Below are 72,089 nucleotides of genomic sequence, written 5' to 3' on the forward strand. Positions count from 1 at the left end.
GGGTTTAAATGTCTTCCTAAAATTGCTTGAGTCAGTCAGAGTTAAAGCTCTGGCTCCCTGTACATTTCACTAACTTAAGGGAATAAACAATATGAATTTACTTATCACCTAGCTTGTTGCCTCTTTAACCAACTTTCAGGTTGACAGTGCTACCTTCATTTTACTATTGAGGAAACTGAGGAAAACAGAGGTTAAGTGACTTACCCTGGATCACATTGTATAATTATATATATGTAAATATCTACATACACACACATGCACAAGTATTTCCCTCTCCTCCTATTTTTCCACTTCCCTGTGGTATGTTAAAAAAATAAAAGAAAATGCTTTTAAAAACAGGCATATTCTTGCAAAACTAATTCCCATATTGGTCATATCTCAAAATGTACATTTTGTTTTGCATTTTATATCCATCAATTCTCTAGCAAGAGAATAGGGAGCGACCTTGTTTCATAGTTAGTCCTCTAATGTTGTGGTTTATCATTGCATTTATTAGAATTCCAAAGTCTCTTAAAGTTGTTTTTCTTTATACTGTTGTTGTCATTGTATACCATTCTCCATGTCATTTCACTTCATTCTGCACCACTTCATTCAAGTATTTCCATTTCCTCTGAAAATGATCATTTTGTCATTTTTATGGCACAATAACATTTCATTATATTCATTTACAGTAATGTTTTTATCCATTTTCCAATACATGAACACACCTTATGAACCTCTCAATATCAATGAATGAAAAATATTTATTAATGGTTGAAAGGAGCCTCAAATACTCATAGAATTGAGAATAGCCATCTAAGTGTTAGTTGGTTGAAGGCTGTATCTTCACACTAAACTTCCTTAGGGAAGATTTTATCTTTTCCATTTAGTTATTATATCCGTAGGGAAAAACAAAACAAAACAAAATCAAAACCAAAACCAAAAATCTTTTTTATGGCCAGAATATAGTAAAATAATATAACACATTAATGTTGGCCATCCATTATGCCAACACTAAATGAAAAACTCAAGGACCAACCTCTTCAGTGGACACACAGATTATCACCTTGTAGACTGGCAGACTTTTCTGTGGCCCTGGGAATTTCCACATATAGGAACTCTTTTTCAGGCAGAGAAAGTGAGAGGAAACATCTTTGTACAATAATGAGTACTAGCAGGGATTCAATCCCAGTGGGATTTATTAAATAATGCTGTTGATTTCCCCTAGGCTTCAAAGCAAAGAATTATTTCTTGTTGTCATTCAGTTGTTTCAATCATGCCCAACTCTTTGTGACTCAATTTGGGGTTTTCTTGGCAAAGATCCTAGAGTGGTTTGCTATTTCCTTCTCCAGCTCATTTTACAGATGAGGAAATTAAGGCAAACCAGGTTAAGTGACTTGCTCAGGGTCACACAGCTAGTTAGTGTCTGAGGACAGATTTGAACTCAGGAAGATGAGCCTTTCTGACTTTAGTCCTAGGACTCTATCCACTCTGCCACCTAGCTGCCCTAAAGAATTGTTTTCTGTTCAATTGAGATCAATAGAGAATTTTGCCAAAAGGGTAGGTGTGTTATCTATTTGAATCTCTTTATAATACTTACTTGATAGGAACACAAAAGACTGATGCAAATGAGTTCATTAAAGATTTTAATGAATTTTAAAACTAACCTTTTTCTGAGATGGATGCTTTGTGTTATGTAAATTCAGGGTCCTGAACTGTAGTGTGAAATTATTTCTTCTTGTCCTGCCATTCCTGGATTCTCAAAGGCCATCCTAGAATATAGAAAGCTCGTATAGGTCCTACAAAATTGAAAAATCCATGAGAAAATGAATTACTAAGTCTAGAGCTAGGCTAGCTAAGTTTTGTAAACTAAGGCACACACCTCAAGGAATCTGGATGTCTCTTTCCTCCAAGGGAAGATGTCCAGAGGGCACAAAGGATAGCCCAGAGAAATCTCTTTTCCTCAGAGAGGAAGGAAACTGGAGGGAGACTGAAGGGATAAGGTCTTTGGACCCCTCCCCTTTGAACTTTCCCATTAATTCAAGGAACTCAGCCCTTGAACTCAGATCCCTGGGCTTTGCCTGAGGCCACTGCGAATTTTAACTGCCATTTCATTGTGGAGCTCATTGTCTCCACTTGGTCCCAACCTATACCACCACTCATTGATTCCATCTATACCTACTCTCTGACCTTCCCCCATTAGATCCTGCAGATTCCTTAAAGGTCTGGCCTGATTGTTAATACAAGCATCACAAATGGATGGATTCTTAAAATTTCATCCACCCCAAATGGTATTTTAATAAACATTGTCTCTGACTGAAAGAAGATTTGAGTCAAATTCTTTCAAGGCAGGATCCAGAATCTGAGCCTTTGTGATGCAGATGCAACTGGGCCAGACTCTTAAGAAATCTGAGTGATCTCATGGGGACAAAATCGACACTTATATACTGTGGTCAAGGCATGGGTCTAGATGGAATCAAGGAGTGGTGGTATAGTTGGGGCTGATGCAGTCTAGAGGTTAGGGGTCCTGGAACCCCAAAATCATGATACCCAGGTCCTGCCTGAAAGAATTCAACCCAAGCCTTATTGCAGCCAAGATCAAAGTTTATTGAAGATTTGCCATATTACTTAAGGAGTCTGAGCATCTATGGGCTATTGGCTAGATTGTAAAAATCTGAGCCTTTTAATGGAGACAAGATGGACCTTATATACAGAAAGACTGTGGGAGAGTGGCCAAGTAGTCCATGAGGTAATAGAATTCCCAAGGGTGGGAAATGGAGCCTAGGTGGGACCAAAGGTGGGAAGTGGTCTGGGCCATAGGGAGGCAAGACAATGGAGGGGAGATTGGGTGTAGCCACAATGAAAGACCAGTTGATGGGGTTATAGCCATCGGAATGCCAGAGATTTGGCCACATGGGAAAGTCCAGGGTTTTTCCTTTCTGGGGCCCAGATTCCAACCCCATCATTCCCCCCTCAAACAAATAGGAACCCAAATTCTTTTGGGGTAAGGGGTGAAGGTCTCAGCTTTTGAAACTGCTTCCTCCTGGCAAGGGGCGTAGAGCCATCCCTGTCTTGAGGGGGTCCCAAAGAGGAGGTTGACTGGAACTGAGCACAGGCTACATCCAGGGAAAAGTGGGGACACTGGCTGGTACTTGCCGTTTGCTGCCAACTGTAGGTGAATGGCTTGTAGAGTCTGGAAGACATAAATGTGACAGAAAAAACTGCAGGGCCCAGATTTAGAGCCCAACTTTTACAGGATAAAACATCCTTAGCTCAGTTTGGATTCAGATAATTCAATTTTCCACCCACGCAGTATCAAATCCCCCTCATGGCAGATGGTGGGTTATTGATTATCAATGGATTATGACCCATCAGACAACTCAAAATAAAATCCTATGAACTTTTACCTCAAACAGAAAGTTTTACTAATCACAGCTTAGGAAAGTTTTCCAGGATTTACATCTCAAACTTAAATTTGTCCTAATGTAAAAAGCCAATCCTTAGAGATTTGTATACAAAACCCAAACAAGTTTTTGCAAGTTTACACATTAAAACAATAACTTACAATAGCCAATTTTAGCGGTAACCAAATTATGACAAGTTGTTTGACATAATTCCCTGATGTCAAAAAATTAGCTCAACTGTCTCTCACACTTCTGGGGAACATGGAGAGGTGTGGTGCAGAGGGCCTTCCCAATAAATGGGTAGGGCAAGAGGAGAGCATAAAAAAGGAATGTTCAAACAACAGATCCTCAAGTAGGCAAGGGAGAGGGTATGTCTTTTCAATGCACATGACCTGACAGGTAGAGGGGCCAATAGGGCCAGGGTAGAACAGAGAACATAGCCAATATAAAGTGGGTAACCTTACCTTTGATTTAGCCCAGGGCTCAGTGAGAGAGATGGAGAAAGTAGGAGTGCTACCAAGCCCCAGGCTCCCTTGTCATTCCCAATCTTGAGAACACAGGAGGATGGGGTACTGAGGGGTGACTTTACCACTTTTCCAACCTCGAGGACAATTCTTCTTCCAATGTCCCTCCTGGTCACATCTTGGACACAGTCCCAGAGGCATTGGTCTTGGGTGCTCCCTCTGGGGGGTTGCCCTAGAGGGGCATTCTTTGGACCAGTGGGCCTCCTTGTGGTCCTCACTGCCTGAGTTGATGGGCTTCCTCCAAGGAGACGCCCTGGTGGGGCACTTCTTGGACCAGCAACCCTCCTGGTGGCATCAAAAGCAGGTTTTCCCACTGCCAGAGTTGCCAGGAGCACCCTTGGGTCTTTTCCTGGCCATGGCAACAGCCAAGAATTGAGCATGTTCTCTGTCTCTAGCCCTTTCCCTTCTTTTTCTTTCCTCCATTGCTACTAAGTCTCTGTTGTTAAAAACTCCAAAGGCTGTCTCTGGTAATTGGGCCTGAGGTTTTTGTGGTCTCATTGTCAATTTCTGCAATTTCCTCCTAATTTCTGGAGCAGACTGATTAATGAAATACATTCTAAAGATTTTTGTGCCTTCTATAGAGTTGAGATCTAAATTCATATATATTTTAATAGCTTGTACTAGCCTGTCTTGGAAAAGAGCAGGGTTTTCCTTTTCTCCCTGAGTAATTTCCTTAATTTTTTGAAAATTTACTTGCTTTTGGAATGCAGTTCTTAGTCCTTCTAACAGGCAAATTACCATGTGGTCTCTTTTTGCCCTATCCTCACTCTCCTGATAATCCCATCCTGGGTCAGTAGTGGGAACAGCAGCTGTTCCTGGGGGGTATTTTGTGGGGTCATAGGTAGCAAAACGATCCCCAAATTTTTGGGCCTGTTCCCAGATTCTCCTCTTCTCTTCAGTGGTACAACAGGTGGAGAAGAGGATAGGCAAATCACCCCAACAAAACTCAAATTGTAGGGACATGTCCCTAAAGCCCTCAGTAAACTTAGTGGGATCTTCTGAGTATCGACCCATTTTCTCTTTGACCTGAATGAGGTCTGAAATGGAGAATGGACCGTGCAACCTAATTGTCCCAATAGGGGAGACAGGAACTTCCCTTAGGGGAAAAAGCCTTGAAGGCACTGTGGGAACTGGGGCTAGGGAGGTAGGGAGATAAGAAGTCCCACTTCTTGTGAGTGAGGGACTGGGAAATGCTGGCTGAACTGGACTGGACTGCAAAGCCAGGGGATCCAGCTGGTAAGGGGAAAAATCAGCTGACACTGGAGGAGCGGGAGGGATCAAGGGAGGAGATACCACTGAGTCTGAACCACTAAATCTGGGGCTGAAGCCAACACCTGGGTAGTCCTTGCCTCTGGGTAAAGGGCCTGGGGAGGAGGTGTTGCCCAAACCTGAGCAGGGGTCTGAGGAGAAATTGCAGGTTGGGAACGGGGTTGGGATGGAGGAAAATGGGAGGAAAAGCAATGGAAAGAGGGGTTAGGCAAGGAAGGAGGGGGATGGGAAACAGAAGGACCAAGGGAAAATGGGGAGAATAGGGAGGGGATAGGGACTGGGGAGGTGCTACAGCCCTGGGAGCCATAAAAAGAGGGTCACCCAAAAAGTCTAATTGATCCCCATTCCCCATTTGTGGGGTGGCTGTAGCTATGAGCATCCTACAATCTTTTCTGAGAATGGGGTCCTGAGAAAGTTCTACAAAAGTCATCATGTAGACAATCTCCATCCATTTTCCTTCTCTGCTACAATATCGTTTTAACTCTGAGAGCATATTTTGCTGTAATGTACCCAAAACAGGCCATGCCCCATAATTTTCCAGGTGATACTGAGGCCAAATGGTGTTGCAAAAGAACACCAGCCTTGTTTTTTGTAGTTCTTTAGAGAAAGTAAATTTTTCCCAATTTTGTAAAATACAGCCCAAAGGTGAATCTTCAGGAATTGAAGAGGATTGACTCTTTGCTAGCGTGGGGACTGGAAGTCCCTCCCTCCTAAAAAAAAAAAGATTTAGGAATAAGACTCAGGAAACAGACAAAAAAGTCAAAACCCCAAAGAAGTGCATTAATTTTTCCCAAGTCCCTGGCGCTGAGAGAATTGACAGGATTGGGCCTATGATTCTGCCCACGTCCATGGTCTTGAACAGAAGCACTGGACTGAGAGCTTGAGAGCACAAGCCAAGCCTTCCTAGTTGCTTGGAAATCCACCCAATTAAAAGGTAAAAAACAAAGGGATTAGGGGAAGAGGAGAGCTTTATGTACCTTCCAGTCCCGGCTGGCGAAGAACTTTGGTATAGGCAGTTTTTCCTGGTGCAGGGAACCATATGATGCAGTCTAGAGGTTAGGTGTCCTGGCACCCCAAAATCATGATACCTGGGTCCTGCCCAAAAGAATTTGACCCAAGTCTTCTTGCAGCCAAAAACAAAGTTTATTGAAGATTCGCCATATTAGCTGGACACTTAAGGAGTCTGAGCATCTATGGGCTATTGACTAGATTGTAAAAATCTGAGCCTCCTAATGGAGACAAGATGGACCTTGTATACAGAAAGACTGTGGGAGAGTGGCCAAGTAGTCCATGAGGTAATAGAATTCCCAAAGGTGGGAAATGGAGTCTAGGTGGGACCAAGGGTGGGAAGTGGTCTGGGCCATAGGGAGGCAAGACAATGGAAGGGAGATTGGGTGTAGCCACAATGAAAGACCAGTTGATGGGGTTATAGCCATGGGAATGCCAGCAATTTGGCCATGTGGGAAAGTCCAGGGTTTTTCCTTTCTGGGGCCCAGATTCCAAACCCAGCAGGGACAGGTGCAGAGAATGAGGGCCACAATGAAATGGCAGTTAAAAGGATTATTTGCCAATGTCTCAGGCAAACCCCAGGGATCTGAGTTAGGGGCTGAGTTCCTGGAATTCATGGGAAAGTTCAAAGGGGAAGGGGTCCAAAGCCCATACAGGACAAGACAATGCCTGTGAAATCAAAAGTAATCTTTATATACAGGTATGATATGATCACATGGAGCAGACAGCCTAATGCTGATACAGCTCTGCTATGCAGAAGATGAGGATCATATATATACTTTCCTGACAAAAGGAGGCAGGGAATGGGATTAGACTGGTCAGAGAAGGGGACCAAGCTTGTAGTGGGAGGAGAGCACCAGGCTTGAGGGGAGGGGTAGTGTCAGGAAATGGCACAGACACACAGACACACACACACACATATCTGCATATTAGAGAGGTCCATACATTCTTGAACTCATGGGCAAATATTAGATTTCTCTTTCAATAATATTTGTTAAGACTTTGCTGCCATTTTCCATTACTCTCACCTCTGCATACACAATTTTGACATCAAGTATTACTTGACCTTTTCTTTCTTTCTTTCTTTCTTTCTTTCTTTCTTTCTTTCTTTCTTTTTTTGGTCAGGCAATGGGGTTAAGTGACTTGCCCAGGGTCACACAGCTAGTAAGTGTCAAGTGTCTGAGGTCGGATTTGAACTCAGGTCCTCCTGAATCCAGGGACAGTGCTCTATCCACTGTGCCACAAATAACACCTTTATGACCTTGCTTGACAAGGTGATACAGTGACTCTTTGTAGTTGATAAAGATAAATTATTTCACTTAGGGAAGGCACCTTCTTGGCTCTGTTTTTCACTTTCCAAAATCAAAGAAACTGGTTCTGCACCCAGAAGGACACAGATAATGCTCTGAGATCTCAATGACTGTCTACATTAGGTTAGGAATTTACCTTGATTTGGTATGAGGATTCATTGTCTTGAAGAAATTTGGCTGTTCAGAATAATATGGGAAAGTGTCAGAGGAATCATAGAATGTCAGAACCTGAAATTAATTTAGAAATAATCGGCCCCACTATCTCTTCATTTGATTATTGCTACATATACTCACTCCTTAGATAGACTGTATTCAACCAAGTCATTTTGTAGGTAAAAAGGGAAGAAAACCTCTAGCTCCAAACAGAGAAAAGATTTTATCTCCTCATTTTGAAGATGACGACAAAAACCAGAGAAGTGATTCATTCTAACTCTCTTCATGGAAAAGTTGTGATTAGAAGCTTGTTCTCCCATCTTATTCTAATGCTCCTTCTAATATGCCATTCTGACTCCCAAACTACTGTCTTTCCCTGATGAAAGCATCTTCTTCCCACTCCCCCTCCTCGAACCTTCTGGTCAATATTTCTATGTGATTATTGAATGACATAAAACTAGTGTAAATGAGGAAAGGTAGTGGAAGAACAGAACTATAACCAGGAATTGTTGCACCTGTTCAAAGGGTAAGAAAGGCTCCTTTAATTCAAGGCATGGTAGTGAGAAGTGAAGAAACAGAACTAGGGAACTAGTACAAAAGGTAGAATGGAATGTGAAGATCATTTTTGATCCTCCAAATCAATCCAATGGACATTTATTTATCATGGGTATTAGAGAACACAATGACAAACACATTATAACAGTCCCTGTCTTCAAGTAGCTCATGTTTTACCCTGGGAATACTGCATGTAAAAAGATAAATAAGATATTTGCTTAACTTCTTTCAGACAGAGCAGATATGTGCCTTAGTAGTCTGACTGGTATGGTCAAGCCTTGAAGAAGGATGACTTAAGGAAGAAGATCTTCTACAAGGTAAATAGCAGATATCCCTGTTCTTACAGTCATTGTGTCAAGGTCTATACTGGGAAGATGAGGGGTTTGTCTATGCCAGTATCTAGTGCAAGTTGGAATTCTATGGTGAGATTCTAAGTACTTTCATATAAAGTTCCTGTTTTGTCCACTCTCATGAGTTTTCATTTGCTCCTCAATCTATGAACCTTAGCTGTCAAACATGCTCAAGTCTGGGGCGCAAACAATTTCCTTTTACTCAAAGATTCAGTCCTAGACAAGTCCGTGGTCTATGAATATTTCCAATTTGACCACCATCTTCTATTTACCCTTACTTTCATTTCTTCTACCTTCCCCTAGACCTTTCCCTCTTTCCCCTTCATTTTTCCTTTCCTTCTGTTTCTCTTCCCATTTTATTTTTTCTTTCTATAATTTGATTTATAAATTATTCCTTCCATGGACTTTTATTGAACAACTACTACAACTATATCAATGAGATGGAGTTGAGAGGAATATATGGTCTTGACTGCAAGGAGTTAACAGCCTAATTAGGGAGGCAGAACGTAACATAAAAAGGTAAATAACATGGGGTAGTATTTTATAAGTACCAAATCAGTGGTACAGACAATAAATACCACAAGAGTTCAAAAGAGGGAGCAATTATTGACAATTGGGCTAGCCAAGGAATTTTTTAAAAAATATTAATTAACTAATTCTTAGTTTTCAACATTCAGTTCCATAAGATTTTGAATTCCAGAATTTTTCCCCTCCCTCTCTTCTCCCTGCCCCAGGACAGCATGCAATCTGATATAGGCTCTACATATATATTCATATTAAACATTTTCACATTAGTCATTTTGTAAAGAAGAATTAGAACCAATGGGAAGAACCATGAGAAAGAAGAAACAAACAAATAAACAAACAAAAAAAGAGAATGAATAGAATGCTTCGATCTGCATTCAGACCCCATAGTTCTTTTTCTGGATGTGAATAGCATTTTCCATTATGAGTTTTTTGAAGATGTCTTAGATCCTTGCATTGCTAAGAAGAGGTAAGTCTGTCAAAGTTAGTTATCACACAATGCTGCTGTTACTGTGTACAATGTTCTCTTGCTTCTGCCCACTTCATTCAGCATCAGTTCATGTAAATCTTTCCAGGTTTTTCTGAAATTTTCCTGCTCATAATTTCTTATGCAACATTCATATACCACAACTTGTTCAGTCATTCCCCAATTGATGGGCATCCCTCCAATTTCTGATTTTTGGTCACCACAAAAAGAGCTGCTATAAATATTTTTATACAAGTGGGTCTTTTCCGCATTTTTATGATCTCTTTGGGTGGTATTGCTGGGTCAAAGGGTATACATAGTTTTATAGTTCTTTGGGCATGGTTCCAAATTTTTCTCCAGAGTGGTTGGATCAGTTCACAACTCAACCGACAATACATTAGTGTTCCAATTTTCCCACATCTTCTCCAACATTTATAATTTTCCTGTTTTGGCATGTTAGCCAGTCTGATAGATGTGATGTGGTACCTCAGGGTTATTTTGTTATTTGTTAAAAAATTCTAAGTGGTTCAGGAGAATAGACAAATGAGGACGAGATAATGTAGGGGGTAATAACCAGGCAGGGTATTTTGAAGAAGGGGAAATATCTAAGGATGCCTGTTTTCAGCTTGTCACTCTATGTGGTGCTTTGGAAGAAGGGTATAGATGTATCTTGGATTGGGGCCAGTGGAGTTCTACAGTTGTCAGGATAGCCTGTGCTATTATACTGGGCCTATTTTTAAGGGTAGAAATGCAGAAAGTGGTTATTTCAGAATAGAGAGAGAGGAGGAATGTGTTTTGTGGGTGGATTTTTGTTAGACATTTGCTAAATATGATAATGATGATGATAGACAGTATTTATATAGTGCTCTAAAGTTTGCAAAGTGCTTTACAAACATTATCTCATTTTATCCTCATAATAACCCTGGGAATTAAGTGCTATCAGTAACCCCATTTTATAGATGATTAAACTGAGACACAGAGATTAGATCACTTGCCCAAGTTCACACAGCTGGTAAATGTCTGAAATCTGAAATCTGGAGTCTTCTTGACTCCAAGTGAAATGCTTTACTCACTGTACCATCTACATAATAGTCATTTTGGTAGTTGAATATGTTTATTTCATTGAGTCCTTTTCCTCTTTTGCTGCAATGCTTCCTGTGTGCTTTTACATGATGAGAATCTTAGTTGCTTTAATGACCTCTCTTTTGATGCCAGTGAGGAAATATGGGGTATTATCTGGACCTTGATACTGAGCATAGGTTAAGTGTTTAATATATTTATTGAATGAGTGAATCCCAATGAATGATTCCTGAAGTTTCCAGATTTCAAAATCTCTACATTACACTGACTCAAACCTACCCTAGTCTTTTAACCAGAGGTTGCATTGTGTTGCACCTCTGATCCTCAACAATATAATTCCTTAAACCATATTTTTTCACTCCTGTTTAGTGTTTTTGATCCCTTTTTCATTATCTTACTGATGACAAGTGCCTAACACTGCTTCCTGCCGGATTCCTAGAATTGCTCCCCACTCATTTCCCTTTCTCTAATTTTTAATGACTATGCCATGATTATGGATCCCCATAGGTCTGCTGCCATATTCATGTGTGGATTCCTTCCTAATATCCCTGAACAGTTTCATTTCTCAGCTAGAATCTCTATCTCTTCTGGTTCCCTCAACTATGCTGCTGCTGAAAACAGAGGCAAGTCCTGGGGATAGTTGGATTGGGAGGTAGCCTTGGCCTCAGCCATAGGAACTTTCACCTCTCACAGTGTGGGAAATTGGGCATCTGAGCAGGGGAAGATTGGGGGAACCTCTGCTAATAAGAGATGTCAGGCCCAGCTGTGCTGCCGAGATGTGGCCTTGGGCAAGAAGGAGCCAGCACCTGGTAGGGATGCTGCTGGCTGTGGGCACTTGCAGGAGGATGGAGTTCTTGGTTTTAATTTCAGGCCAGAGGAAAGGATGATCTGAGGCCAGTGACACCATCCTCCATACCCCAGGAGTAGAGACGATTATAATAACAAGCTACTATAAAGAAATTAGCAGACAAAGGAGAAGAATTCAGTCATAGAAAATTACTATGGGAATAGAGAAGACTGGAATTTGTCTTCAGAGGAGGATATTGAAGCAAAAAAAAAAAATCACTTCTCTTTCCCCAATGAGTAACATCAAATGATCACCTGCCCAAAAAGAATTCATAGGGGAACTTAAAAAAGACTTAAAATATCAAATGAGAGAGATTGAAGAAAAATAAAAAAAATAAGAACAATCCAAGAAAAACAAGAAGACTATGAAAAGAAAGTCAGCCAACTAGAAAAGGAGATCGAGAATCTTAAAGAAGAAAATTAGAAAATTCCTTGAAAATTAGAACTGGGCAAGAGAAAGCCAGCCAACTTATAAGAGATCAAGAAATAACAAAGCAAAATACAAAGAATGAAAAAGCTAACGTACAGGTGAATAAAAAATAGTTAAAAGTACCTTGTATCCATAAGCATCAAACAGCCAATCAGACAACCTTCTCTAACACCAACAAGTTTAGGGGTGTGATATTGAGTAATTAATATTCTTGTTTTGACTTTTGAGTAAATGCTTTTTTTAAAAGTGTATTTCTATCATCTCCCTGATTTGTTCATTGGAAACACATCATTGAGGGTTGGGAGCTATGGTATTAGGAACCTTGAATGTAGTTGTTAGCAGCTGCTACTTTGAGAAACTCCACTTTCCAGAGTGAATTCAGTTTGATTGATCAAATCACCACACAGAGAGATGTCCTGGGCCAGGGGAACAGCCTCTGATGAATTTGTATTCATTTTTCCCAGTAGATAGATAGATAAAAAATGTGAATATAAGTGTATTAGTGACTGCCCTTGCCCAGGCCTTCTTTTTGTGTGTATATATCTAAATGTATGGATCCATATACATATAGCATGTTTATATGGATAGATTTACCTGCATATTTATGTAGACATACAGATGTTATAGAGTTAGAGATAGAAACAAAGATAGAGCTTGAGACAGAGATATGTACATGTGGTCCCCTCTTTGAGAATATAAGCTTTTTGAATGTAGTTATTTTTTCACTTTATCTTTAAATCACCATTGCTTAGTGTGATATTTGCAAACAATAAGAGCTTACTAAATGGGCAGCTTAATGGTGTAGTGGATAGAGTGCTAGACCTGGAGTCAGGAAGACTCATCTCCCTGAATTCAAATCTCACCTCAGACACTTACCAGTGATGTGATCTTGGACAAGTCACTTATCCCTGTAAATTTGCTCAGTTTCCTCATCATTGTTGTTTGTTCTTGAAAAGGACCAATTACATCATCAGGGTGATGTCATAACTTGAAAGTGAGTCAGAGTTGTGCTGAGTCATCAGTCTCATGCTTTCCTCTAGAGTCATTGGAATCCAGTGGCAAGACATAGGTCAAGAGACTGGAGATGGCCCTGGATTCAGTGGGGACCTTGAGTTTTCAAGCTGAGGTCTTTTCTAGGTCTCAGTTTGTTTAAGGCAATGCCCATCCAGTGATTAAAGGCTAGGTAAGAATTGAGACAAAAGATGGCCTAGTTTGCCTTCATTAAAGAATTGATCTGGAAGGAGAAGACCCTCAGAGTTTCTGGTCACAACAGAAACAATTTCTATTTATACTCACTCTCCCTCATTTTTAATTGAGCTGGAGAAGGAAATGGCAAATCACTCCAGTATCTTTGCCAAGAAAACCACAAATGAGGTCACTCTATCCACTGTGCCACCTAGCTCTCCCAATATATCTGTATCTATTTTTATCTCTCTCATTTTCATCTATCTCTCTAATCATCAAGAATTTTATTACACACTCCTGGGAATATGAAATTCATTACTTCACAAGAGAGCTCACACAATTTTTGGATAGTTTAGTTATGAAAAAGTTCTTGCTTAAGCTGAACTGCAATCAGTCTCCCTCTAAGTCTGCAGTATATACTATTTGATTCCAGTTCTGTACTCTGGAGCTACATGGAGCAATTCAAATCCCATCTCTACGTGACAATCCTCTAAGTATCTGAAGGCAGCTAATGTCATTGTTGTCAAAGATGTCTTTTCTTCTGGCTAAAAATCTTAAGTCTTTTCAATTGTTCTTCATGTGACAGAATTTTCAGGCACCTGCTCACCTTCTTGCAAAAGTGCTTCAACTTGTCAATGATTCTCTTAAAATACTATTACAAAAAATAGAACATAATTAGTTAGACATAGTCAGAACATGCAAATTTTGGACAATCATACCTTTTGTTTTATACATTATTATTTTCTTAATATATCCTAAGATTGCATTAATTTTTTGACAGCTATGACAGACTATTAACATATAATGATCTTGGAGAGAACAAAAAATCTTTATATTCTTTTCTTTTTTTTAAAATTAAATTTTGTTTTTTTCATTTAACTCAAATCTACCTTCTTTCCCTCTGTCTCTTCTCTTCAAATGAAAGACTTTCTCTTTCTCTCTCTTTTTCTCCATATATATGTATACACTCATGTATAGCTTTTCAATTGAAAAAAAAAAGCCCTTGTAACAAATATGTTATCACATACACACACACACGCACACACAGAGTAAGTGCTGGCCTTGGGACCTGTTAATACAGGACTCCTAACTCCATGATCAGTGATCTTCTCACACTGGCACTCCAATATAGAGTGACTGAGACAATTTGTGGATCCTTAAGCTCCTGGACAGTAATGAGACATCTCTTTCTGTCATATCTTGTAAGACTCTTTTGCTTCTCCCTAGACCTTTCTCCTACACTACTTCATATATATCTATATCTATTTATCTATATCTAAATGTATTCATAATACTGACAGCTTGAAGCTTAAGTTCACCTTCACAAATATTAGCTTTATAGCTTTCTATAGCAGTGACTCTATTTGTTCCCCTGAAATCATTACCATGAAGTTCCTACAAATATTGTTCTATCCTGAAGACTTAATTGATTGAGATTAAATCAATTTGTTCAGGAAAGGTACTATTTTTACCCCAGCTTCATGTTTTATTCTCTAAATTCACAGAAGCTCATTCTGGGTTAAGGAGGACATAAGTAGTGCTCTGAGATTGGCCAGATTCATTGAATTTGGCTAAGTATTCAGCCTAGTTTGAAGTTAGAATTCATTCTGTGACACAAACCTGATTGCCAGTAAATATATAGGAAAATTTCAGAGGACAAATCATAGAATCACAGACTATTAGAGCTCAAAAATAGTTTAAGATCTAATTTAAGTCAACTTTCTTAGTTTATAGGTGGTAACTGAAAACAGAGATAGAATGAATTTCCCAAAGCCTTACAACAAATAAGTAGCAAAATTGAAATAAGAACTTTGTTATCATTAATGTGCGCTTTTAATCATGTGAGGCAGCCTCCAATGCATCAGACTAAAGCATCTGAAAATAACTTAGCCTCTTTTTAAGTCCCTTGGTCATAATTTCCAATGTGTTTGTTGAATTATATCACACGAGTTTGTGTAAAAGGGAGAGAATCTGGAAGAGTATGATAGGTTGATTTATGGTGCAGCTGCTACAGTAGGCACAAAGTAGTTCAAGTGCTGGAGAGCTCCTGTTTACAAAGGGATTCAACATACATGAGATAAGAAGGTATGGAAATGAACTAGAGGATCAATAGCATCCCTGCTGTCTTGCATTGACAGAGGAAGTTTCTTTATTTAGGAATTCTCTTTATTAGTGAAATCAGAAGTCTAGGCCTAATCCCTAAAATGTCCAGAAAATGGAAGTCATAATACAGAACAGATAAAGAATGGGTATAACAATAGGCATCCTTGAATGTTGAAGGGACAACATGACTGAATACGGTGAGTGGAGATTGGGGAGGGGGGCGAGCAGCAGTGAAGATCTGAAAAAAAAGAGGGAATTTCAAGGAAAAATTTCTAATTCAGAATTTGTCACAGGCTGGGCTTTCATCCCAGTAGCCAAAACCTCTTCTATGTTATCAGTCTCAGGATGTTCCTGGAACTGATGGGAGTGAATTTATTGGGTATGGACTAAAAATGAAAAGAAATAGAGGGCAGCATGATCCACAAGAACTCTGTGTTTGAAGTCATATGACCTGTGTTCAAATTCCTCTTCTGTTATGTGCTAAGTGACTTTAGTCATTTAACCTCTCTGAGCCTTAGCTTCTTCTTCTGTAAAATTAGGTGGTCAGTTTTAATGATCTCTAAAGTTCTTTACAGCTCTAAATCTTTGATTGTATGATTTTTTAAACATATGCACAAACTCAATGTCTTTTTATGAGAAATTGAATGACCCCAAATCAGAATTAGGCTGTATGGCTTAACTTTGCTGTTGTGTTTGTCCATTTTCTAAGAGAACCATGATATCAGGGAGATGATGACATGACTGGCCATTGACTTTGATTTGAGTGAGAGAGGGCTGTGCAAAGTCACCAGCCTCACTTTCTTCTCCAGAGCCATCTGAATCCAGTGGCCAGATATCAATCAGGACAACTGGAGATGGTTCAGGATGTAATGGGAGACCCTGGCCCTTTTAAGCTAAAGTCTTTTCAAGTTCTCACTTTGAGTGAGGCAATGCCCACTCTGTGAGTAACTTTAAGAAGGGAGTCAAGGGATGGCCTCTTTAACTAAAAAAAAACCAAACAAACCAGGAAGGGAAGAACCTCAGGGGTTGCTGGCCAAAAGAGAAACAGTTATTCTTTATATTCACTCTGAGCCAGGAGGGTCCAAAAAATAACCATCAAGTGGTGCTTGAGCAGGGACCTATTGTTGTCCAATCTATGAGTTCCAGAGTGAATTAGGTTGAAGGCTTGGTCTTTGAGAGAGAAACCTAGCCAGTAAACTCAGAGTTAAGTAGGTTAGAATCAAAAGAGGATGGGAGATTGGATTCTGGGTAGCTCTGATGGCTTGACAGATAACAAGAAAAAGTGGCAGAAAATACCATAGAAAGGAAGTTGAAGACTAGAAAAGCTAAGTGAGATAAGTAAGGCCACATAGCTGAAAAGTTTAAGAGCCTGGTTTGAACACAGGTCTTTCAATTTATTTTGGTGGCCTAGTGAGTTACCAGAGATCACAGATTAGAATCCAGGTCTCTACTCCCAGTCAGTGCTTACTCTTATACTACCTGATTCTCCAGCACTGCCTCCCAACATTATTATTCTGTACCCTCCCCTTTATTTCTGGATCATATTTTTCCTTTTTAAAATAGAATATTTTGTTTGTATATGACTAACATTTTCATATCAAAATCAATTCTGGTTAACCATGTCACCCATTCAAAAGTCCCCTATAATAATGAAAACAAAAAAAAAATTGTTCAAAACTACCTGTGACCTCATATGATGATATATGTCACATTCCTTACTCATTTTCTCCAATGCCAACTGACCAGAAAGAGAAAGGTGTATTTCCTCATTTCTTCTCTGGGATCTAAGCTAGTCCTTATAATTACTCAATGCTTGACATCATTTCCCATTTTTTTAAATTACATCATTCTTTTCAGTGTGTATATTATTCTACTCGTTCTGTTCATTTCCAGCGTTCTGTTTTACTCCATTTACACCTTTGTTTTGTTCAATTCCTCATGTTCATTCTTAAGGCACAATAATATTCGATCACATTCATATGTAATAATTTGTTCAACCATTCCCCAATCTTTGACATCTATTTTCTTTCCAGTACTTTACTACCACAAAATGAGATGCTTTCAATGTTATGCCATATGCAGGGCGTCATTCTTTATGAGTTACATGGACCAAAGTTTCTTTTTTAAAATAAATTTTTTTGATTTTTAAAAAGAAGGTACCACTCTTTTTCTTAGTTAACTAGGTTTGTAACCTAAGTGTCATCCTTAAATCCTTACTCGGTCTCACTTTTCATATCCACTTGATTGCTAAGTCTTGTTTCTGCTTCTGAAACATTTCATATGCCACTCCCCTTCTCTCTCTTCTGACAAAGTCATCAACCTGGTAGATGCTCTTATTACCCTACTCCTGAACTATTGCAATACCCCTGCTTTACTTATGTCTCCAGACTAGCCCATCTTCCACTTAGATGTCAAATTGATCTTAATGTGCAAGTCTGACCACATCATATACTTCCCACCCCATTCAGTCAACTCCAGTGGATTCCTATTGCCTCCAGGATCAAATCAGAAATGCTCTATTATGCTTATGAAGCATTCTTCTCCCACCCATAACCTAGCCCCTTCCTACTGTTCCAATCTGCTTATACTTCATACCTCACCAGTGACATTGGCCTCCTTGCTGTTCCTTTCAGAAGACATTCCATATGCTGATTTTGAGCATTTTCACTGGTTGCCCTTTATGCCCGGAATTTTCCATTTCCTCATCTCTGCCTTCTAATGTCCTTGGTTTTCTTCAAGTCTCATCTTACGCAAGGAGCTTTTTCTGATTCTCCTTAATGCCTACTCTCTGAGATTTTCCCCAATTTATCCTCTTTAAAAATTGTTTGTACATAGTTGTTTGCATGCTGTCTTCCTCATTAGAATGCAGGACACTTGAAAGCAGGGGCTGTCTTTTATCTTTTGTTGTATCCCTAGTGTTTAGCATAGTGTCTGGTATGTAGTAGGTTGACTGATTGACTGATATGACTTAAATTCTCCATCTATTTCTTTCCCTTTCCCTGTCAGAGAAATATGCCATAAAACACATGCAAAAATAATAAATCTAGAAAGAGAAAAAAATCAGCAAAACTGATCAATACAAAAAACATTCTGAAAATAGTTGTAATGCTCCTGTGATCTCTCACCTCTGCAAAAGAGTGGAATGTCTCCTTATGTCTCTTCTATGGGGCCATGCTTTTTCTTTGTAGTTTTGGAACTTTCACTTTCTATTATTTTTGTCAGTTTTCCATTTAAATTGTTTCATTTATTGTGCATATGGTTCTCTTGATTGGCACTGAGATAGAGTAACAGGCAGAAACTTATGTGAAAATAGAAAATAGAGATTTAAAAAGTAACCCAAAGTTCAGGAATAGTTAAGAAATGAATGTTTGAAAGGAGGACATGGTAAAGAAAAGTCCTGATTCTAGAAAGGTCCATACCATTGCAGTAGAAAGAGGTATAATTCAAACTCAGTTTTCTAAACTCTAGCACTGGAGATCTTTTGCTGAAGCATTCTGCCTTAATTATCAAATTTGCATAGCACACAAAATTAGGAGTGATAGTTAACACGTTGAATTGTATTTATGGGATGCAAAAAGTTCTAAATTGGCTAAATGATGGTCTAATAAAATATAGTTGAATAGAGATACCTATTAAGTCCTATATTTAGAGTCAAAATTTGACCATAAGTTTTCAGAATTGAGGAAGTAGGGAAAAATTGTGGCTACACAACAAATCCTGTGGAAAAATAATCACAAAGTTTTAACTCAAGATGAATTGTGTAACAAGACTACCAAAAAAGTTAGTCCTTTTACTTAGAAGAAACGTGGGATACTGGATGAGGGTGTTGATGATACTTTTACCCAATAAGATTACATTTGAAATATAACATCCAATTTTGAGTGTCATATTCTAGCATGGATTTTGATGAGGTAGAGATCATCCAGTGGAAGGCAACCGAGATGGTAAGAGGACTTAAAGTGATGTGATATGTAGGTCAGTTGAAGGAAGAGATAAATTCTAGGCTGAAGGAGAAAGACTTGATAGAAGTCTTCAAATATTTGTAGAGCTGTCATATATATAGAAACAGTCTCAGATGTTAGAACTAAGAGGAGTGGGTTAAATTTGGTCAAAGTTCTAACAAAGCTGCCCCAAAGTGGAATATGATGCCCTAGAAGATAATAGAGTCTTCATCCATGGAATCACTCAATTGGTGGCTGCATAAAAACTTGAGAGGATGTTGACAAAAAGATTCTTGTGTTGGTGTGGGTTGAACTGGGTGACTTCTGAGGTTCCATCCAAACTTGAGATTCTGTCATATTGCATTTACTGCTAAAGTTCCCAAACCCAGCCTGGTACAGCCACAGCTGGTACAAGGGGATGATTTAAGGTAGAAGATCCTGCATAGGATGAATGGGGGCTAGATCTTCTATTGTAGTCATTGTGCATTTTGCAGAACATGAGAGGTTTATTCAGTCCATTGTCCTGGGCAAGCTAAATACCCTACCAGTGTTCTATTATGATACTGAGTCCCTTAAGATGATTATCTTGGATTGCCAACCCATACAGAGCTTTAGTTGCACCTCATTATATAGACATCAGTTATGGTACAGTCAGGAATTATTTTTAGGAATAAAGACAATTGCTTTTGATAAAACTTTCAGTTTTAGAAGAGTCCTATAACCTGTCTATTTTTCAATTTTAACTAATAATTTTAAAAAGAAGGAAATAAGCATTTAAGTACCTACTGTGTGCCAGGCACTATGAGAATATAAATATTATCTCCTTTGCTCATAAAACCTCTCCTCTCCTTTATTTTGTCAAAGTCTTTTCCCCATATTTTCTTTCCTTAGTTTCTTCTTTCTTTCTTACTTTCCTCAGTACTTCCATTTCCCCTTTCTAATTCTTTTACTTGTATCAATTGATTCATGAAAATATTGCCCATTAATATTTATTAAGCATTTCCTGCAGGCATACAAAGTGATAAAAGCTGAGATGAATGAGAGAATGAAAGAGGCATGACCTTGACCACAAAGATGTTCTAACATTTAGGAAAGCAGAATATGCATGCATGAAACAATAAATATAGTGTAGCACGTTTGATGCACTAAATTGATGGCTCAGACATTAAATGCTTTGGGAATTCAAAGAAGAGAGAATTCATTGAGATCTGGGTTCATCAGAGAGGGCTTCACAGAAGGATTTGGGCTAGTAGTTGAGAGATAGGTAGGACTTAGATTGGAAAAGAACAGGGGAGAGGAGGTTCAGGCAAGGACGATGGTTTGAATAAATGGATTGAAGCAATCAGTGGGAAACAGTGAGTAAAACAGTATGACTGAAGTGTGTGGCTCATGAAGTGGATAATAGGAAAAAAGATCAAAGGGTAAGAGAGCTTATTAATACCTTATAATTCATGATAAACCACTTTCAAACAATTAAAAAATAATGACATTGAATGAAACAAAATATTATTCTCAAAATTCCTTGAATAGAATCTCAGAAAAAATCTTGGAACTTGTCAGAATCATTTAATTTGTTAAAAATTCCTAATGGATCAAGGGACAGTGATGTGTTGGAGTCAGCAGAAACTGATAGGGTTTATTGTTAAATATTCAGTATATTTACACATTAGAAATCAGTCAACAGTAGAAACCAGGGCTTTATTTATTTTTCTGTTAATTGCCTAGTCTTAAGAAAGTGATGGAGAAAATGTTAATAATGAGGATCAAACTTCAAAGGATGTTGTACATGCATTTTGTGAAAGCTTATCAACAAATAAGGACAAGGAGTTTAGGAGTCAATATCCATACAGGATATTTTGAAGTATGGGTGATATCCAAAGATCCCTGTTTTCAACTTGGTACTTGGTATGGTATCTTGGAAGAAAAGTGCAACCAATCTGGACTACAGTTGGGGTTTGCCTGGTATAGGGATAGTTTGGACTATTGGTTTGGAAATATTTCTGAGAGTGTGGTTCTGGAAGGTTGTTATAAAAGGATAGAAGGATATCTAAGTAATATATGTTTCACAGGTGAGTTCCTTGCTAAAACTTCCTATATCTTTAGAGTTGTTTTGATAACTTGCTCAGTTGCTTTTCATATTAATGAAGCTTCATTTCCTGTGTTGCTTCAAAGTTTGCAGGTGTTTATTTCAAAGTGTTTATTTCAGAACTACAGTCAGCTGCATTTTGATTATATTCCTGCCCAATGCATTTGCCTACTTACTTGTGGGTGTAGCATAAACCAGTCATAATCTTTGAAGATGCATGTCTGGCCCTGCTTCCTGTTGCATCCTTGGAATCTGTACCTTTTTTCCCAATGCCTTCATGGTTATGTCAAGACCACATTAATGTCAGCATGAATGATGCTCTCACACAAGGATCCATTCTTAATTCCCCTGATGATGCAGCCCAGCTTTACTCCTTAACTGGAACACCTGCATCTTACAGTTCCCTCATCTAGTTAGTGTTGGGTGTTAGGCTGGAGAATGTGGCTAAGTGGTGAAAAGGGAGAGCTAGGAAGAAAGCTAAGTGGTGCAGTGGATAGAGCTCTATGCATGAAGTCAGGAAGATCTGAGTTCAAATCTGGTCTCTGACCTGTGTGACCCTGGGAAAGTCACTTAACCTCTATTTGCTTACTTTACTCATTTGAAAAATGAGGATAAATGGAGAAGGAAATGGCAAACTACTCCAGTATCATTGCCAAGAGAACCCCATGGACATGTCCATGGAGTCATGAAATGTTGAATGAAATTGAACAACTGAACAACAACAAAAAGGAAAAATGCCACTTTAAGTCAGGTATAAGGCAAGTATTTCAGATTGGAGGTAGGATAGAAATCCATAAGACTTTAGGTTAAGTAACCATAAGATAAAGTCACTTCTGAAGGCAGGGTGGTTGTGGAAGTTCTTTTGGGATGCATTGATGTCTAAATACAGAATATATGTCTTCCAAGCTATAAATAAGAAAAACACATTTAAAAGTGTCCTGAATCATCAAGAAGACCTTTTTTGAATATTAGGATTTAAGAACAAGACAATTTTATCACAATTCTGAAGTGTGTGGCTCATGAAGTGGATAATAGGAAAAAAGATCAAAGGGTAAGAGAGCTTATTAATACCTTATAATTCATGATAAACCACTTTCAAACAACTAAAAAATAATGACATTGAATGAAACAAAATATTATTCTCAAAATTCCTTGAATAGAATCTCAGAAAAAATCTTGGAACTTGTCAGAATCATTTAATTTCTAAAAATTCCTAATGGATCAAGGGACAGTGATGTGTTGGAGTCAGCAGAAACTGATAGGGTTTATTGTTAAATATTCAGTATATTTACACATTAGAAATCAGTCAACAGTAGAAACCAGGGCTTTATTTATTTTTCTGTTAATTGCCTAGTCTTAAGAAAGTGATGGAGAAAATGTTAATAATGAGGATCAAACTTCAAAGGATGTTGTACATGCATTTTGTGAAAGCTTATCAACAAATAAGGACAAGGATCAGTGGGTCCCAGAGATTTGGAAGGAGGTGTGAGGGATCAGTGCATATCTCAATTCTTTCTCTTCAGGTAACCTCATCTTCAAGCCAATGAATGAAGTGAACAATTCCACAGTATATGAATTTGTGTTCCTGGGGATCTCCAGTTCATGGGCCATGCAGCTTTTCCTCCTGGTATTCTCCTTCATGTTCTATGTGGCCATTGTGCTGGGAAACGTCCTCATTGTGCTCACAGTAATCTTTGAGCCTCGCTTATATTCTCCCATGTGTCTTCTATTGTCTAACCTCTCTGTCATGGACCTGTGCATTTCTTCTGTTTCTGTTCCTAAGATGATTTATGACCTTTTTCATGAGCACAAAGCCATATCCTTTCTGGGTTGCATTATCAAGATATTCTTCATTCATATCTTTGGAGGAACTGAGAGGGTGTTGCTCGTTTCCATGGCTTTTGACAGATACGTTGCCATATGTAAGCCTCTTCACTATTTGACCATTATGAATCCAAGAATGTGTATTTTCCTCCTGGTGGATTCTTGGTTCATTGGCCTCATACATGCACTGACCCAGTTGGCTTTTGTGGTCAATTTGCCTTTCTGGGCTGTATCTACCATACCACCCAGCTGCCTTCAAAACTAAAGTATTGTTGATCTCCTTTGGTTAGATAATTCTATTTTGGTTATGATTTTAAAATGTGCTTTTTACAATTTCTTAATTGATATTCAAATCTGAAAGAGGAAATATACCTTTAAAAAGGAAAGTAAACCATGTTGTTTTCCATATAAATTTATATGCAAGTTCTTAGATTGACTATCTTGATTAATTCACAGGACCCACCCAAGCAATTATCTTGTCCTTAGGAGTAGGATTATCTTGTCAATCATAAAGGATTCAGTGATACCTCCTATTCTTATTCAAACATTTTGCAAGAATAACTCTCTCTGTAAACCTTATGAGAACTCATTAAATTAAATCTATACATAATCTTACATGAGGGGAAGGATGGTAGGGTGGGTCATGTCAGTCATGAAGACCTTAATTCAAGTGCTTCCTTAGACCCATATTGTCTGTGTGACTCAAAACAGGTTACTTATCTTTGAAACTTTCTAAGACTATTAATTGGAGTGATTGCTTGTGCCGATCCAAACCGCACACACTCTTTCAACCAAATCAGCCAACCAGAGTCATACTCATGTATCATCGGAGGCCACCTGGGTAAACCAGAAACGAGCCGATCGGGGGATGCAAAAACCTGAACTTTATTCAATAATCATCACAGCAAGGCCAGGCAGGAAGGCACACACGGGAGCAGGAGCAAAAGCCGACTCCTCCCCCCCCCCCCGCAGCTCTTTTTAGTACCTTCTTCGTCCCTCCTCCTCAGCCCACCCATAGTGACTCGTCGAGGATCAAATATCAAAAAGGGATGTCCAGTGCTAGTGTCCAGACAAAGGGAGCATACGTGGCACAGGAAGTGGGTCCCAGAGATTTGGAAGGAGGCGTGAGGGATCAGTGCATAGACAAAGGAGAGTATACGTGATGCAGGAAGTCGGGTCCAGATACCGGGGGGAGGTGTCTGGGGTCGGTGCTACACCTAGGGAGCATATGTGACTCAGGAAGTCAGGTTTGGTCACAGGAAGGAGGCCTCTGGGGTCAGCGTAGTACCTAAAGAAGGAGGCTAGACAGAGAGAGCTCATTCTCTGCCGTCCCCCTCCAAGCAGCACAGTCCTTGTCTCAGGAGCATGCGCTCCGGCCACTTCCCTGTACCCCGCTTCCTCCCCAGCCTGTCACAGCTCCATCCAGCACCACTCCTGTCTCGGGAGCGAGAGCTCCAGTTACCTCTCCAAGCCCAGATCTCCTCCCAGTACTCTACAACTCTGCCCAGCACCACCTCTGCCTCGGGAGCAAGAGCTCCAGTTACTTTCTGGTACCCAGTTTCCGTCCCATGTTGGCACAACCCCCACCTGGTAGTAGCTGGCATCAAACAGTCCCTCACAGTTTATTTGTCAATATCTCTTTTCAAAAACTATGCCAAGATTTGAACACAACATATTAGATGCTATCAGAACTTGAAAAATTAGAACTATTACCCTGTTCTATATGTTATCATTCTATTAATGTGCCCTAGTTTTGCTTTAGCTTTTTGATAGATATGCTAGATATTTGACTTACTTTGAAGTCAATTCAAATCCATAAGTTCTTTTTAAAGTCAACTTCTGTAATATATTTCCCCATTTTTCTTTTGCAATTTCTTTTTTAAACTTAAGTACAAGATCTTATGTTTTTCCTTACAATATTTCACCTTGTTGTTTTTGTCCATTATTCTATACTTTCTAGACTTGGTTTCTGGGGGTTTCCAACAATCATAGTGAGAAATAAACATGGCTGTCTCAGTGATGTGTTGCCACTTCCCCAGTGCAACCTTACCCAAATGGGGGAGGACTATGTGAGTTATTGTTTTGAATGAAAGACAGTTGTGTGACATAAAGGTCTTCAATAGAACACACACAACACAGGAGAAACTCTTTATTGCTTTCTGTACTCAACTCCATATATACCTACCAAGTTGAGCATTGTTAAAATTTTCTGGTAAGCTCAGGAATAGGACAAGTGATTGAAAAAATAGCTTAGTAACTCCTTACTGTCTTGATTATTGTTCAGTTCAGTCTAAATTGTTGAACCATTTTTGCAAATGTAGACATAACAATAGACACAAATGACATAGAGAAGAATATTTATGACAGAATCATATGGAGAAGCTAGGATGAAAATAGAAACAGAGAGATCTAAGACAGCAATCTACATGAATTTTAAATCTGAGAAGTGGTAGGGAAGAAAATGCTCTGATAAATTCCTGATTCAAGATAGGTCCTTGCCATTACATTAGAAATGAGAAATACAGGAAATGGGGTGTAGAAATCTATCCTACCCTATAGGAAAATAGAAGGGGAAGGGGATAAAAGAAGGGGGGTAGAGATAGAAGAGAGGGCAGATTAGGGGATGGGGTAAACAGAATGCATGCTATCTTGGGGTGGGGGGAGGGATGAGATGGGGAGAAAATTTGGAACTCAAAATCTTGTGGAAGTGATTATTGAAAACTAAAAAAATAAATAAATTACAAAAAGAAAAAACAGAAAAAGAGGAACAGAAGATTGTATATAAAATGAAAAAACTCTATTATAAGAAGCTAGTGTTTTTAAAGTATATATTAACTTTAGCAGTTTTCCCATCTACTCTGTGTCCCTTGAAACTTCCTTCTGGTTTCTTTATTGTATCATGAAAATGTTTCATTAATTAAAAAAAAGAAAAAAAAAGAAGAAAAAGAAAGAGGTGGGATTCCAGTCTAGATCTTCTAATTCCCAATCTTGAAATCTTTCTTTAAAACATGCCAGCATAATTAATCAATTTTCAGGCCATGTGATCCATGAAAGGATAGCTAATATATAGGATGGCAGAGATAGGAGACAGTAAAATCTCAATAGACTTATGGTGGGTCAGTTCTAGTGTTGGAATTTAAATCCAGAAGATGAATTCAAATTTTGTCTCCAACACTTTACTAGTTGTGTGACCCTGGGCCAGTCACTTCACCTCTATCTGCCCTAGTTTCCTGATTTGTAAAATGGGGATAATAATAGTGCCTACTTCCCAGGGTTATTTTGAAGATAGAATGAGATATTATTTGGAAAGTGCTTTGAGAACTTTAAAGTGTCATGTAAATGTTGGTTATAATCACGATCATCATCATCATCATCATCATCATTTTCATTAATTTAGGATACTAAGATCATTTAGAACTGAAATGAACCTTAGGGGAAATCTCCAATTCTCTCATTTTATAGGGGAGAGAATGGATGCACATGTACATTAAGTGAATTTGCTGTGGTCTGACAAGTAGTGTGCATCAGAAACAAGATTTGAATTGAGGCACTTTGACTCTAGAGTCAGTCCTCTTTCCACTTCACCAAGAAACATCAAGGGATTTTTCATTTCCTGAATACATACACATGAAGGCCAGATGGATACTTGACTTATAGAAAATTTCATAAGGGAGAGTTATCTTCACCTGTGAGTCATCCAAGCATTGAATGAGTTGACTGCTAAGATCACTTAAAAACCTCAGATGCTGCAATTCTGTAGTACCCTCATTTATTGTTGATATTCCTGTCTCCTTACCAGAACAAAGTGTATTTTAGGGAATAATCAATCAGGCATTTATTAGGTGCCTACTATATGTTAAATCCTGGTCATAAAAATACAAAGAACAAAACATTTCCTACTCTCAAGGAGCTAAGAATATAAAGGGGAGGACAAAAAATATAAGGAGAGAATATATATAGAAATAAATACAAGGTGGTGAACTGCTAGGGAGTAAGGAAGGGAAGGCATTAGTAGTTGGAGAGATTAGGAAAGGTTTCATACATAATACCTCTTGCAGAGTGGATGAGAACATAACTGGTATTGGATACATCATATGAAGTTCAGTACTGGGCAGATGATAGGTTCTTATTACAGTTGGCTGTTTTGTGAGAAACAGATGCTACGTAGATGTTTTGTGGAGGTGGGGAACCTGCAGCTTTAATGCCACATGTGGCCCTGCAGGTCCTCAAGTGCAACCCTTTGACTGAATCCAAGCTTCAGAGAACAAATCTCTTTAATAAAAGGATTTATTCTATAAAGTTTAGAATCAGACAGGCCACACCTGAGGACCTGGAAGGCCACAGGTTCCCGACCCCTGCATCCCAAGTTCTTTCAGTTGACTCCTCTGAATTGCCCACCCATATGGAGCTTTATTTGAATCTTATTCTATGAACATCAATTGCAGAACAGGGTCAGGTTTGAGGAATGAAGGAAATACTCATGAAGGAAACTTTCAGTCCATCATTATCATGTAATCTGTATATATTTTCAGCAAAATAATCTTTACTGGTCCTCTTTTCCCAGTTTTTCTAACTTCTCTCTCCATTTCTTTTATTCTCCTCTCTTCTCCTTTCTTTACCTTTCTTTTCTTTTACTTGTTTACTCCCATTTTAACCTTCACTTCCTTCTTTTCCTTTCATCAATTAATTTACAAATTACTCCAACCAAAAACATTCATTGAAAACCTACTAGGGGAAGATTGCTGAAGCAGGGACTTAGGGGTACAAGAAAATGAATACAGCATTCACTTGAACACTTGGAAGTTAAGTTTTGGGAGGAGACAGGAATGGTAAAGATGAAAAGTGAAATATTGTGGGATAGTGTAAATAAGTCCCAAAATCAGGGTACAGACAATGAATGCTTCAGGAGGGCAGAGGAGAGAGCTATAGCTAAGAGCTGAAGGCGGTCAATGGAGCCTTATGGACAAGCCTCAGTTGATCCTTTTTGGAAGATCAGAACTCAGAGAGAAAGAGTAATGGTGAGCAGATGTTTTGGGAAAGGAAATTCTTTGAGTAAATAGGTCAGAATGAGGAATATTTAGAGAATCATCAGTTTCAGTTTTGCTAGAGTGGAAGGTTCAGATGGGTTAATAGAAGGAAGCAAGGCTGAAGAGTATAAATACTTACTATAACTTTTTATTCCATCAAACTCCACTCTCAAATTCCATAGCTGTTCAGTTATATTAATTGGAGCTTCAGCAATGCTTAGATCATTTTCTAGGCCTGTGTTCTCAAACTTATTCAATTTGACACATTGACAGGTATGTTGAGGTTCTTCAAATTTTGTAACACATTACAAATTCCTAAATAGTTAGGTGGTTAGAGAAGAATAGGAGAGTCCATGAAAAAATGACACCAAAGCATTTTAAAATAATGGTGTTAAAACAAAACAAAACAAAAAACAAAAAAAAAAGAAATAATAGTGGTGACTAAGAACTACCATAGGTACTGACCCAGAAAATGGTTATCTCAGGATGTGCAGGGAGTATGTGTTGCAAAGATGGTCCTTTGCTGGGAATTTAACATTTTAAATATATGTATATGTATTTTTTTGTAGATGCATTATATATATATATGTATATGTATTATATATATGTCTATGTATATATAGACAGCAATGAAACAGTTGCTGCCCTTAAGAAGCTTATACTCTTTGGGAGGAAGGCAAAATATGGCTTGTGCCAAAGTAAGTAAATACAAATATATACAAAGCAACATAAAAAGGGAGAGGCTGCTAAATATTACTGGGAGTCAATTAAGGATTCATTTATTAAATTTTAGGAAGTTGTTCTAGAAATATACTATGTAGTAAATGAAAGATTATATGATGGTGAGGTGAGGAAGAAGTTCATTGTAGACAGGGGGTATCACTTGTGCAAAGATATGAGTGTAGGAGATAAAATGCCATGTGTCTGTAATAACAGATGGGGAAAACTGACTGAAATTGTTCGCAAAGGAAAATAATATGATATATCAGGAAAATGTGGATGGGAGCTGGAATGTAGAGGCTTTAAAAGCCAGATTGAGCAGTTTATGTTTTGTCTGGAGTCCATAGAGTACCATTCATTCATTTATCTATTTGTGTGTTTATCTAGCTATTAACTTATTTATTTATCTATTTACTTATTTAGTTATCTATTTATTCATCCATTCATTTATCTATCTACATTTATTATTAGTAGGAGTATTATTAGTATTTTACTAAGGGATGACATGGTGATATATGAATTTAAAAAAATATTAATTTGATAGTGGTGAGAACCTTGGATTTAAGGGGAGAGAGTTTGGAGGAAGAAAGTTCAACTAGGAAATTATTGAGGTAGAATAGGAAAGAGTTGATGAAGGCTTGAACTAGAATAGAGATTGTATTGAATGTAGAAATGGTGATAGATACAAGAGATTTTATAAAGACAGTATTATGAAGACAAAACTTGGTAATTTATTTTATGTGAAGGTTGAGGAAGAGGGAAATATCAACGACAAACTCCAAGTTTGCAAACCTAGGTGATTAGAAGAATGGGGATGTAATTTATAGAAGTGGAAAAGTTTGTAGGAAGTCTTTCAGTCAATTAGTATTTATTAAGTACCTACTTTCTGCCAGGTACTGTGCTAAATCATAAGGACACAATAAAAGGCAAAAATAAAACAGCAAACAAACACAAAAGCCAGCTCCCCAATCCCTTTCCCAGCAAGAAATCCCAAACAAACCCTTCTTTCAAGGACCTGAGAGTATAGGCTTGCAGGGATGGGGTGGAATGTGAGATCCTTTTCAGTCATATGGAGTTTGAGATGCAGGTCCTGGTAGAGCTACCAAACAGACATTTGATAACACAGGACTGGATTTCAGGAGAGAAGTTTTATTTTTAAGATGGTTTTAAATAATTGCGGGTGTCTTGGAATTCATGAACAAATTTTGTCATATATGGTTCTATTTTGAAAACTGTTTTCTTATGTACTTCTATATAATGAAAAATCTCAATTTTTAGATAATTCATCTCCTAAGAAGGAAGATTGTTACAGTTCAAATAATTGTGGTGTCAGCTATACCATAATATATACACATATTTGATTTTGAAATAAATATTTTAAATCAATGAATCACAATGAAAGATTATACACATCCCAAATTTCAAAATATGAAAATCATAATGTCATAAAATTACTACACAAACACCTAACAAAAGTTCAATAACCCTCAGCAAAATCATTTATTATCTAATTTTCTTCCATACTGTGTTTCATCTTTTTTCCACTTAATTTTAAGTTTTTCATTACTTACATATTATTATTACTGAAAATGCATGCCTCATACTATTTCTTTCTGCACTGCTAAAAATATTACATAATCATAATAATTAATTTAATAATTTTTATTACTATATCATGACCATGCTACTAACAACATGACAACTACTTCCATATATAGCTTGTAGCTCTCCAGTCTCCTGTTGATAAAGTCCAGATGCAATCCTCAGCTGGAACCTCTGTCCCATACGATCTCCTCAACAACAGTGGTGATGAAAATAATGTGAAAGCCTCACGGAAAGTAAAAGAAGGAACTAGTTGGGAATGCAATATTGAAAGTGTTCCTGGGCTCAAGAACCCGTGTAAGTGCTGGAACATTTGTGATTCATGTAGGACCAGGATGATAGGATTGAACTAATTATAAAATAATAAAGTGACTATGAGATTATTTTTAGTAGGTCTAAAAAGTTGGATGGTTTTGAAAATCTGAGGTGGAAACCCTTTGACTCATACTTCCAATATTCACTGAAATAGTGCATGTCAACAGACAAAAACTGATAAACAGAAAAACAAACAGTACTGTGAAAGCTGTTGAATAAAGGATTTAAAAAAGAACCTGTGCTTTCATGTTCTGTTTTGCATAATACAATTTAAGAACAGGAAAATTTTATTGTAGTAGTTCTGATTCTCTTTTAAACTTATTCTCCTCAGATAATACTATATTTAATCCAATGAATGAAGTAAATCATTCTATGGTGTCTGAATTTGTGTTCTTTAGAATCTCTAGTTCGTAGGCCATGCAACTTGTTCTCCATCTTCTGTGCAGGCATTGCTATGGGAAACCTCCTCACTGTGCTCATAGTGACATCTGTCCCTCATCTTCACTCTTCCATGTATTTTCTGTTGGTCAATCTCTCCTTTATTGACCTGTGTTTTTCCATTGTTGCAGGTCCCAAGATGATTTCTGACTTCTTCCGTGAATGTAAAACCATATCATTCCAAGATTATATCATTCAGATATTCTTCATTCATGTCATGGGAGAAACTGAGATGTTTTTGCTCACTTTCATGGCATTTGACAGATATGTTGCCATATGTAAGCCTCTACATTATGAACCCAAGAACGTGCACTTTCTCTCCAGGTATCTTCTTGACTCACTGTCCTTATACACTCCATAATTAATTGACTTTTGTGATGAATTTGCCTTTCGCTGGCCCTAATGAAATTGGAAATTTTTATTATAACCTTCTTAGGTTCATTAAATTGATCTGCATAGAGAATTATAGACTGGAGTTCATGGTCACCACTGATGGTGACTTGATCTCCTTGGGTACCTTATTCTTCTTATTCATTTCCTATCTCTATATCCCAATCACTGTTCAGAAACACTCTTTCAGCAACACTCTTTCAGCAGTTTGTCCAAGACTTTCTCTACTCACTCAGCTCGCATCATTGTGGTGATCCTGTTCTTTGGTCCATGCATCTTTGCTTGTATATGGCCATTTCACATGATGCCAAATAGATGCTTACTGCTATTCGTGATTTTGGCATCACCCCTGTCTTAAAATCTTCCATCTACATATTCAAAAACAAGGAGCTGAAGGTGGCAATGAGGAGACTGAGCAGCCATCTATTAAGTTTGGGAGAAATTCCCTAAATCACTGATGAGAAGTGGAACAGGCTTCATGCTCAAACTGACTACCATTTAACATGGGTATATAAACATTAGCCATCAAGCCAGAAGTTTGGTTAATACCATGTTTTCTTCTAGTGGCCATCAGATTTATCTGAAGACCATTTTACTGGCTTTATGGGGACTTTGGCTGCTACTACATCTGCTCAAACAAGAAACAACAGTAGAATCATTGTCGATATGTTCCCTAAGTTATAAAAATTTTGTAAAATGATCATTTTGAGATACCTTAATATAGATTCAAATCTGCAGTACAAAATAAGTTAAAAAAAGAGAAAGACATGTTTTGTTGGACAATCTCTATGTATTCACATGTTACCCAGGGGCATTCATCTTACCCTTGGAAGGAGAATTACTTTTCTGACCATAAAGGATAGGGTAGTGTTTTCTATTTTACTTCAAAAGACTAGAGAAGAGAATTTTCACCTTATTAATACTCACAACATTGTTACATAGTAATAAAGAGGCTGTGAGGGTGCAGCTAGGTGGCACAGCAGATAAAGCACAGGCCCTAGAGTCAGTAAGACCTGAGGTCAAATCCAGCCTCAGACACTTATAGCTGTATGGCCCTAGACAAGTCACTTAACCCTAATTGCCTCCAAAAAAAGACACTGTGAGACAATATGTGTTGACTACAGAACTGGTCTCAAAGCCAGTAAGTTTTGGATTCAAGTCCTGTTTCTGGCACTTTCTGGCTGTGTGATCCTGGGCAAGTCACTTAACATCTCTATGCTCTAGGTGACTTTTTTATGATTATAACTAGCAGAAAACATGCTAATCTACATTGGTGGAGACAGTTTCTTCACATAGACTTCCCTATACCAATAACATAACAGATCTACTCCATGTCTCCATATCTCTCCCTCTCCTGACCTACGTGAGAGATGTTTAGGATGAATTATTAGCTAAGGATCATCAAGGTCTCTTCTAATTCAAAATTCTATGGCTCTCAGAATACCCTAGTTTGTTCCTTCAACACTGTAACTAATTAATGTCTTATTTCTTTAGAGGAAACACCTTTTGGTATCAGATTTCATGGCCAAAGTGTATTTATGTTGAGGATGAGGAATTTACTTTGTAGTGAGATTCAACCTATACTTAGAATCTGTAAAGTGTTTCTTTTAAAAAAATTGAATTGTTTTATAAGTATGAATTGCAATAAAGACTTCATTCTTTAGAATTACAGAATTTCTATGAAGCACATCATGTTATTTGTTTTGATGTGTTCTTTAAATCAAAGTCAGGAGGCAGCAATGATCAAGGAATCTTGATTTAAGATAAGGTACTATTACGTTCTATCAGAAATGTGCTGGAGCCAGCTCATACTGACTCTCAAGAGATAATTGAGGGGCAGCTGGGTGGTGCAGTGGATAGAGCACTGGCCCTGAAGTCAGGAGGACCTGAGTTCAAATCTGGCCTCAGACCAAGTACTTGACACTTACTAGCTGTGTGACCCTGTGCAAGTCACTTAATCCCAATTGCCTAAAAAGAAACAAAAAAAAAAAAAATGAGATAACTGTTAAATTTTCAATGTGAGCATTTAATGATCAGAAACTGGCAAATGCTTCAAGTTATGGCTTAATTTATTGCTTTATTAATTTCCTAGGCTTAATGAAATCATTGGGGGGGGCAGTTCGGTGGCACAGTGGATAAAGCATTGACCCTGGGGTCAGGAGGACCTGAATTCAAGTCGGTCCTTAGACACTTACTAGTTGTGTGATCCTGGGCAAGTCACTTACCCCTGCTTGCCTCCAAAAAACACAAAACAAAACAAAACATGGAAACAATGATATTAATGTAGGTTAAACTTAAAAGCACATTGTATGTACAGATATTTTCACTATTCTATGTTATTCCCCTAGAATAGAGTTCTTGGGTTGAGCATATCTAGATAGGATGCTTTAATAGGGTTTATGAGACGAATGAATTCATAGCACTTCTGGAGATGCAGAGATGCGAGGCAATCATAAGGAGGATTGAGGGCATTAAAAAAACTGCTTCACAATTTGTCATAAGTCAAGAATAAATCCTATAGAATTTAAACTTATGTTTGTTTCCAGGTGTTTTTTGCTCTACTTGCTACCAAAGGAAGAGTGGAAAGAAATTTCTCCACAAACCAAACATTACTTCAATAAGAAATAAACCTCCCAAAGCTGGGATTAAGTTGGATAAATCTTACTTTCTAGAATTAAGAGGATGATTGATAACAAGTGTGCAAAACACATATGAAATATTGATCTTAGCATTCTAAGTAGCTGTGCTATCAGGACAGATGAGCAAGAGAAAAAAACTGAAGAGACTACATACAAAGAAACTGAGGATCTGAGAGAACATGAGGTGTTGAAGGACTTAGTCAGTAAGTGACAGAGTCAGGTAGGTCCTCTGATTTGTTTTTCTACTTCCACTGGGCTCCATAGTGAGTTAGTACAACAACCAGCACCTAAGTCCTAATTCGCAGCCAAATACTCTATCACTCTGCTTGATTCTCTACTTCCTCCTCAAGCTCCATACCTTACTTATGTTCTACATTTGAATCTATGTACCAAACTTTTAGGATTATTATTTTTTTTCTGGCAGCTCTGGGGAAAAAAGCAAAGTGTTTCAAAGGCAGAATTCTCAAGGTGGCTATGCTTAGGACTCTCACAATAAGCCTACACCAATTGGTGACTGATCCTTGATGTTCCTGGTGGAGTAATATTTATTCTGTCTAGGTCTTTCTAGGCACACATCCTACAGACACACCAGAATTTTCTGAAGATGTTGCTGTCCTCCAGACAAGTAGATGGGTCAGACCAAATAAAAGTTAATGACATGGAAAGAATCTACTACCTAGTTTCCAAACCATGAGGATTCCATACCAGGAATACCACAATTTGATTATGATAAGAAACCTACTGCTATGTTTGGGCAAGCCAAGTGTCCTGCAGAACTTTTGTTACCCAGTCTACTGTAATATGCAACTATCAGGATCACTTGTGTAGGGACTGATCTTAACCAAAATAAAACTCCTGTGTAATGTGACAGAACTCTTGGACAGCTACAAACTGAGCTACTCCGATAACAGATTTAAAATTGTTCTGATTTGGAACCTGGAGAAAAAGTACAGAACAACATATCCAGGGATACTCCAGGATTTGTGTCTGATTTGATGCAAGGGGCCTTCTGCCTGATTCTTGAAATTAAGAAAATGATTTTTTAGCATATCATTAAGTACTATAATGTGGACCACAAATTTTTTTAATCCTTCTAAAGAAAACCCCCCTATTCCTTACATTATGCCAATGTCATCTGGTGATTGTTCTGTTCAATACAAAATCCTACAGATCATCTGTATTCAGTTCAGAAGGAATACACTGAAGAGACAGGTTTTGAGGTTATTTCCTTTTAGGGGATGGAGGCTTTGAAAAGAGAGGGATCTAGTTTAGTACTGAGATTATCCAGAAAGCATGTAAGTGTCAATGTTAGTCTTGTGAGTTATAAAAACCAGATGAACAATGGCTTTAGGAAGGGAGAACGAGTTTGGGATCTTGGTAGCCATGGGGATGGTGAGAGAGATAGAATGAGCATAAACACTTTTTTTATACTGAATCTTAAAGGTGATTGATGATGAACAAAATAGTTTCCTGTCACTCTGTGTCATGATGAAATTTTGTTTCTTCTCTCTTATGTGTTTCTTAGCATCACTGGGAACACTGAAGACATAACTTGAGGCAAAGGGTTTGCATCCATTTTGTTGAAGACTGTCCTAAGGCACACATTTATAAGAAGTGTCCTAGAGATCAGCCATTCTTGCCATTGGAGGGTTTAACCAAAATAGTGGTAGGTATAACTGTCCCATGGAATTTATAACTGTCATCCCAGAATCCTGTATCTGGAAGACCCATTCTATGAAAGTTATATACTTATTGATCACCTAATTCATAGATTGTAAATTTTTAGGAAGCATGCTCAGGTCAAATATCTTTACTAGGAAATCTAAGGTATTGTCACAATTTTTTTCTTTGCATTTATTATTGCTTGAAATAAGTAGCTGGTAATTTAATTATTGTACAATTTAAAAAATCATAATGTTATTTATTAAGTAGGTTTTGGTTCCTCACAGAGTAACAGTGATTTAGCATACACACAGAGACACATAGTGGTACATACACATATAAAAACCTACTGAATTATCTCTTCAGCTCAGAAATAGGAAAGTTCATGGAATGAACAGCTTAGTAATGATGTAACATGTTCTTTTTCAATTCCTTTTAAATAGTTAAATCATTTTTGTAGGTATAGACAGATACAGACACAAATGATTTACAAGAGAGGAGTGACTGTCAGCAAGGTAGAACCAGAGGCAAAAAACTGAAGTGAAAAGTATGAACAATGAGAGCTAAGACATGGATCAATGGAATCAGCAATAGTTCAAAAGCATAAATTTAAAAAGTGCATGTGGTAATGAAGAGAATAGAAACAGGACCTATAATTTCATTGGTTTAGAGACCTTCTGGATTAGGAAGGCCCCTGTAGCAATGCAGGTCAGTGTCTCCTCTACAAATTACAGTTTTAAAGAGTGGCCTAGGGACTTAAGTGACTTGTCCATGGCTGTAGAGCCAGTATGTGTCAAAAGCGGGAACAGAATCTTGCCTTGGTTTGTAGGTCAGGTCTTTATCCACTACCATCCACTACTTTATGCAATGAAATGGGAAATTACTCATTGTAGCTAGGTCTTTGTAAGTGTTTTATGAAGAGATTAAATTCAAACCCAGGTCTCCTAATTCTAAATCTAGAGATCTTTTGCTGATATCATATTTGATGGTCGTCAAATTTGCAGGTGGCAAAAGACAGAGGAAATGAGGTAGGATCTTGCAAGAGTTCATTGGGCTAGAATAAATCTAATTCTATTCAATTTAATTAGAATAAATATAAATTCCCACACAGTGTTAGAAAATAATAACTTTTTTTCTCTTTATCATCTAATTTGTAAATTACTATATTCTCAAACATTTATAGTGAGGAAGGACAGAAACAAGTGCCTACTATGTGCCAGGCACTTAAAAATATCTCAATTCATCATCATAAACTTCAGAGATAGGTGTTATTATTATCTCTATTTTATAGTTAAGGAAACTGAGGCAGATTGAGCAGCTAAATGTCTGAGGCCAGATTTGAACTCAGGTCTTGCTGACTTTGGGCCCAATGCTCTATCCACTGTACCACCCAGCTGTACCAATTATATACATATCACTGGGAAGCGGGCTGAGGAGTTGGAAAAAGATAGGAAGATATTCTTTTGAACACAAAGAGGTTTCATTTTGTGGGAAGATGTGATATTCCCCATCAAAAGTTAAGAGAAGCATACTGTCCATGACAAGTTCATGATATAGTACATACAGAAAAGCTTTGATAACTCAGAGAACAAAGCAATCATCGAGGGTTGTGGTCATCAGGCAAGGTTTATTATTTTCTACTTTTGATGTCTTTGGGGTATATGTGTAGGGTACTGTAATGCTGGATCAAATGGTGTGCATGGTTCAGCAACATTTTGAGCATAGTTTCCTCTTGTTTTCCAGAATGGTTGGCCAAATTCACAACTCTACCAACTCTGTACCAGTGTCCCTGTCTTTTTGATGTCTCTTCAAACAATAGTCATTTTCCATTTGTTATCTTTTCCATTCTCATATGTGTTAGGTGAAATCTGAAAGCTGCTTAATTACATTTATCTTATTGTTGACTTGGGACATTTTTATATGGCCATTGATGGATTGATTTTCTTCATTTGATAACTACTTATTTATATCCTTTCACCATTTACCTATTATGGAACGGATCTTGTATATTAGAATCAGTTTCTTATAAATCTTAGATGCTAGACCATCAGAGGAAACTCTTTTTTCCCCTTGGTTAACTGTTTCCATTATAATTTTACCTTCATCAATTTTGTTTGGGAATGTTTTTTTTTTATTTTATGAATCACAATTACTCATTTTATCTCCTGTGATTGTCACTGTTCTCCCCCTGCTCCTCTTAGGAACTCTTTGCCTCCCAAGATTTATGAATGGTATTCCTTTTCTTGTTCTCTTAATTTAATTATGACATAAACTTTTATATCTAGCTCATGTATTCATTTGTAACTTATTGTCATATATGATGTGAGGCATTAGTCTAAATCCAATTTCTGCCAGACTGTTTTCCATTATACCCGGTAGATTTTGTTGATGAGTGAATGCTTATTGTTGTACTTGGAATCTTTGTGTTTAGCTAATGGTATGTTACCATGTTCATTTGCTTATGTATTTAAACTGTACCTAATGTCTTCTACTGATTTATTAACCTATTTTCAATCAGTACCAAATGTTTTGATCACTACCCTTTTATAGTATACTTTGACATATGATACTATTAAGCCCCTTCCTTCCCACTTAAAAAAAATCTTTTGAGATTCATTTACACTTTATTATTCTAGATGATTTATTTTCTAGCAGTATAAAGCAATCTTTTGACAGTTTGGTACAGCATTTCATAAGTACATTAATTTAGAGAGTACTGTCATATTTATTATATTCACTCTGCCCAAAGATGAGCAATTACTATCTCTCAAATTAGAGTTTGTAGTTGTATTCATATGGAGGGTGTCCTAGAATTATTAGTGCAGTTTTAAGGCATTAAAGCTTAAAATTGCACTGATATTTTTGGGACATCTTTTAGTTCATCTCTACTCCTTTGTCTCTCTCCCTCTGTTTTTGTTGGGAACATACAGAAAAGCTGATGTAGATTTATTTTATACCTTCCTATTTTGCAAAAGTTATCAACAGTTTCAATTAATTTTTGTTAACTTTCTAGGCTTCTCTAAATAGACCATCATGCCATCCTAAAATATGATATTTTTTTCTTATTTACCTATGCTTATTATTTCTACTTCTTTTTCCTGTATTATTGCTTTAGATAATATTTCTATCATATCAAATAATGGTCATAATAAAAGGAATCCTTGCTTTACTTTGGGGGCAGCTGGGTGGCATGGTAGATATAGCACTGGGCCTGGAGTCAGGAAGGCCAGAGTTCAAATCTAGCCTCAGAAACTTATTAGCTTTGTGTCACTGGGCAAGGCATTTAGCTTCTCTTTGTCTCAATTTTCCCATCTGTAAAATGGGGATAATAATAGCACCCACCTCCCGGTGTTGTTGTGAGAATCAAATACATGAGTTAATAATTGTAAAGCACTTAGCATAATGCCTGCCAGAAAGTGCTATATGAGTATTTGTCATTCTTATTATTACTCCTGATCTTATTGTAAATGTTTCCAGTTTATCCCTATCACATTTAATGCAAGTCCCTGGTTTTAGATAGATATTGTTTACCATGTTAAGGAAAGGCCCATTTAATTCTATACTTTTTAATGTTTCAAACATGAAAGTGTAGACATTTTTCAATATCTTTTTCCGCATCTATTTATATAATCAAGTGAGTTTTATTGTCTTTGTGCTTAAATGGTCAATTATGCTTACAGTTTCCCTAACAGTTTAGCCAATTTTGTATTCTTAGTATAAATCCAACTTGGTCATGGTATGTAATCTTTGAGATATATTGCTGTATCTGCTTCACTAATATTTTATATAATATATATATTTTGATTTTAACCCAGGGGTATCGGTCCATGTTTTTCGTTCTATGTATCTCACTTGTTTAGATACTAAGACTATTGTTTTGATCATAGGAGGAATTTGATATGATGCTTCCTTTTCCTATTTTTGTAAATAGTTTAGGTAATATTGGAATCAATTGTTCTTTGAATGTTTGATAGAATTCACTTGTAAATCTATCACTGCTTTTTCCCCCTTTGGGAGCTCAGTTTTAGCTTGTTCAATTTCTTTTCCTAAGATTGGGTTTTTAAATTCTCCATTTCTTGTTCTGATATAATTTGACTCCCTGAGGACAAGGACTGTTTTTGTTTTCCTTTGTATCATCAATAAAAGGGAACACAGTACACATGTAATAAAAGCTTGTTGACTGGCTGAATATTCATCTAGGTATTTCCTCATCTGTTTTTGTAAATTTTATTCATTTTTTAATGATATCAATTGTGTTAGCATATAATTGGGCAAAATAATTACTTATAATTTCTTTTACTTCTTAATTTGTTGTTAATTTTAATTTTTCCTTTTTAAATAGATAATTTAGTTTTTCTTTCTGTTTTTGCAACAAAAGTGGTCAAAAGTTTATTTTATTAGTTTAATAAAAGAACTTAGTTTTATCAATTTGTTTTCTTTTTTGCTTTAAATTTAGTTAATAAAAATTTTCACTTTCTTCTTTAGTTAAGATTTCTTGATTTGTGACTTTTCAATTGTTTTAAATTGCATGCCTAATCCATTAATTTGCTCTTTGTCTCTTTTGTTGATCAAAGTGCTTAGAGATGAAAACAAATTATCCTAAGGATTGCTTTTAATGCATCCTAATAGTTTTGGTATGTTATCTCATTTTAGTCATTTTCTTTGATGACATTATCTACTATTTCAATAGTTTGTCCTCTGACTCATCAATTCTCAAGAATTATGTTATTTGGTTTCCATTTTTATGAATCCTTTATTAAATATCCCTGGATGTACTACAATTTTATGGTGCTTTTGGTTAATAAGGGAGCTATTTACTATATCTGATTTTTTCACATTTGTTTATGAGTTTTTCATGCTTTAATATATATTTGATTTTTTTTTCAAAGTGCCTATGTACAGAGGAATAATAAGCATTCTGTCTTGGTTACCATTCAGTAATTGTCAGAAGTTTATCATATAAAACTTTTCTAAAAGTCTATTCAGGTTTGAATAGATTTTTTGCTTATGTTTTCTGTTATATTTGTCAAGGTTTGATAGATACACTAAGGCCCCCATCTATCAAACTTTTGCTGCTTATTTCCCTTATAATTTGATTAAATTTCCTTTGAAGTATTTAGATGCTATGCCATTCATTAAGTACATAACTATTGATATTATTATATTCTCTATGATATATTTAACTTGAATGTACTTTTTGTTTATCACTTTAAACCTCGTCTATTTTCACTGTTGCCTTTCTTGAGATCATGATTGTTACCCTTTCTTTTTTTACTTCCCTAGATATATAATAAATTATTCTCCAATAATTTTCTTTAAGTCTGTGTTAATATTCCTATTTCAAGTTTGTAAACAACATAGTAAATTCTGCTTTCTTATCCAGTTTACTATTTTCTTTTATGGGTGAGTTAATTCCATCTACATCTATGATTATGACCATTAATTGTGAATTTCCATTTATACTATTCTCATATTATTTTCTCTCTCTCTCTTTTTTTGTTGCTCTTTGGTTCTTCTTTTGTAAAGAAGAATTTGAAAGTGAAAGAGAAAAGTGTGATTAACATTAACAAGATATAATTGAAGCAGTCTGTTCTCACTTCACTGTCCTTCAACTTTTCTTCTCACAACTTGATCACAGAAATTCAGGGTTTAGTATACCCTGAGTTATTCATGCAGCATTTACTGAAACTACTATATTCCTTGGGAATCATATTTTTTTTTTAAAATTAAGTTTGCAACATACTGATGAATAAGAGGTATTTAAAAGCCCCTCATATTAACAAGAACTACTACATAAATATTAGAAATACATTTTTATTACGATAGTTCTTATTCATTTTTTGTTTTTGTTTTTCCGTTCAGGTAACCTTAACGTTAGTCTGATGAATGAACTGAATCACTCCATGGTGTCAGAGTTTGTGTTCCTGGGAATCTCTAATTCTTGGGCCATACAGCTTGGCCTCTTGGTGTTTGCCTCCATTTTCTATGTGGCTATCCTGCTGGGAAACTTCTTTATTGTACTCACAGTGAGCTCTGATAGACACCTACATTCCCCAATGTATTTTTTGTTGGCCAACCTCTCCTTTATTGATTTGTGTTTCTCTACTGTTGCAGTCCCCAAGATGATTTCTGACCTTTTCTATGAGCACAAAGCCATATCATTCCAGGGTTGTATCATCAGATATTTTTCATTCATTTCATGGGAGGAACTGAGATGGTACTGCTCATTTCCATGGCATTTGACAGATACATTGCCATATGCAAGCCTCTTCACTATTTGACCATTATGAACCCCAAAATGTGTATTTTTCTTCAGGTGTCTTCTTGGACCATTGGCCTTATACACTCATTTACCCAACTGGCTTTTGTGGTGGATCTGCCTTTCTGTGGTCCTAATGAAATTGACAGTTTTTATTGTGATCTTCCTCGGTTCATCAAATTGGCCTGCATGGACACCTATAAGTTGGAATTCATTGTCACACCTAACAGTGGTTTCATTTCCATTGGTAGCATGTTTCTCTTATTCATCTCCTACATTTATATCTTGGTCACTGTTCAGAAACACTCTTTGAATGGATTGTCCAAGGCTCTCTCTACTCTGTCAGCTTACATCAGTGTGGTGGTCTTATTCTTTGGTCCATGTATCTTTTTTTATGTGTGGCCATTCCCTACAATGCCAGTGGATAAATTTCTTGCTATTATTGACTTTATTATCACCCCCATCTTAAATCCTTCCATTTATACATTTAGAAACAAAGACATGAAGGCAGCAATGAGGAGACTGAATGGCCAACTAGTGAGTTTTAGGAAAATTTTATAAATAACATTGATAAAGAGAAACAATATTCTTCATGCTTATTACCACCATTTAACATATGAATGAGGTGCAGTGTGATGTAGTGGATAGAAAGCTGGCCTGGAAACTGGGAAGAGTTAGGTTTGAATTATCCCTTTGCCACATACTGACTATGTGAACCTGAACAAGTCATTTATCTTCTCAGTGCTCTATGCAACTGAGACCATGAATTTCAGAGCAGTGGTTGATCTGAATTTTTTTTGGTCAGAGTTTCCTCATTCAGGAATTTTCTGTACCCATGAGATCACAATCCAGTTTCGATTGGGAGCTAGGTGGTACATTTGTAGTGAAGAAGACCTGAATTCAAATCCTGCCTCAGATATTTACCTGCTGTGGAAATCTTTCAACCTCAGTTTTCTCATTTCTAAAATGGGAATAATAACAGCTCATATATCACAGTGATGTAAAAGTCAAATGAACTAACATATGTGGAACATTTTGCAAATCTTAAAATGCTCTATAAATTCTATTGATTCTTCCCTTCCCTCTCCTATTTCAATATGAACTTGTCAAGCCAAAAGCTTGGCTGCTGGTATGCTCTATTCTAGTGGTCCTTAAACTGGTATGAGGACCATTTTAATGACCTAATACACATTTTGGCTGCTACTTTGTCTGCTCAAACACATAAACAAACACTTTTTGGATGAATTCCTTAAGTTATAAATCACTATTGTGGTTATAACTCTAAGATTCATCTGCAAGTTCATATTAATTAGCCACTTATGGGCACTAACTCTTTCCTTAGGAATAGGATTATTTTGCCAATCATAAAGTGTAGGTTGGTGCCTCCTATTTTCATCTGGCATGGCTATAGAAAAGAGAATAATAAATATTATTGGTACTCCCTGCACTGCTACCATGGAATAAAGCTTAGATAAAGGGTATTATAGAAGGGATTGCTTGTTAGGCATGTCTAGGGTCAGCTAGGTGGCACAGTGGATAGAGCACTGGCCCTGGATTCAGGAGGACCTGCGTTCAAATCTGGCCTCAGACACATAATACTTACTTTGTGTGTGACTTTCAGCAAGTCACTTAACCCTATTGCCTAGCCAAAAAAAATTAAAGGAACATCTAGCAACTTCTAAGCCCTTTCGAATTTTAGATTCTATGATGCTAAAAGTAGCTACTTTCTGTTCTACTTGACCGGATTAATGTATTTTCTCAATAAGCATCTTTTGGTGGTAGACGACATAACCTAAATATGTAGAAATATCTAATTAAATGTAAAGATTGTAAATTTATCTTTCTGCTTGGTGCCTTATATTGAGATTAAAAGTATAATGTGAAGCAATAAAATATTTCTTTTATTAAACTTTATTCTATTTGTTATGTTGTCGCTTGGAATGATGAGGTTTCTATAAAGCATATCTTTTGATTTGCTTTGATATTTGCTTTAAATCTAGGTAAGGTTGTATAAGTTATAAATTTATTAAGCTCAATCTAGAGTATAAGAAATAGTTTCATAGCTGTGATTAAACACTTCCTATGATGGGAAGCACTCTCTCTCTCACACACACACACACAAACACCCACACATACACACACATTGTAGCATTCACTTTTTTGTACACCTCTAATTATTAGAAAATGATTGCTAATAAGAAATAGAATTATATCTTCCTGTAGCTCCTTGTAACTTATACTCATTGGTTCCTATTCTGCCTCCTGTAGCTACACAGAATAAATTCAATCAGCCCTTCAAAAGACAAATATTTGGTCAGATAGCTGGAATCCATGCCTGCCCCAAATCTCTTTTTCCTCATGAGGAGAATAACTGACATTCTGTAAATGTAAGATCATCTTTCTAAGTAGCATGATACAAATATTCTTTATTTATATATGTCAATGGAAGAAATGAATATTCCAATTTTTAAGTGACTTTATAAGCCTGTAAACTATGTAAGTACTGGGGAGACTAGGAGATGACCTGTGATTTCATGAGAGTTCCCTATGAGGAAACATTTTTGTCTAGTGTGGATTGCAACCTGTGTTACTACTTTTAGTACTTGAGAGTTGGCTTGAGACCAGAGAAGTAAAGTGTTATTGTTGCTCAAGCTCTGACATTCAACATGGATCAGAAGTAGAAACTGAATTCAAGTCTCCCTGACTTCAAGCCAGTTTTCTATGCACTAGTAGTTAACACCTTGACCTCTTTAATTCCTACCATAAAAGTCATTCCACTGAGTTCATATAATCAGAGCCTCTTAGAGTAGGAAGGGAACTTCAAGCTCAGACCAATAACTTGTATGGGGCTTTGCACCAGCATGCTTAAATTTAAAGGGACCACTTCCTCCCTTGGATCGATCCTCTGTATATAGTTCTTATGTCACACAATACTGTATTAACCACTCTCCATAACTCCCATTATCAATGCTTATATCACGCTCACTCTTCCAGTTGAGGCCAATCTCATTCTCTTTTCTTCCATTTCCAGTGCTTTCACCATTTACCTTTGTCCTGGGGCCTAGTGCTTTACCTTGAGGTATTCTCAATTTAACCCAGCCCAGTGGGCATAAACCTTGCTGAACCTACTCTCATTCTCATACCTTCACATGATATAATGTCCCCTTCAAATCCTCTTGGATATTTGAGAGGTTTGAAAAGTTTAGCAATGTTGGGGTGGCAAGTGGTGGGTGGGACATGGGTTGAAGTCTCTGGGGAATGGCTTCCTCTTCTCCTAGGTAACCTTACTTAACTGGAAAGGATTATTCAAATGAGGACTTGCATGACAGCCAATAGTGATGCAGTGAAATTGGCAGTCAATGTCCAACAGTGGAGATGGAACTCTGAGGTCTTTCCACATCACCAGAAAGCTCCTCTTTTTTCTTGTCCTGTGTTTATTTCATTCCTGGCAGAGAGCTCCCCATAAGGTGCCTACCCATGTCTAGTTCTCAGTCTCAGTCTCCCTTTAATTGCGAGTTAGTTCTTAAAGGCCGTGTTTAACAACTTAATGTTATATTCAGCTGTGTTCAGGGGAATGGCTAATACCAACCCTGAAGCAACCCAAGAACTCATTAACTATTTGGGTTCATAAGATTTGCTGCAAGTAGAGAATAGTGTGTAAGAGGCACAACACAACTATGTTTTTGTTTTTTTTCTTGTGAAGAGAAAGTTGGGAGAAGTCAAGGATCAAAGATCATAGAATTGTTAAATTATAACCTCATATTTTGAAAGGGACCAATTACTTTATAGATTATGTGATCTAATTACTAAGTTTTATAGATGATAGGCTCATAGAATATAGGCTTTTTCATATATTTATAGATAAGAGAGATCTTAGATATCATTGATGAAACTGGCACCCAGAGAAGCAAAATAACTTGACTATGATCACAGAGCATCTACATAACAGATCTGGAGGGGTAAACTAGATCTCCTCACTGAAAATCTATTGAAATTTCCACTATACCAAACTGGTCCTCTGGAAAAAGAGTTCTACTTGGGGAAGGTGAGATATAGAAGGAAAGTCTTAAGAGGGTCACCTAAAAAACTAAGGGACATCATGAATGCATAGGTTGAAGAGTTGGGAGAGGGGGAAAGGAAGATAAAAATATAGGGATGCCCAAAACAAATTTTTACTTCATAGTGTGTCATGGACTGGCTTTGTATATGATTAAACTTGATCTCTTCTTTTTCCACAGTTGCCTAATACCATGCCAATGAGGGGGTTAATTAAGTATAGAATTAAAATGGAAAGAAATGCGTGCATGAAACTAGTAATCTTTTCATTAGGTAATGCATCTTTTATATTTGGGGTAAGGCTGAATGCCTTTTTTTTCTTATCCTGTGGAAATGATTAAGAAGATAATAAAAAGGTATCCAAAAGTGGGCAGAATGCTTGTGAAAGATTGATTTATAGTATTCTGAGTAGCTGTTCTAAACAGGCAGATAATAAGAGAACATAAATTTGAAGGGACTACAGATGGAGAAAGAGAAGTCCTGAAGGATTATAGGAGTGTCTAAGAACACAGCGTTTAAGTGGCAGACAGGATTTGAACACATCATATAGTTTGCTCTTTGACCTCAACAAGATTATATAGCAAATCAATAGCAGAACCTGGTCCTAATGAGTCAAATCCTATTAGTCAAATGTTCTCTCTATCACACCACCTAATTCCCAATTCTTTCCTCTCCTATTCCTTGAATCTCTGAACCAAATTTTCACAATTATTTTCTCAGAAACTCTGGGAAAGAGCAAAGTGTTTCAAAGACAGAATCCCCATGGTGGTTATACCATGGCCTCTCTTACACCAGGGCTGCATCAGTTGGTCACTACATCAATTGGTCATTGATCTCCAATTACTGTGTTAGAGTAGAACTCAAACTGTTCCAATATTTCTAGACACTATTTATTTCTTTAAGAGCACACCAGGAATCTTGGAAAATATTGCTGTCTTCTGTTCTTACTCTAGACAGGTGGGAGAGATGAAATAATGGAAAGAAGCTGTAGACTAGTTTTCTTTCAATCGCTATTGAAAGAAAACATTGCAGCTTAGTGGTCACAAGAATACCCTGCGATGTTTGGCTAAGTCAAGTGACCTGCACATCTTTTCTCACCAGTTTGATTTATGTTACAAGGTTGATATTCTGTGTCACCAAAGAGTTTTAGGGACTTTTTAGAACACCCATGTAGGGACTAAAATGGTCCTCTGCTGCTTTAAGGTGTCCTTTTCATAAAAGAACTGTCTTTGAAAATTTTGAAGACTTCAGGTCTTTTGGGTTGAATCTGTCCCCTACTCCCATTCTATTTAAGGGTGCAGGAGGATGGACTCAGAGAGTTTTCATAGACTCTCTTGTGACCTAATAGAACTCAGTTGCAAAATGAGTTCCTCTCTATCCCAAACTTTAGATTGCTGTGATTTGTGGTAAGGTAACATAGGGGATGGGCATAAGGCACGTAGGGATATGCCAGGATTTCTATGAGTTTGGATACAAGTAGGTTTGTGCATGGCATTTGAAGTCAGGTAAATTTTTTGTTTCATAAAACAAAGAGCTGAAGTATGAACTGTATATTTTCGACCATGTTGGGGGACACTTCCCTTGTTCCCTGCCATCATGCCGCTCTGGTCTGGAAATAGTATAACCCTATGCAAATGCCTACAGATCATCTGCATCCAAGAGGTAAGGAAGATATTGAAAATTCAGGTTCTGAGGAGAGGATTTCAATTTTGGGGAAAGAGTATTTGGAGAGAAGCACACATGTTTGTTCCACATTAGGGTTATGCAGAAAGTTGAAGACTGTTAGTATTTGTCTGGTGAGTCATAAAAATCAGATAGAGAACAAAATTGGGATGGAGAATAGGGAAGGGGCATTGGTGGTGGTTGTGGTGAAACTAAGGAGTGTGAGGTCAATCTCTGAGGTTTTAGTCTGAGCTTTATTGATGAAAGTTGGCGAACAAAATAAACCTCATTACTCTATGTTATGCTGTATCACATTGAAATTCTTTTTCACGTGTTCTATGTGTCTTACAGAATATCTGAGTGGACTGAAGAGATGACTTGAGGTAAGAGCATTGGGCTAGTGGTCAGAAGTCACTAACTAAATCACAAAGGTAGTAGAAAGGTTTCAGATATCATCCATTCTCATAAATTGAAAGGATTAATACAAATATTGGTGGGTATAGTTGGGTCCCATCCATTTGTGGCTGCACTATCAGGTCCTAGATCTAAAAGTACTATTATATGAGATTTCTAGAGTTATTGGTCACCAGTTTCATAGAGTCTAAAATGAGAGGGAACATATCCCTGTTAAACCTTCAAACTAAAAAAAAAATTTAGGGACTATTGTAATCCTCTATATTGCCTATTGTTTGAAATAAGTGAGCCAATGGTCATTTTGTAGTACTTTTTTTTAACCATGGTTTTATTTGTTAGGTAGGTTTTCATAAAAGATAAAAAAAGAAGGAAATATCACATAGGGAGAGTACTGAGAGAGAAGTACAGTGAGTGTATACACAGCACACAGAGAGAAACTCATAAACACATATACCCAGGAGGTATTAACATTCCAATAGGATTCTTGTTACTGTTAGCTATAAGAAAAGCAGTGGAGAAAAAGTGCATCAGGAACTACTCAGTGTGTTAGGGAATAAGTATTTATTTAGCACATCCTATGTGTCAAGCACAAGTCTAAGTGCTTTAAAAAAACAACAATAAATATTTCATTTTATCATCACAACTCTATGAGGTAGATGCTATTATTATTAGCAATTTAAAATTAAGAAAACTGAGGCAAACATTGATTAAATTACTTACAGCTAGATAGTATCTGAGTGCAGATTTGAATTCAGGTCTTCCTGACTCTAGATTCAGCACTCTGTTTGCTGTGGCACCAGCTGCTTCCATGTGTTATTGCTCAGTCATTTTAAAAAGCTAAACTATTATTGTATACAATACAGAAACAAATAATTAAGAGAGACATGTGATGATCACTGAGGTAGAACAAGTAGCATAAGCTGAAGTGAAAATATTAACATAAAGACCTAAGAGAGAAAGTTGTAACTTGGAAAAATTTTTAAAAAGGGACATGTAGAAATGAAAATGCTTCACTGGAAAGTTCTTGATTTAACAAAGTCCTTGCCAGATTATTAGAAAGAGGTAGGATTCAAGCCCAGATCTCTTAACTCCAGATCCAGAGATCTTTCCCCCAAATCTGATGACGAGGTTGTCAATTTTGAAGATGGCAAAAAGTGACAAAGAGATAGATTGCTGAAAGATCTCAAAAAGCTATCATAATAGGCTATCTAATTTAAAATGTACCTTCATTAGGATGAAGATAAAATCTTGTGTTTGAGGTAAACAATTGTCACAGAAAGGGAGAATTGTGGCTAGATAATTCCTGCAAAAAAAGTCCTGTGGGATTTAGAAGACAGTGAACTCCATATAAGCCGCTAGTTGTACATTGTGAGCAAAATACTAATAGGATCTTAGTTTACATTAACAAAGGGTATCCTGAATGATGGTGGTGGTAGACCTGCTATCCTTGTCTCTATTCAGATCACATTTGGGTGTTCAAAATAGAGCTAAGCACAAGTGGACTGGTATATGATAAGAGGTAATACACTCAATTGTCCTGGAGTTTTTAAAAGAAAAGGGGGAATATCCATTTGTGGGTCCTATGTAGAATTTTCCTATATCTTTATAGGTTGGTCTTGATGGATTTATATGCCTTTCAAACTTGAGCTTCTGTGATTCTGTAACATCCTCATTGAATATAGATTGCATAAACTCCTGACAGTATGGTCAAGTCTGAAGCAAGATGTGTTTTAGGGCATAAGATCACATGGAGGATTGAAGGGGGCTAGATCACCCATTGAAGTTAATATACCAGGCAATGAATTAGAGATAGCAAATCTGGAGTTGGTCAGCCCAAGTATTCTGTGAGAGTTACATATCTTAAAGCTCTTTTAAGGAGAGTAACAGAGTCCTCTACATTGCCTGATTATATGGAACCTTATTTGCAACTTTATCTATGCACATCAAATTTGGCAAAAAGTCAGGATCAATGTTCAGAACTTAAAAAACATTGAAGAAAATTTTTATCTAATCAGTCATTTAGCATATGCATAGTTTTGTTTAAACTTGCATGTTTCATTGATCCCTTCCTCTTATTTCTTCTAACTTCTTTTTCAGCCTGTTTCTTTTTTCTCCATCTTTATCTCCACCTAATTTCCCTTACACTAAATTCCTCCTTCCACTTCTTTTTCTCCTTATCAATTAAATTATTATTTACTTTGTCCAAGAACAGCTATGGAAAATACAAATATTTGTACATAGCAATATAAAGTATTTTAAGAGGGAGAGTTTTCTTATAAGTGGTGGAATAAAGCAAGGTTTCAAGTAAGAGGTGGCATCTGGCCTGTGTTAGGAGGAAAGATAAAGATAATATGAGACTGAGGAAAAGTGGGAGTGCATTTCAGATGTCAGTTATCATTAAGTCAAAGGCATGTAGGGAAGAGATGTCATGATGTCATGATGGTGAGCAACTAATGGGGTAGTGTGACTGGAACAAAAAGTGTTACAAAATAAAACTGGAAAGGTAGGTGAAAACCTTATCTTAGAAACTTTAAATTTCAATTTAGCCTAAAATCATTGTTTATACTAAGGTCATTAAATGTTATCTTTTTTTAAATTTTATTTTTAATTTATGAAATAAACAAATATTTTCATAGCAGTAGAATTTTTAAAAAAGATGATTGTGCATGAAATTGTAAATCTATTATGTAAAACTTACTATTCCTTTTAGTTATATAATAAAGTTATCATAAAACTTTCTTCCTTGCTTTTTCCCCCTCCTCTCTACCCAAGAGATGGCTACTATTAGACACAAATATATTTGTATGTAAATAAATATATATATAAATGCAAAATCATTCTATACATACATTTATTTACCAGTTCTTTCTCTGGATGCAAATAGCATCTTCCTTCATAGGTCCTTTGTGATTAATTTGGATTTCTGTACTGGTTAAAATGACTTATTCACTCAGAGTTGTCCTTAAAACAATCTTGTTGTTACTGAATACAACATTCTCTTGGTCCTGCTCATTTTGTTCTTCATTACTTTATGCAAGTCTATCCATGCTTTTCTAAGATCATTGAGCTCATTCTTTCTTATAGTACAGTAGCATTCCATCATGATCATATACCACAACTTGTTCGATCATTCCCTAATTAATGGGCATCTTTGCAATTTCCAGTTCTTTGCCACTACAAAGAGAGCTGCTACAAATATTTTAGAACATATAGGTTCTTCTTCTCTTTCCCTAATCATCTTTGCAAATAGATCTAGTAGTGATATTACTGGGTCAAAGGATATAACCAGTTTAATAACATTTCCAATGACTCTGAATAATGGTTGGATCAGTTCACAGTTCCACAGTGAATTAGTGTCCCAATTTTTCCACATCCCCTCCAACATTTGTCACTTTCTCCTTTAGTCATTTCAGCCAGTCTGATAGGTATAAAATGATATCTGAAGGTTATTTTAACTTGCATGTGTCTAATTAATAATGATTTGAATATTAGAAAGCCAGCAGCATGGTTAGAGATACATTTTGCCTATATTAACTTAGCAGTTGTGTGGAATGTGGATTAGTGGGGGAAATTAGGAAACTCTTTCAACAGTATCACTGACAGGTAATTCAGTCTTGAATTAATTGAGGGGTTGTAAACCTGGAAAGAAGATGACCAATGCAAGAGATTTTGTTGAGGTAGAATGACAAGATTTGATAATTGATTGAGCATAGAGGTTGAGGGAGAGAATATCAAGGCTTCCTCCAAAGTTCCTATTTGGGAACCTGAAAGGATGGTGGTGTCATCAACACAAATAGGAAATCATGTAGGAAGAATGAATTTGGGAAAATTATGAGTTCTGTTTCATTCATGTTGAGTTTGAGAGGACTATGAGAAACACAAGTAGTGATGTCAAACAACTGCTAATATAGTATTAGGGTTTTGGGGAGAGGCCTCATTTATTTACAAGCTGGTTTTAAATATCATTGGTGTGTTGGAGTCAGAACTACTGGACCTTTCAAACATGCTTCATCATATATTCTTACTATTTTGAAGCCCTTTTTCTTATGTTTTTTTTTTTAAAAATGTTAACTGTATTTTGTTGACTTGCTTTATAAAAAGGAAGGTTGATACAATTGAGGAAATTGTCGAGTTTAGCAGCACCATGAAGCTACACACTCACTAGGATCTTAATAAATATGTGCTGAGTGAAAAGATTACAGTGAAAGATGGATAATGAGTTATTTCACTATTTTTGTTGAGGGCAACATCATCCTTTCAGGCATCTAGGTTTGCAGTTTTGCAGATATCTTTGATACTTCCCTCTCATTCAATTCTAATATTCCCTTAATTTCCATATCTTGATAATCCTACTTTCAAAAAGTCTCTCACTGCTGGCATCTTCTCTCCATTCACAGAATCCCTGACTTTCATTAGAATATAAGCTCCTTAGGAATAGAGATTTTTCAGTGATTATATTTATGTACAGTTCCTAGAACATAGCAAAAATTTACTAAGTTCTTATTGATGGCTAGGAAAAAATATAACATTCACATAGCACTTTAATGTTTCCAAAGCATATGTAATACATTATCTCATTTGCCCAATTAGAATCCCAAAAAACACACTTCCCCTAACCAGCACAATCCTATTTAATTGTTGTTTCATAGCCCATCTCCAATAAAAATAACAGAGTGAGCAATGATAGGCCCTGAAGTAAATGAGCAAAAATATTGAACAGTGTCAAGGAAACATGGCTAAGGAATTTGTTGAACTAGATAAGAAAAATTGGGTTTGTTAGCTGTGAGGTTGTTTTTCATAGGGTTAATTAGAAAATTCAAGATTTTGGGACCCACTGACATACATGTATTATTTACTAAACTCCCCAGGAGCCATGTAAAAATAAAAAAGAACTGATTAGGCTTTGTAACCTAATGAACAAATACATTGAAATGGAATTCATATTATTTATATATACACATATGTGTGTGTATATATATATATATATTTCAGTAGAAATTCATCTTCTCTCCCTCCTACCCCAACTCTCCCTGCCCTTCAAATGAGAATGAAAGAAAAAAAAGTCCTCCATTACAAGCATGAATAGTCAAGCAAAACAATTTTCACATTGGCCATGTGCAGAACAACATGTCTCATTCTTTGTTCTGAGTCCTTCACCTTTTTATCAGGGAGTAGGGAGCACCTTTCATCATTAATCCTCTGGAATCATTGTTCACCATTATACTGATTAGAGTTTATAATTCTTTCAGGGTTGTTTGTCTCTGCCATTTGTTGTCATTGTATAAATTATTCTCCTGTTTCTGTTCAATTTCTTCTGTATTGTTCATATATGATTCCCAGTTTTCTCTGAAATAATTCCCTTTATAATTTCCTATAGCACAATATTATTCCATCTCATTTATATGTCATAATTTCTTCAGCCATTCCCAAACGTAGGGCACCCCATCAGATCACCATTATTTGCCCTCAAAAAGAACTATAAATATTTTTATACACCTTTCATTTGAGTTTGTTTTGCTTAGGACTAACTCTTCCTTTATTCTACTCTTCTTACCCCTTCTCCCTCTTCCATTTCTCTCCTATTTCCTTTTTGCAGGAAATATCTTTCTTTAACCAGCTGTGTACATTCATGTATTCCTTTCTAATTGACCAGCTTAGACGAGTGAATTTCCACTGTTAGTCACTCCCCTCTACTGCAACCCCCTCCTCTTTGTTTGTATAGTTGTTTAATTGTGCACTCAGATTATTTGAGATAACTTTCCCTAATATTCCTTTCTATTCTCTCCCCCAGTGTATTTCTTTTCTTCTCTGTTTCCATTCTTCCCTTAAGGTCATTGAGAAAATGGAATAACTCCCACACCTTTTCTAATTAGAGTCTCTCTGCGACTCTTAAGGATGATAGAATTCAGAGGGGCTTATGTCATAAACTTCAAGTAAGCAGTTCATGTTTGTTTAGTCTTTTGTCATTGTTCCTTTTTGTTTAATTTTGTTTTTCTCAACTCTTGTGTTTAAACTTCACAAAGTCTACATAGATCTTGCCTCTTTATGAGAAACATTTAAAAATCTCTGTTTCTTTAATGGTTCATTCATCTTTGTTAGAATTATACTCAATTTTCCTTAGTAAGTCAGTCTTGACTATATGCTTACATATGTTGCCTTCTGGAATATTGTATTTTAAGCTCTCCATTCCTATATGATAGCTGCTAAATAGTATGTGATCTTGATTGTGGCTCCTTGGTACTTGCATTATTTTTTTTTTCTGGAAACTTGAAGTATTTTTCCTTTGACCTGAAACTCTAGATTTTGACTATAATGTTCGTGGGGGGTTGTGGTTTCTTTCTGGAGGTGACCAGTGGATTCTTTCTAATTCCACTTTTCTCTCTGGTTCTAAGAGACCTGGACATTGAAGATTTATGGAAGTGTGATGTTTAGGCTCTTTTTTTTCAGTTGTGAGACTCAATTGTCTAATTATTCAAATTTTTTCTCCTCCATCTTTTTCTGGGTCAGTTCTTATTGCTATGAGATAACATATTTTCTATTAATTTTTTTAGTCTTTTGATTTTGATTTCTTTTTCACAGAATCATTGGCTTCTATTTGGTCTACTATAGTTTTCAGTGAGTTTTTTTTTTTGTTGTTGTTTGGACAAGGTTTATAACTCTTGTCCCAAGTTGTTAATTTACTTAAAATTCTTTCTTCTGTAGCTTTCATTTTAGGTACTTTTTTCTTTGGCTTTCTCATTTCATCAATACAAATATTTTTAACTCTATCAAAAATTCTTGCTTCATCACTTCCAGGAATTCTAGTTGAAGGTGTACCTAAGCTTTCTCTCTCTCTCTCTCTCTCTCTCTCTCTCTCTCTCTCTCTCTCTCTCTCTCTCTCCCTCTCTCTCTCTCTCTCTCTCTCTGTCTCTCAGTATGTATGTGTGTTTGAGGCTTCTTTTCTGCATTTATGTCTTGAGCGTCTCTATTACTAAAATAGCTTTTTGTGGTGGGATTTTCTTTTCTTACTCTTCTATCCTGCTTCCTAAATTCAGACTCGATATTTGGGCTAGGCTCTGTGAACTTTTGGAAGGAAGGTCTGGGTTGGTCCTATTGCTGTTTTTTAGGGGATACTGATCATTATTTCAAGATCTCAGGATTTCCAATGTGGTCTAAACCAGAATAAAGTCTGATTGGTGCCTCCTTAGTTTGAGCTCTGCAAGTTCCTGCCCTGGGTTTGGGTCTGACAGTAGCTTCCTTCTGGATTCAGCCCCCATCAGCTATCGGGAAAAATCCATTGGTTCAGAATAATGGTATTGTAGGTTATTCTTTTTTCTGGTATTCTCATCTTGGTTATTACTCAGCAGGCTGGGCTTATTGCTAAAACTGAAACTGCGCTGTGATGCAGGAATCTGTACCACACTGTTGTTACTTGCTTTTGAACTTATTTCTCTCTTAGCAATTACATCACCCAGAGCTCCTTACTAAGGAACTAACTCCACCCCTAGGTGCAAGTTTCCTCTTCATTTTCCCCTAGATCTGGGACCTGGAACTGAGCAATGGGCTACAAAGCTACCAGCTGGCATCTGTTACTTTTGTAATACCCTGAATTGAGTCTGTGGGGTCATGAATATGGGTCAAGCACAAGACTCTCCTGGTTAACATAGCTATTGTCCACATACCTCTGTCTCTCTCTGGCAACATTAGCAAAAAAATTTACTGTGACTTTTTCTTGGATTTATCACATCAGGATTCAATTAGTGCCTTTTCTAGATCTGTTTGAATGAGTTTTGGGGAAGAGCTCACTTTATTATTTTTTACAACTATTCCATCATCTTGGTTCTACCTCTGCAACTTCATATACTGTATGGAATATTAGAATTTTAATATAAAACACTTGTAACTTGTAACAACTGTTCTGATTTCTTCCTCATTTTCTTCCTTCCAGGTGCCATCATAGTCAGTCTGATGAATGAATTGAATTACTCAGTGGTGTCAGAGTTTGTGTTCATGGGAATCTTTAGTTCTTGGACCATGCAGCATCTACTTCTGGTTTTCTCCTTCATCTTCTATGTTGCCATTGTGTTGGGAAACCTCCTCATTATACTCACAGTGACTTCTGACCCTCAACTACAGTCTCCTATGTATTTCCTATTGGCTAATCTCTCCTTTATTGACATGTGTCTCTCCACTGTTGTAGTTCCAAAGATGATCTTTGACCTTTTCTATGAGCACAAAACCATATCATTCCAAGGATGTATCACCCAGATATTCTTCATTCATTTAATGGGAGGAACTGAGATGGTGCTACTCATTTCCATGGCCTTTGACAGATATATTGCCATATGTAAGCCTCTCCACTATCTGACTATTATGAACCCTAGAACATGCTTTTTTCTCCAGATGTCTGCTTGGGCCATTGGTCTAATACACTCACTGACCCAGTTGGCTTTTGTGGTAAATCTGCCTTTTTGTGGCCCTACCAAAGTTGACAGTTTTTACTGTGACCTTCCTCGGTTCATCAAATTGGCTTGCATAGACACTTATAAGTTGGAGTTCATTGTCACTGCTAATAGTGGCTTCATCTCCATTGGCACTGTATTTCTCTTATCCATCTCCTACATTTACGTTTTGGTCACTGTTCAAAAGCACTCTTCTAGTGGATTGTCCAAGGCTCTCTCTACTCTGTCAGCTCACATCAGTGTGGTGGTCCTCTTCTTTGGCCCATGCATCTTTGTCTATGTTTGGCCATTCCCTACGATGCCAGTGGATAAATTTCTGGCTATTCTTGATTTTATTATTACCCCTGTCTTAAATCCATCCATCTATGCATTCAGGAACAAAGACATGCGGGTGGCAGTCAAGAGACTGAGCAACCAGTTGATGAATTTTAAGAAAATTTCTCAAGATTCTAATTAATATGTGAAGAATATGATTCAATTTCACCCTGGTTACTATAAAACATGTGTCCATCAACTTTAGTGCATTAATCCTGGAGCTATGTTCAAAACATGCTCTATTCCAATGTTCCTCAAGCTGATTCCAAGAGTACCTCACTGTGCCAAAACATGTTGTTGACACTTTTACATTGGCTCAAATAAATATCTTGTGCATTTTCCTTCCTTGTGTTAAAAAAAATTATTGTGGCAAAACTTTATAATTTTTATTATGATTTTTTTTTGCTTTTTTAATGTACAGTGTCCAAAAAGTCTTATTGAGTGTCTGAGGCCGGATCTGAACTCAGGTTCATCCTGACTCCAGGGCCAGTGCTGTAACCACTGCAACACCTAGCTGCACCCAGTCTTATTAAGTTTTAAGCAAAACTTATAACTGCGCTCAGACTTTTGGGATAACTTATTAAAATCATTGTTGGAAAATATACTTTAATGAAGAGAGATATTAAGACAGAGATTTTATTTGACTTATAGGTTGTTCTGCAAGTTCAGGGATTATTTAACTTTATTTGCAGACTGCACAGAGGTACTGGTTCTATCTTTTAGAGTAGGATTATTTTGTCAATCACAAAATGTTATTCTCTCTTGAAAGATCTATAGACAAGACACATGGATCTTTTTCTTCAGTACATTTAATTATCATGTAATGGAGATATTTCATTATACCCTAACAAGGGATGGTATACTTGAATGTTCCTGGCTTTTCATCCTTAGCTGTTCTTTAAAATCCCTTCCAACTTTGCAAGAGTATGATTTCATAAGAAATCCATTCTTTCTCTAAACTGGATGACTTTTCCCAATTAATTTCACCACATGACAAAAGACTAGAATCAAACACAAAATGAAAAATTGTCTCTTTTTTAAATCTATGACAATGAGATTCAAGCTATACTAAGGAGAAATAAACTGTCCTTCCCATCATCCACTCACCTTACTGTGTTCTGTGAATTTCAATACAGACTTTTGCTTTGCAAAATGGAATTTTTGTGAAATGTTACAAATTTCTTTGGTGTTTCCCTTCACTCTGTCATAAAGCAGCAAGGATCACTTGCATGATACATAGAGTCTGATCAAGGATATGTTACCAGCTTCCTAAATGACCAATTCTGGATTAACCATTTACATGGCAGGGAAGTTCATTACTTCAAAAGACAGCACCTGCTATTATTGGACAGCTCTAAATATTAGAAAATATGCGAACATTTAAACCATTTTGATTGCATTACATGCATAAAATTATATAAATACATAAATGTGTTATAATGGGTAGAAAAAAGTGAACTCCAAAAAACCGCCCCAAATTAAGGTGTGTTATCATATAAGGTAGTGTGCTTTCCATCACTGAAAATTTATAGTTTTGAAGACTGAGTGTAGTGCCATGTCCTGGATCCAGCTTGATGTACCGTGTCACCCATCTATGTTCAGCTAAAATCTGCCCCTGTCTCCAGTCACTTGTAAATGTTGATTACAGTTTTGCCTTCTGGAGCAACATAGTATAAGCCAAACATCTTTTCCCCATGATAGCCCTTTAGACAACTATCATTTCATGTAATCTCATGTCTTTTTTCCTGGTTAGCTATTCCTAGTTTTTTGACCATTCTTCATTTGAAATGATTTGCAAACCCCTCACCTAATAATGGTTCCCATTCATATAGCTATTTAAGGTGAGAAAAATGTTTTATGCATATTATCTCATTTGATCCTCACAACTGCCTGATAATTTAGGCTTACTATTTGCCTAATTTTTTCAATGAGGTAACTGAGGTTCAAATAAATTAGTGACTTGTTTCAAATCATATCTGAGTCTCTGGGGCAGTATTTGAACTCTAGTCTTTCTAATTCCAAGCCTAAACCTTTAGCCTTCATACCATACTACCTATTCGTCCTTCTAAGAAAGTACTCTCGTTTATAAATGTCCTTCTTAAAACATCATGTTAATAATGTACACAGTACTTGAGGTGTAGTCAGACTAAGAGAAATTTAGTATTATTTAATGCGTTTCTTCTCTTGCCAACTAGACTGCTAATGCACCCAAATACCTCATTACCTTTTTGACAATTATGTCAAACTACTGACATATTGATGTGTAGTTAACAAAAATTCAAAAATTATTTTCACATATGCTATTATTAAGACCCTCAATCTCTATCTGTTCAGTTCCTAACCCCCTCACTCCCAATTCCTAAGTATAAGACTTCTTGTTTGTACATTTATCTTTAGTAAATTTCATGTTGTTAATTTTGTAAATTTTTCTAATTTTTTTTTCAGATCCTTATAATTCCTGATTCTCTAATTCAGGAGAAATTTTTCCCGAAGTATATATCATCTACTTAGTGGATAAGCATACTTCCCTATTTTTATAGAAATCATGTATAAAAATGTTAAATAAAACAGGACCAGAGACTGTCAAGCATTGTAGTTCAGTCAATTTAACATCTAATTAACTGGATTTATATTTGGCCCATATTTCAACCTCCTCTTTACAAAGATGTTATGTAAGATTCCCCCCACCCAAGACTGCCCATCTTCCCAATTTTGCCGATGTTGGTGACCCGTTAGATTTAATAATGTGGAAATTCTAATTTCTCTATATAGTTTGCTGATGACTTTTAATTTCCTGGTATAAGAGCATAGGATTTGGCGTCAGAAGACCCATGTTCAACGTTTGCCTCTGCTTCTTATTACCTGTGTGACATTGGGCAAGTTAACATCTTCAGACTTACTCACCTGTAATGTGAGAGGGTTACATTAGATGACTTCAGAGATAACTTCTCACTTTACATTCATGATCTCTTCATATTAGCTTCACGTATACTTTTCTGTACATATTACACTTTACCTATAGAATTTAAGCTCCCTGACAATGGGAACTTTTCCCTTAGATCTATGTCCCCACTCTCTTGTATAGGAGACATTTAATAAATTTCTATTGAATTGAATCGTTGTTCTGCTTGGTCTGTCTACTGAATACAATCTGTCTTTTAATCAGCAGACAGTCAGATTTGGTTAAGATACAATGTTGTTTGGTGTCAACTGAGTTTGTTTAAGGGCTGATAAGTATAAATGAAATTGTGCATGAGGCTATCAGAGGTTTGAGAATATAGACCGAGGGGGAATGACTTAGAAACCTTTTTTGAGAGTTTAATTTTATTCCACTTCTTATGAGTGCATAACTACTAGAAAGGCAGTGTACTACAGTGGATAGAGTGCAGAACTTGGAGCCAGAAAGACTTGAGTTTGAATCCTCCATTGGACACTATGATTGTGACAACTTGAACAGCTAGGATTCTGAGCAAATCACTGTTTCAATTAGCCTCAGTTTCCTTCCTTGGAAAATGTAGACAGTACCTACCTTACATAATTATTGTGAGAATCAAATGAAATAATACAGGTGTTCCAAAAGTCTTAGTGCAGTGTTAAGCTTACACATGTTAAATCACTCACTTAAGTCATCAGGGACTAAGGGATCCCACCTTAATGGGGTTCTGGTGAAATATTAAAGCTGGCCACATATTTAACACCTCTATTCTGCAGTATTGGCTCATGATGAATGTGATGAATAGAGGGAACATAGAAAAATCAATATGAAATGATATACAATGAAATAAGCAGAAACAAAAAAAAATCTATACATAGTAGTTACAATAATATAAATGAAAAGAACTCCCAAAAAACAAAAAATTCACAAGTAAATGTGACAAAATTAAAAAGGTCTAGCAAGATTTAATTGAGGAGAGATGAGAGGATACCACAAATGAACCCCTTGAGGAGGGAGGTCCACAGGTGTTACACATTGTACATGTTTTTGGGTTTGTTCAATGTATTGATCAGTCCTGCTGATATTTTTTTTTTCCTTTCTAAAAAACACTCATATATGGCATGGGTCTCTGGAAGGGGGCAGTGGAGGGATACATGGGATAACTATGATCACGTGAAAAACAGGAGAAATCAATAAAAAGTTATTTTTAAAAAAGTTGCGAATACTCTTAGTTACACAGAGCAACTTTATCCTTCAATTACTTATAATTGAACATGTACCACTATTCTCTCAATTGCTCTCTAGAATAGTTGTAATATTTTTGACTTCTTAATGGGGGTGTTCCTCAAGTATCTGTCTTTAGCTTCTTCATATTTTTATTCTAAAATCTATAATTTGGCAACTCATTTAGTCTCAGAATTTAAACTGCCATCTTTCTGGACATGGGTTCTATACATATGCCTCCAAGCACTCATTTCTCTTCTGAACTGCATATATGCATCTACAGCTCCCTGGCAGTGCATCTCTACTTTTATATTCCGTTAACATTTCAGAAGTCTACATTTCCAAAACCAAATTCATTATCTTTCTTCAAAAACTTATTCTTATCTTCTGCTTTTATTTCTTTTATGCTGCTATGATTTACTCTATCTCCAGTGTTTTCCTTCTGTTTTTACTTTTTTTTCTGTTGATTTATATGTTTATATTTAAGGTCTTTGAGTTTTCTTTGGTAATTTCAGGGGTAATACCCCCTGACCTTATTTTTTTTTAACCTTTCACTTTTTTGACTCCCTGCCTTCTGATTGTAGTTTCCTTGAGAGATAGATCTGAAAGAATCTCAGTCTCATTCCAGACTGGAGCAGTCATTGCTCATAAGCCTAAATCTCTGAGCCAAATGACTTTTGGGTGGTCAGAACTGTTTCTAGCTAGGTTCTTCCTCTTTCTCTCAGATTAAATGGATTTCAGCATAGCACCTTCTACCTCCTCCTCCACCCCAGCCCTCACTGTCCTGTCCTGTTTCCTCTATTTCTTAGTTTTTTGGCCTTGGCCTTTTAGAACTTTTCTGTGCTGATGCTCCAGGGCTGTTCACCCCAGAACTGACTGATGGTGTTAAAGGATCAAATCTATTGACTCCTCTTTCTCTCCTGGTGCTACATGGTTGTCTGCTTCAGCAGTAACAATTTAGAGTTTTCAGGGCTGGTGGAAGGAGGTTATGGCTTCCGACAGGATTTTACTCATGATGGGCTATGATTGGCTGAATATTTGTCTTAGCCTGGGGGTAAGGTCTCCATGACGCTGGAAAAGGAGAAGGGGAATGAGACATGAGTCTCATGTAGTAGATTTTTAGACATGAGTAGATTTTTATAAATGATATTTTCATTTTGTTAAATATTTCCCAATAACATGTAAAGATTTTTAACGATCCTTTAAAATTTTTTTGAGTTCCAAATTTTTTCCTTCCCTCCCAGCCCTGTCCCTTCCTTGAGAAGACAAGGACTTAGATTTTGATGATACATGTGAGGTCATACCAAACATATGTCCATATTAGCCATATTAAAAAAGGACTCCCCAGACCCCCCAAAAAACTCTAAGAAAAATAAAGTTAAAAAATAGGTTTCAATCTACATAGTTCATCAGTTCTCTCTCTGGAGGTGGATAGCATTTGAATCCTGTGTCCTTTTGAACAGTCTTGGATCATTGCCTTGATCAGGGTAGCTAAGCCTTTAATGGTTGATCATCCTTTTTACCACATACAATGTTCTCCTAGCTCCATGCACTCCACTTTGCATTAGTTCATGTAAGTCTTCCAAGGTTTCTCTGAAGTCGTCCTGCTCATTATTTCTTATAGCACAATAATATTCCATCACAATAACATACTGCAATTAGTTCAGCTATCCACCAATTGATGGGCATCATCTTGATTTCTAGTTCTTAGCCACTGCAAAAAGAGCCGCTGTAAAAATTTTGGTACAAATAGGTCCTTTTCTGTGTTCTTTGGTCTCTTTGGTCTACTACAAACCTGGTATTGATATTGCAGGGGAAAAGGGCATACAGAGTTTTATAACTCTTTGGGTATAATTCCAGATTGTTCTCCATAATGGTTGGACTACCTCATAACTCCACCAAAAATGCACAGTATCCCAATTTTGCCACATTTTCTTCAGCTTTTGTCATTTTCCTTTTCTGTTGTGTTAGCCAAATTGATAGGTATGGAGTGGTATTTCAGAGTTGATTTAGTTTGCATTTCTTTAATCAGTAGTGCTTTAGAGCAATTTTTCATGGGACTGATAGCTTTAGTTTCTTGTGAAAATTACCATTCATTATCCTTTGACTATCAACTAGGGGAATAGCTTTTGTCTTTACAAATTTGATTCAGTTACATATATTTTTGAGAAACGAAGCCTTTATCAGAAAAACTTGTTGCAAATTCACCCCATTCCTCAGTTTCTTGTTTTCCTTCTAATTTTGGTTTCATTAGTTTTGTTTGTGAAACTACGTTTTAATTTAATATAATCAAAGTTATCTATGGTACATCCAATAGTTCCTTCTATCTCTTCTTTGGCAATAAGTTCCTCCCTTATCCATATATTTAACATGTACATTTTTTCATGTGCCCTAATTTACTTACAGTATTACTCTCTATGTCTAAATAATTTATCTACTTTGACCTTATGTTAGTATATGGTATGAGATATTGGTCTATACCTAGTTTCTGCCAAACTTCCTTCAAGTCTTCCCAGCAATTTTTGTCAAATAGTGAGCTCTTGCCTCAAAAGCTTGAATCTTTGTGTTTATCAAATGTTAGATTACAATAGTCATTTACTACTGTGTTTTGTGTGCTCAATTTTTTCCACTAGTCCACCATTCTATTTCTTAGTCATTGCCAGATTATTTTGATGATTACAACTTGTAATATAGTTTGAAAATTGGAACTGCTAGGCCACCTTCCTTAACATATTTTTTTTCATTGATTTCTTTAATGATCTTGACCTTTTTATTCTTCTACATAAATTTTCTTCATATTTTTTCCAGCTCTATAAAATAATTTTTTGGTAGTTTGATTTTATGGCACTAAATGAGTAAATTAACAGGTAGAATTGCCATTTTTAGTATATTGGATCAGCAATTAATATTTCTTCAATTGTTTAGATCTGTCTTTGTGTGAAAAGCATTTTGCGATTGTGTTCATATAGGGGTTGTCTAGTCAGGTAGAATCCCAAATATTTTATATTGTCTGCAGTTTTTTTAAATGAAATTTCTCTTTCCTTCTCCTTGTACTGGGTTTTGTTGGTAATATATAGAAATTCTGATGATTTGTGTTGATTTATTTTATATCCTTCAACTTTGTTGAAGTTATTAATTGTTTCAACTACATTTTTTTAGTTATTTCTCTGTGGTTCTCTAAGTATACCATCATATCACATGCAAAGAATGATAACTTTATTTTCTCATTGACTACTTTTATTGCTTTAATTCCTTTTATTTGTCTTATTGCTATAGCCAGCATTTCTAGTACAATATTGAATAATAACGGTGATAACTACCATCCTTATTTCACTTCTGATCTTATTGGGAAGGCTTCAAGTTTATTTCTGTTACAGATAATGCATGTTCTTGGTTTTACATAGATATTAGTTATCATTATAAGAGAAATTTCATTGATTCCTATGCTTTCCAGTGTTTTTAATAGAAATGGATGCTTTATTTTGTCAAGGGTTTTTCTGCATCTGTTGGGATAACCATATGATTTTCATTGTTATTATTATTGATATGGTCAATTATGCTGATAGTTTTCCTGATATTGAACCATTCCTGCATTAGTGATATAAATCCCACCAGGTCATCTTTGGCATATATTGTCATAATGTTCTTGATAGTGTTTCATTTATTGTTTTTGCATCACTACTCATTAGAGAAATTTGACTATAGTTTTCTTTCCCTGTTTTTGCTCTCTGTGACTTAGATATCAAACCCATATTTGTGTCCTAAAAGGAATCTGGTAGGACTCCTTCTTTACCTATTTTTTTCAAATAGTTTATATAGTATTGAGATTAATATAGCTGAGATTGAGGGAATAAATCATTGTGGAGAAGGGGCCTATTTTTCTTATCACTACCACCAAATGTGGAAAAACTCACCAACAGGCAGCAAGAACCCTTTAAGTGGTAGCACCACCAGACCACAGGTTCTATTTCCAGACCAGCCAATTGACTTCTTAATTGGATTGAATTGTTCTTGGTTTTAAATTTGAAAACAGTCCAGTGCCAGATGATGCTGTGAATTTAGGAAGACTCAATTCATCAAGAGGTCCCATAGGAACATAGTGTGTGCTTTCTCTTGATGAAGTTGCTCTGCACTTCCTCCTCCTGTGAATATATATCACACAGACAGTCATAATTTTGTATAAATCTTGGTGTCCATTTAGCATATATATATATAAAATCCCTTTACCTCTTCTATTGTCAAATCAGAATGGGGAAAAAAGAACTTGTTATTAACTAAGAAGTTTTTGGCCATAGGGAACCTACGTATATGGTAAATCATCTCCTTTATTCTCTAACCTTCTTTTCAAATTATTTAAAATTATTGCTATTTGATACTTTATACATGTACGCTGGACTTGATTTCATACTGAGTTATTCTGCTATTCTTGGCATGTTTGTTTTCCCACTTCAGCCTTGGGAATTAACCTCTCTACAGCTGTGGCTTACACTTTATTTTTTTTAAAGTTATTTTTTGGATTCACTCCTTCAGAGTCTGCAGGTATCTGGGTATGTTTTTGATTAGCACTGTTAGCTGTTAGATGTTAGCTGCTTACAGCTCTCAAGTGTTTGGTGATCCCGGTCTAGATAGAGATATGGATGGCCAAAAGAAGGTAATTTCCCTTAAAGAAAGAGTGTGATCTGCCAGAAAAGTAGAGACAAGAAGGAAAGGAAGCTAAGGGAAAAAGGAAAAGCATTTGCTAGTTACAAAGACCCAAGCAAATAATTAGTCTCTGGAAAAATAAATGGAAGAATTGGCCTTGAAGTTGTAGTGCATGAGCGAATGTAGAGGTTTGGTTCTGTTTTTCTTTTCTTTGTTTTCTCTACTTTGCGGTTTTATAAAGTGCTCATTCCTTTTGGAGGGGTGAGGATTGTTTCCTACTTTGATTATATTGTACATTTGATAGTCACAATCAGACACTAATTGGTTGGAGCCTGCCTGGGTTCTATTTTGGCAAGGGATTCTTTGCAAGGTTGTGCTGAAGCCAACTCAAACTGGCTATGCTAACTTTTTAGAGTGAGGATTTATACCTCAGAAATCAACAAATGCTACAAAATGTTTCTTGATTTATTGTTTTGTTAATTCCAAGACTTAAAAAAGTGATGGAGAAAATGATAATAATGCAAATTAAATCAAAGGTATGTCATACAGATATACATACATAATATATATGCATGTATGCATGTGTATACACATATATGTGTGTATATGTGTATATTTGTATGTATATATGCATGTATGTGTATATGTATTTGGAAAACCAGTTGTTAAATATTTACCAGCATACTCTTGGTTCTACGCTATTTAATGTTCTCTTTCCCAATTAATTAGTCAGTTACCCATTCCTCAAGGTTTTGTTTTTTTAAATAATTCTGATTCTAGGGAAATAGTGAAGTAGATAGGAAGATTTTTTTAAAATTCTTCAAAATGAGACATCTGTTTTTAATCTGTTTTTGTTTTCTCTTATGTCCCCAGCAATAGGGCTGAATGAGTGCTGGGCAAAGGACATAGATTCATAGAAGTTATGGTACTGAAGAATCAAAAGAGATCTTAGAGAATTTTTTGTCCAAGTTTTTTTTTTTTATTTTAAAGATACTAATGACTCAGCTCTATATAATGCTTCAAGGTGAGCAAAGCGCTTTTCCGTCTCCCAACAAGCCTGTGGGGTAAGTAAAGAATGTATTCTTATCAACATGGAAAATGAGGAAATTGAAGCTCTGAGACATTGAGTTACTTGCTTATGAGCCAGCTAGTAAGTGACAGAGCAGGTTTCAGACTCAGTCCTAACTCCAATTACAGCACTCCATCCATTACCTCATGCTGGCTCTGGAAACTGAGGAGATAAGGCTCATAGAGGATAAGCACTTTGTCCAAAGTCACAGTTTGTGACAAAGTGAAACTAAATGTCACACCTGCTGAATCCCTCACCCAAAGATCTTTCCAGCCATATATATATATATATATATATATATATATCATTACTTGTTAAGTGTTACATTAAAACATTTTTCAAGTTCTATTAGAAATGTAATAAATCATTACTAAGGAAAAACAAAAAGTCTTTACCTCAAGCATTTCTTGTGTTTCTTCTAATTTAAAAAAAAATTTCTTATCTTCTAACAAGCCTGAATACAGAAAGTAATATTGCAGTCATTTAGAATAATGAGGCAAAGGAAAGTTTGGATTAAGTAAAAAATCTTAGAGAATTTTAAAAAGGAAATTTAATGCTATTTCTTTCAAATACAGAAAAAGAAAATCAAGGGGAAAGGACTAATAAAATATTGTTAGGTTTTGGGAACCAGACTTTTAGGGATATTTAAAGGAATAAATAGGAATGATTTATGATATCAATATTTAGACATTGCTAGGAACCCCAAAAAGGCTTGACAACATTTTCTTTTAAATTATTTTCTCCAAATGCAAATGATTCATTATACATTCAATACAAAACATTAATAAAACCAATTAAATGTGCTTTATTTTCATCTACCTGAAAAACAATGTCAAGACAAATTATTGTTTTTAAAAATCATTTCCAGAAGCCCTTTATTGGGTTTCTTTGTTTCTGTTCAATCTTTCTCTTATGTAATTATAATGAATAGATATTCCCTTCTTTCAGTTCTCTTTTTCCTACTGTGTGTTGTTTAAGTTTTAAAAATATTGATATTCCTCTTTTTTGTCACTCTAATTGCATTGTAGAATTCCACTACATGCATGTGTTACAATTTATTAAATTAACTTGGTAATTGGCATTTAATCTTCTTATAATTTCCTTCTTTTTGTAATTAACAAATAATGCCAACACAAATAGGAAACTCTTTTTTTAAAATTAGATAAAACTGTCAGCATATTCTCAATATTGGAATTATTAATGGTAAGGAAATGGTTATTTCCTGAGTATCATCAAATTGTTTTGCAGAAAGATTCCACTAGTCAGCAATTTCATCATCAGAGACTGTTATCAATTTTTCCACAACTTCCACAGGTTTGTGTTTTGCTGCTTTTCATAATTTTTAGAATTTTGATAAATGTGGAGTGACATCCTAAAGTTGTTTTAATTTGTATCTCTTAACTTGCAAAGTTGAACAAATGTTTTTTCAAGTGGTTATTAGCAATTTATATTGCCTCTCCTGTCAAGTGTCTGTTAATATCATTTGACCTTTTAGCCATGAAAACTTGGGAGTTCTCTTTGTTTATTCTTAATAGTTATTTAAATGTAATTTTTACCTTTCTCATTTCTCATAAATGTTTTACCCAATATTTTATTTTTCTTTCATCTGATTTCATTTTTTCAAAAGGTAATGCTTTTAAACTTTATGTACGCAAGAACATCTTGTCCCTAATAATTTCTTCTACTTATTTATTAATTAAAAGGCATCTTCCTTCTATACCTGAGATAAGCATATAATTATATTTCCATCTATCTTTTTTTTTGCAATTAAGAATAATCCCTTTGAAACTCATTATGGGATATGCTGTGAAATGTGAGTCTAAATTTATTTACTATTATATTACAATGAGGTTTCTTAAATATATTTTTAAATAATGAATATTTTTTGTTTTTATTTTCCGTAGGTTTATCAAAAGATTAGTATCATTGTGAGAGTAGAGAATTGCAGAAAGAGATCAGCCTGTGAAATATTGCTGAAGTATGTGGGAATAGGCCAATATGTTCCCTGAATTCTCTAGCTAGTTTAGCAGTTATTATTTTGAATTAGAGGAACCTAATAACTGATAAAACCAGAGAACATAAATACTTGTGAAAGGATTAGCTATTTGACAAGAAGAATGAGGGAAACTTGGTAAATCATTTAGCACAAATTGAGTTTTGGCCAATGTCATATTTAATATGTCACAATGAGTCCCAAATAGCTAAGTGACTTAAGTTTAAAATATCATTTAAAAAAATGAAAAGGGATAGAGGTACCTTTCACAGTCATGGTTATGTTGAGAATTCTTAAGAGACAAAGGATATTATAAAGGTTAAAATTGAACATTATTAGTACAAGGAAATGAAGTGCTTCTGCAGAAATAAAATCCATACAGCTAGAAAAAGAAGGAAAATAATTTGGAAAAAACTTTGCATCAACTATCTCTGGTAAAGTTATCTCTAATATGTGGGAAATTAATTTAATATGTAAGCCTGAAATTCATTTTCCTATAGGCAGCTTATTAAAGGATGTGAATAATAAGGTTTTAAAATCTGTGAAAACTAAAAAAGAACTAAATGAAAAAAACACTCTAAATCACTAAGAGTAAGAGAAATGCATAGTAAAATAATGTTGAAGTTTCTTCTAACATCCAAAAAATTGGAAAAAATGACAAAAAATGGAAAGATTCAATTTTGGAGGGTCTTTAGGAACATAGGCATGCTGGTATATTGTTGAGGGTGCTGCTAATTGGTCCCAAGATTCTGGAAAACAAATTGGAATTTTGAAAAATGTGACTAAAATGTTCATATCCTTCGACTCAGAATTCCTACTGATCATCACATAGCTCAAAAAGGTAAAAAAACAGAGAAAGAAAGAAAGAAAGAAAGAAAGAAAGAAAGAAAGAAAGAAAGAAAGAAAGAAAGGAAGGAAGGAAGGAAGGAAGAAAGAAAGAAAGAAAGAAAGAAAGAAAGAAAGAAAGAAAGAAAGAAAGAAAGAAAGAAAGAAAAAAAGAAAAATTATATATTTATCTAAACTTTTACAGAAGAGATATTTTATCTTGGCAAAGAACTGAAAAAGTGAGTGTCCATTGAATGGGAAATTACTAAACATGCTGTGGTATCACTATTATGATGGAATACTATTGTACCTTAGAAAGTGGCAACTATGAGGAATTCAGAGAAAAAATGGAAAGATATATCTACTGATGCAGAGCTAGGCAATTAGAACCAGAAAAACAATATTCACAATGTCTGAAAAAATGCAATGGAGAGAAAAAACAAAGGAAGTAGGGTATTGCATTGTCACGGCATAAAAGAGATGAGAATATGTATCTCCCTCCTTTCATTGGAGGGGTAAAGTAATGGGAGGGGAATGTGGCATATACTGTCAAATGTGGTTAATATACTAATTTTAATGAACTGCTTAAAAATATTTGTTCCAAGGGAAGCCTTTCTGGATAGAAGAGATGGAGGGACATATTTGTAAATGAATTCAATGTACATACAAATAGTATTAACAAAATTTTTAAAAGATCTGTTATATTTTGAAAATGGAGACTTGAAATTCTTTTTATTATTTTTTTTATTCTCTCACACTTTTATTAAACTTTTTTATGAATTTAATTGCTAAATTTTTGGTTTGTATAAATTGAGAACTATTTAATTTTTTCACCCTTAAAAAAATCTTTCCCTGTTTTCTAGTTTAAATTATATTTTACCAGATACCATTATTATTAATCTTCTTTTATGGATGTGCCAACATATAATATATTTAAAATCAATCTCTTGGTTTTTATCTCACTAAATCTCTTTATATGTAATAGGTTTCCTGTCAATAAAATAGTGATTGGTTTTGTTTCTCAATTTACCTGCAATTTTTCAGGTCATTCACATTTATTCTTATGAGTATTGCATTCAATTTACCTTCTTGTATTTCCTTATTACTGTTTTTGATGTTGCCTTATACATGCTATTGAAAGCAGCTAAAGAGACAAGTTATATTTCTGTCTTTATAGGATTAATTCTGATATTTCTTTAAGATTTAACCCTCTTTTTATTGTACATAGGAGTCTGAAGCATTACAGAAATCAGGGCAGAATATAACAAGGTAATATGGATTTAAGGGCACCATGACAATGTGACTGTATTGGCAGTGGCTAAATATCTCTCCTTCTCAAGGTGACTTAAATTTTTTTAGCTTTCTCTTTTTGGGGGTCAGTAAGATTAACAGATAGATGGTAATTCTACATTATTCTGGGGATTTGAGCAGATTTGGCTCCCTTGCTTCTTTCTACTCTGCTCTATTAGAAAAGGAACCTCAATAGCATTTTTGTGTAAGTGTAACATTACTCTAAAACTTAATACATAGTAATTTGCTCATCAAAACTTTTTTTTTCATGGATAGTTAATATTTCACTTCAACCTATCCCTGTTACAAATTACAAATGAGCATAATATGAATCTATTAATGTTATATCATCACATGGAAAGATCGCTAGATTAGGGGTTCAGAGACTAATGTTTAAAACCTGGCTTCCCTACCTATTTGTGTGTTCTTAAGTGAATCTCTGTAGAATTAGAGATTATGATTAATAATGGGAAATGACTGAATTAAGTGATCTTTAAGGTTCTTTTCAGGCAGGCTGGGTGGTGCAGTGGATAGATTCATCTTCCTAAGTTCAAATCTGGCCTCAGCACTTTTTAGCTATGTAACCCTGGGCAAGACATTTAACTGATTGCCTCAGTTTCCTTATCAGTAAAATCAACTGGAGAAGGAATGTCGAGGCATTCCAATATCTTCACCAAGAGAAGACAGAATGGGTCACAACTGAAAATGATTAAACAACAACAAGACTCCTTTCTGTTCTAAAATGTTATAATTTCAATTCTACCTTCAAAAACCCAAAACCCTTTCTCCTATATGTTATATATAAATTGTTGTGTAATAAATATACATATATAATATGTTCCCTTAGTTGATTTTATCTGTAAGGTCCAAATCACGGGCATTTCTTTTTAACTGTGTAGCAATAGAGAAGAAAGTGGGACCCATTTGTAGAGAGGAGTCCACATATGGCAAGGGCTGTCTTTGTGTTTGGCTCCAATCAAGGCAGAATAGACATCTCCAATCTTTTCTCCCTTGCCACCATTCTCTAAGGGAGACATATTCCTGCCGAGATGGGAAGAAGGAAGTTATGATAGGAAAGGATATAATAGTATCCAAATCATAGCAAAGCAGAAATCAGAGAAGGGGAATATAGGA

At 36.1% G+C, this 72,089-nt stretch overlaps 1 protein-coding gene and 2 pseudogenes across 1 annotated transcript; all 3 read left to right on the forward strand.

Annotated features, from left to right (window-relative positions):
- The first annotated feature begins 22,757 nt into the window (after positions 1 to 22,757).
- On the forward strand, positions 22,758 to 31,980 carry LOC114028369 (annotated as a pseudogene).
- A 9,733-nt stretch (positions 31,981 to 41,713) lies between these two features.
- LOC114028349 lies at positions 41,714 to 42,651 on the forward strand (annotated as a pseudogene).
- Positions 42,652 to 56,163: 13,512 nt separating this feature from the next.
- Positions 56,164 to 57,120, forward strand: LOC114028352 (olfactory receptor 4F6-like). The gene has a single exon (XM_027842601.1). The coding sequence runs from the start codon at positions 56,170 to 56,172 to the stop codon at positions 57,118 to 57,120; it is 951 nt and encodes a 316-aa protein (XP_027698402.1). The 5' UTR covers positions 56,164 to 56,169.
- The last annotated feature ends 14,969 nt before the right edge of the window (positions 57,121 to 72,089 follow it).

Source organism: Vombatus ursinus, unplaced genomic scaffold (assembly GCF_900497805.2).
Source record: "Vombatus ursinus unplaced genomic scaffold, bare-nosed wombat genome assembly UNPS02014880.1, whole genome shotgun sequence".
NCBI lineage: Eukaryota > Metazoa > Chordata > Mammalia > Diprotodontia > Vombatidae > Vombatus > Vombatus ursinus.

Excerpts from the sequence above, each read along its gene's own strand:
- LOC114028352 (XM_027842601.1), top strand. The coding sequence starts at position 56,170 with ATGAATGAATTGAATTACTCAGTGGTGTCAGAGTTTGTGTTCATGGGA.